Below are 72089 nucleotides of genomic sequence, written 5' to 3'. Positions count from 1 at the left end.
AGCTTCTACCTTAGCTGCAGACAAAGGCTGAGAAAACAAACCAAGCCCTATTATAATGTTTATTCTCTGACCCAAATAAAACAACCTATTGTGTTTACACACATATAGCCTGGCATATTTTGGCATTTGTCAGGGTTTTTTTCTTTTCTGTGTATCAATTTGGGTTTTTTCCACTGACTTTCACTGCCTATGGCAAAGGTTTGGAAAACATACAGGAGCGAGTATCCTTATATATTAATAGACAGTTTTCATTTCACAATAAACTGAGGAGTTCTTGTAAGTTAGCCAAACATTTTGGTGTTTGAAAACAGACACACTTTTGGAAAGTTTACATTTTAAGGAAAATAAATGTTTCTTGTTTCTACTGCTTGTCATGGTTTAGGAATAGTACTCCCCAATTCAGTTCCCCCTCTGAAAGTCTCCCAAACCAGGTGCTGCTCACCCTCTGCCCTGCTTCCCCTTTCCCTTGCTGCTCCTGGGATGGACTTGAGAACTGGAGGCATGAAGTGAAAACCACGGGCTGAGATCAGAAGTGGAAGCAGCAATTAGACAAGAAAACAAACAGTAACAGCAACAGTATCAATAACAAAAGGTATAAGACAAAGAAAGTATTTACATGGAAAGTAAAACAATACTGGAGCGTTTTGCACTCCACAATGAAAGAATCTCACTCCTGCCCCTCACAAGTGACATCAGATGGTATCAAATAATATTAGGGCCTGGCCATGCCCACTTCCCAGCTACCATAAAAAATTAATCCTGTCCTGGCTGAAAATAGGCCACTGCTGTGTCTCCATAGTGAGTAATATTGACTGGTGCAGTTACTATAGGGAAGCAGGACACCCATTATGCAGCATTTTAATGACACCTATTAGCTCCTACTGCTTTCAGCAAAAATGTTGTAGCAGATCTGGGACTGTGTCCAGGCTATGAAGGGTTAACGCATGTTCTGAAATCACTGGATTAGCTGATGATTTTGCTGTGTTGCAAGAGTTTTGTGTGCCTTGTCACACATACTTCTAGCCATAGGAAAGAAGCTAACCACAGGAATGAACAGGGAAGTTTGCCATCTTTCCCTAACCCCAACATTTAAGTTTGATGCAGCAAATGTAATAATTTTTTCCTTAAAATGTGAACTTCCCAAAAGTGTATCCTTCAGATGTGAGGACTAGCATCTCCAAACTATTCATTTAATTTGTCCTCCCACTCTCACTGCTCCTTGCTCTGCCTGTATGATGCAGAAACAAAAGAACAGAATATATGAGAGATGATATGCACAGTACCTTCTTGGAACAAAATCATTACTCATCCACTCTGGACTGCTTGGAGATAAAGAGGAGGAAAACAGTGGCTGTCATCCCTGTTCAGGACTCATATGAACTTTTATCCATGATCTGGGAGGGAAGTGAGGTAGGTTCTACAAAAACCGCAACCAAAATATATTAGAAATTAAACCAAATTTCACTCCTCCTCTTGAGCTGCCATTCTTACGTAGCATGCAGCTTATCACATGGCATTTCATAAAGGCAACATTATCTGTCAGCACAAGGAGCACAGGGAATTTTGTTGCATTGTTTGGTGTTCATTGCCCAAAAGCAACCCCACTGCTGAAGGCAGTAAAGAACAAAAGGCATGAGACAAAATCAGAGTTTTGCAAATGAAAAGTCTTTTATTTTAGCAGATAAGTTAAAGAGCAGTTCTGATATTGCTCCCACAGCAGAGCAGGTCAAATGCATCAGCAGCTTTGGCTTCTTCAGATGGATCCAAAGATTGACTCAATAGCCAAGCAGCCAGACCACTTCTGCAGTGTTTACAGACTGAATGGCTGCACTTGAGGACCTGGAAAACACACCTCACGTTCTGAAGAGAGATGGGTTTACACAAAGATAAATGGGTGCACTCAGTGTCTTCCAGAACAAGACCTATTCTGTACTAGAAAGTGTCCTCTTCAACACAGCAATGCTCCCTTCCTGGCCCAGTGGAGAGTGCAGATAGGACACAGCACCTTATTCTTTGATGCAGAGAGCTTTTGAATAGTTACAAAGAAAATAAATTAACTGAAAGACCCTAGCTTGATTTCAGACAAAGGGCTATGAAGGATCAAGTGCTCTTCAGAGAGTGAGAGCCATGCAGTCCCTGTGCCTCAGCTCTGGCCCCAGGCTGAACACCCTGGCTGCAGGATGCAAAGGGAGGCAGCAGCTGCTGATGCTTTTCTCCAGATAGCTGCAGACAGCATGTTGCTAAACAGAAAACATTTTTTCCCTTTACAGTCTCTTCCTCTGGACAGAAATCCTGAAGAAGCTCAAACACGGTTGGAGCCAAATCTCTCCCCTTTGTCCCCCCAGTTAGGCTGCCAAAGAGAGAAAAGTACAAATATTTACTCTGCTTTTGTTTTATGCCCTGCCATCCACTTCTGCCTGAGCAACATCCACAGAGCAGTATCCAATACCAACAGAACCAGGCTTTGTCATTTTGCCAGCAATGCTGAAAAACCTTCTGTCTGCCCAGATAAGAATAAGACCCAATGTGATCCTAAACTAGCAGCAGGAGCACTTATTTCTTTCTCACTGAAGGTATCTTTCAATGGCTTTGCAAACATCCTGCTTTGTACATAAAGTTGAGATATTTGTCTGTCCCTAAATTTATGATTTGCATCACCAGAAGAGAGCAGAGTCTGACAGTAGAAGAATGAAGAACAAAACAATTGTGTTCAATGTTTCTACAGCTTTGCTACTTGTCTCTTTTCTTACACTAAAGAGCTCAAACAGTTAAGGATGTAACTATGTAACAAATCAAGCCATGACACTTGCAAAAAAATTTCAGATTTTTCAGAAGTTTTAAGAGCAAAACCAAATAATATTGTGCAACATAATAGGAAAAAAATAGACAAAGTTCTCAGATTTTCACATGCTTAAGGACATAAACATTTGCAGAATACATCTAAGATCCAATAGCAAAATAGCAAAAAACCCAGTTTGCTTAACATTAGAATTTCAGTTTCTCTGAAAGCATAAAGGATTTTTCAATGCATTCAAATACATTTTAAAATGCCGAGTTTTATAAAATCAGATAAAATCACATACCTTTTTTCAGCATTTTAATTTTTGTAAAGATATTTCAAAAGGGGTTTCTTAAAACAGTCTAAGATTTGGCTCTTCTATCTTCTACAGAAATAAAGGGTGGCTCAGAGACAGCAATGAGGCTAACAAATCATGGTGGGTCAGCTGACTTGGAGAGAAAAAGGCTTATCTACACCATTTTTTCACTTTTCAAACTTTTTCCTATCCCAAACTGGAGTGCAAAGGTGGAATCCATCAAAATTGTATGGCCAAACCCTTCACCTTAAAAATGTGCTTTGGATTCATCAAATTGCTTTCACTGAAACATTAAATCTTTTAAGTTTTGGCCAGATTCAATTTTATAATAAAAGGTTCCTTCAGGAATTAAACCCTTGGAATTTGAAAAATCTCTAAGGAGAACTTTTTTCTGTTTTGCTTTTTTCTCAAATCTGTTTTTAAAAAATGGCATTTCATTATCATCATGTTTTTCTGCTACTAAATTTTGCCTGGTACAAGGCATTGGAATATACTATGGACCTAGCCTTCTGGAATCTATGTTATTACACCTGGGTGAATGTCATCCTTTTTGATCCTCCCCATCTTTTCTCTTAACAGAGAATTTCTCTTGTTATATCATTTCTCACCCTACACCAGAAATGCACTGATAAGTAATCTGAATAATTTCATCACACCAGAAGTGTGAACAAAGCACAACAAAAAAGTTCTCTGGGGATGCTTTATAAATTTGTTAAAAGCATAATGAGAAATGAGAAATGAATTTTTTTGAAAAAAAGATATTAAAATAAATACAATGATAATATTATCTTTATCCATTAAACTGTGAGAGTGCTGGGTCAATAATGCACTGGATAATAGCATAAGGCTCTCAATGGGAAAAATAATGCCACTGAAAAGGATTTTCTAGTCTGGAGGATTCATTACTATTTTATGGTAATTCCTATAAACAGAGGGAGCTGGTGAATATATTTTCCCGAGAGAAACATATTCATGGACCTTGCCATCAAGCCTTCTTCTGCACAGTACAAATCAGTAAATCTTGCAAAGGGTAAAGCATAAGGATGAAATGTGTAACTTGGAGATGCATGTATATATCCCTCCTATAAACTGCTCTGAGATTTCAGGACTTACACCCTGTTCAAAAATTTTATGTGATATGATCTTAACAATCAAAGCATGCACCCTTTGATGCATATAGCCAGCAGCTGACACATAGAATTATTGGTTCAAGGAAATTTTTATGTTATTTCATTCCAGTTGTTAATGAATACCAATTACAACACAGTAAACTGGATAAAATCAATTTACAAAAATGAGAAGCTGACTAGTCATGTGGGTTGGGTAATTCACCAATGCCCATGGCTGGAAACCATTTCCAGAGAAAAAGGATGGGGATGTTCCTACTCCCTTCACTCTGATGTCTGGAGTAGAAGCTTTCAATTTGGCTGTCAGAAGAGCTCAGAGGGCTCGAACTGATCACCTGAACACAGGCATAAGGAGTACTGGGTGGACACAACCACTTGCACCACGTCTCTGTCTAAATGCTTCAGTCAAAAGCCGAGAATTTGCTCCAGCCAAGGGTAAATATTTTCACCCAGACTTCTCACTGTGCTAATGAACTCCCTGAGCTCATCTTTAATATGACAAAACTCAAGATCAGAACTTTTTGCAGCATCTGACTTTCATACAATGTTCCTCTGTCCTTCATACAATGTTCAGGCCTCTCCCGTCCTCCAAAGCCCGTCAGGGTCACAGACAGGATACACCAAGCACTGAGCTGTAGAGGGAGCTGACTACCTAATCAACAGAGAAATTCCTCTGAAAAAAAAAGGGACAGGAGATCTTAGGCATCTCTGGAAATTCATAACCCAAATCCTGTTTTGAAGGCTGGCACTTCCTACCTGTATATGACAAAGTAACTGATATAAGTAGTTGGGCCTTCTAAAGCCTACACAAAAAGTGGTCTAAACTTGAAGAGGAATCTGTGTAGAAAACACCACGGTCAGGAAGGCAGATTGCCCAGACTGAGGCTCATCCCCTTACACTGCCAGTGGGCTGCCCCAGAGGCTTTAGACACTTTATAAGACCATGTGTCTCTATTACCTAATAACCACTAATACAAGCCCCAAAACTTATGATAGTTATAGGGGAAAACTTATTAGACATCTGTTTCACTGGCAACCCAACATTAGACCTTTCTTTGAAAAGTCTCTAGACTCTTTTGATCATGTAGTTCATTCAAGGAAACTAGATTTTACCTCTCAGCTCATCCACAGTCTGCTGATGCTGTCCCTTCCTGTGTAAATGGCTTTGGCCAGATCAGAGTATCAAAGCTGGCTCTGCTCCCTGCAGACATGCTTAGTGTACATATTTAGGAGGCAGATGTCCCTCGCACTGCTGACTGAATTACTGCTCTTGCACTGGGCTTGGAGCTTGATCCACTAGAAAATCCTGAGGAAGTTTTAAGCTACGAGCAGAGGGAAGGCAAAAAAGGCATAATGATAATTTCTTTGTGAATCCCAAACACGTTTGCTCAAAAGACAGAAACCATGCTTTGTTTACTATTAAGCATGCACTGAAGAAGGGTCTGGGGAACAGCAATGTTCAGAAACTAAGCAAACTCACAGTGCAAACTGTGTTGTGTGACACAGATGGAGGTCTGAAGGGTGGCAGCTAGCGCTCCCTTTCCAGGCCACATCTACGCTCCTGCTGTTTTTCATTTCAGTCTTTTCTTACAAATAATAATTTTTGATTCCTGTGACTGTTGTTTTTTTAATTGAATTTGGGGTTTTCTATGCAATTTCAAAATGGAGGAAGGGCTGAAACCTCCTTTTAATACTACGTGATTGTTCTCAAAAAACCATGCAGAGGGAGATAGTACACAATCTCTCCATCATCAGCATAGATACCTCTTGCACCCTCTACAAAGTTTAACTTTTCAAATCTGTTACATTTACTATGCTTCAAAGACATTCCTGGTACTGAAAAAAAATTAAATGTGCTGAGGAACAAGAGAGTGTTTTCTCCTCTAGAGAGCCAAGAATGACAAAGTCACAGAGAAAATATTTTTGACATATAAGGATATGTTTCAGACATCCTTCCATAGTTGTAAGCATTATCATAAGCAGCTGAAAGATTTTCTTAGATGACCATGGTTATGAGCCTTTAATAACAGCACTGTAGGAAGAGATTTCTCAATTTCTGACTTCTGAATTCATAATTTAGAACAGAAGATAGCAAAAGACCTTGTGAATCTCTGAATGTAATACCCTTTATGTATATGGTACAAGCACATAATCCCAATCTCAACAGTTAAATGAATCTGTAATATTTCATTTACTTAACTAAGTAGTAATTAAGATTCAGAATTATTTCTTTTATTGATCCCTAGATTTATGAAGTCATCATATAATTCACATCTACTCTTCTGAGAGCTTTATAAAGCAGGTTTCTAATTAATAATCTAAAAGGCCACTAATAACATATACTGTTTAATTGCAATGAGGAAATATTGATAATAATGATAAATTCAACAAGCCTCTAGCATGTTCCCTATTCAGTTTACAGCAGACAAGTATGAGATTCATCTCTAATCTAATTATTCAGTAGACCAAATATCTGAGACTTCTATCTTATTTAGAGAAAGTAAAGAAACAAATCCAAGTTCAGGACAGGGCAATTGTAACTGTGGTCATCCACTTGAAACAAAGATTGTTCATTTAGACCTCACCTAACTGTAAGTCTCAGATTTTAATTCTCCATCAATTAAATAGGAATAAAAAATTATAATGGTACATGTAATTAAGCATGTACAATAAAAATAAAACCATAAAAGCTACTTCTTGTTTTCTGAGACTTTTAATTTCCTCATGTATTCTCTTTACTTGGAAACATGGGGAAAATAAAAAGGGTACATGGCCTTCCTCAGCCCTGCATTGGAGCAGGTGACATGACCCAGAGGACACTGTTTTGGAAAGAGAAACAGAGGGAGACACAGCAGTGGCTGCCCAGGGATGAGGGTGTCAAGGTTTGCCAGTGACAGTCACTCCCCAGGTGTAGGGTAACTTTTCTTTCCCAAGGCAGCAATGTCATGTTGGTCATTTGCCTCAGTGCTGTAGTGATTTACAGATGTTCAGATGTTTTCCTGCAAGAAGCTGGCTTGCTATAGTTCCTCACAACAGATAATCAAGAAAACTTCTAGCCAGGGGAAATCCTCAATTTCTGAAGTGTAGATCTCTGTCTTTCTCTTTTTCTGCCAGTCTTGTAACAAACAAGTAGGAAGGGTGGAAGGAGGAGTATCTCACAGAGAAACGCACAGGCAGCACTGTCAGTGGGATGCTTTTGCACAGAGCCCCAATAGCTATTAAATATTTCCAGTAAATTTCCTCTCTAGATGATTAATCATTTTCTGACAGGTTCAGTGCTGAAGAGAATGACTTGAAGACAGACATAAAATAAAATATTATACATGGCAAAAGATGCGAGTCCTTAAAAAGTTAGGCCAGGAACAAACCCTTTATTACTTTGTGCATTTTTGTTTGTTTAATTGGCCAAGCAATATTCAAAATATAGAATACAGCAGGAGGAAGAAAAGAGTGTGGAATTGGAAATGGAACAAAATTATAAAAACATGGCTTTATGTAATATAAATATTTTATAGCAAAATTGGTGGTAGCCATCTGGGATTTATACACACAAACTCAGTGTTTATTCACATTTCATTCTCACTTAGATTTACATGACCAAAGATATTTTTACTGTAGTCAAGATTTGCTTATTAGTCCAATAACATGAGTATTTTGTGTTTGCACAAGGCACTACTAAGACTTGTTAATCACAGTCATTAGAATAAATTCTGCATTGGCCTTTCTATGGCTGTGTAAAGATATGAAAACAGGCATTGCATACACTTGTACTGAAGTCAGAAACCTCACTGGTTTGTGTAAAAATGGTTATTTGCATCAAGAAATTTCCTCATTAGTGATGAGTTCATCTTTTTTCTCCCCTCATTTTTCATCTAATTTTATTGATTGGCTGCCATAGAACCAAAACAAGGAGCTTAAACCTATCTCTGAACATTGTTAGCATTGAACTGACAGAGATTTTTCCTCGAGTCCTGAGGGCTACTGAGCTATTCTGATCCTGCCTGGATCACTTGCTAGCAATTGCTATTAGTTCTGTTTGTGTCTAAGAATAACTTCATGGCCACAAAAAAAAAAAAAAAAAAAAAAAAAAAAGCACATACTGTTTTATATATAAAAGTTTAGAGTGGCAAAATGATTGATGAAATAAGATGTGAGCCACCAGCTCTGCACCAAAGGAAGCAAATGCTTCTATTTAAAGAGAGACACCACAGCTCTGTCTCTGCTGACTGCACACACCATTGCACAAAGGAGAAACCTCAGAAGAAATGTTGAGCAGCAGAGGGCTCCAGACAGGATTAACATGCACTAAGGTCCAATAAAATCATTATGACAATCCAGTCTGATCCCTGAAACAACACATCATATAATGAAAAAAAAAAACCCTAAACTGCTTCTAGTTCAAGGTGCTTTGGACAAGTAATTGAATTAAGCCAGAGTTTTAAACAACTGTCCTCCTCTGAGGTGTTCCAGTACAAGGATTCTGTACTTCTTTGTCTCTACCAGCAAAGCAGGTGGGGACATAGCTTATTAGCTATCAGACCACTCTGAGCAAGCATTTAATAATGCACTTGTCTGCAAGGATAGTTTAAAATTAAAAATATTTTTGCTTCTGCCAGTTTCTGGTTTTCCCTTACCAATATTGGTATGGAAACTGCCATAAATGAGAAAAAAAATGTTCATGGAGCAATACAAAAATTGAGTTGTGGAACTTTGATGAAAAGGCTGGGGAACTCAACTGGGAAGGCTCAGGAAAAACTGAAAGGGCTTAGACAAAGATTATATTGCAAGACTGGGAAAAGGACCTGAATTAAATGGGAGGACCCTGGGCACATGGTTGAGGACAGGTATGTCCAGGCTGAAGAAGAGTCTGGAATTGAAGAGGCTGAGGAGGAAGGACAGAGGGACACAGAGGCACCTTTTCTCTGCACCATCCATCTGCAACAAGAGCTTGTGCTTGGAGGAGATGAAGCATGCAGAGGATTTCAGCCATGCTCCCTCCACTCTCCATCCCCACTTGGTGCCTGGACAATGGCAGCTGTGAGCTGTGAGCTGTGGATGTGTTTGGTGTATTAGTTTGGCAGAATGACAAAGAACTCAGCCAGGGAGCAGACAGTGCCTCCAGAAGGGGAAACTTTAATGAGAGGTGTTTGTGGAAAGACCATTCAGACTTCTTCAGAGCTCTGAGCAGGAAAACAACGGTATTCATCCTTCTCTTCCCAGCACAAGTGCATCCGTCTTTACAAATTCAGACTTGCTTTATTTTGATTTTCTTTGTTTCTGTTTAATTAAGCTTCCTCACACCTAAGAGAATAGTACAAAAAAATTCCAATCCACATAAAACAAAGCAAACCCAAGTAACATTTTAAGCAAAGCATTATGTGACAAGACATTAACCCAAAAGTGAAAGGCAGGCAAACACCTTTTCCTTAAAAATTGCAGAGTCAATGCTTTCAGCTGGACAACTTCTGCCACTGGAGAAGTAGATGCAGATTACCAAAGAAAAACATGCAAAATATTTTCTCTGTGCTCTTGTATGATGTTTATTTTCTGAAATAAGTTTATAAACTGCCTTGTCAAATTCACAACATATACAAAATAAAGAGTCACAAGGTAATTACTGTCCTTGAACATGAACCTGCCTGAATTAATGACTCAGTCCCACACAGATCTTTAGCTATCTTCATTTTTTGAAGGTGTTTGGATAAAGATGTTGCTGTCATTCTGCTGCTGATTACTGTTATCACAAAAAATATCAGGCATGAACAGTGGCTCTCAAGCTCCTTAAATGTGAAATCAGGTTTAGCAGTCTGACTGTTTCCTACTTGAGACACAGTACCAATGATCCCCATCTCCTGCAACTAAAGAAAGTTTCTTGCAGAGAAAAGAGGGTGTAGGCAGGCAGTGCCATTGCTGCTCCTCCATGAAAGCTGCTGTGCTCCTGCAAGGGCTGTAAGCCTTTGGCTGAAATAATTATTTTCCTTCCACTTCATTCTCAACAGCTGCTTTGCTTGAGTCTTTGCCTCTCTGCCTCTGATTGCTTTTTTCTGCTTTTCCTCCAGTAGTTCTCTGCATTAAAAAAAAAACAAAAAAACAAAAAAGCTTATTTCTTCTAATTAAGAGCCTAAGTAAAATTCCTAGCATGAAAAAATAAGCAATTTTTTTTTAAAGAAAGGAAAAGAAAATAACAAAATCAGAAGTGTTCCTCTGTTAGAAGAAGGAATACTAAACTCAGCCTAGCTCTTTCACATTCATGACATGAATCATTCTGCTCCCATGCCAGTACTTGACAATTTCACACTGAGATAAAACAGAAATAAATATGCAATACAGTATAAGGAATCAACAAATGGTAAACAAAAAGCATTTAATTTGCAACATGTATGCAATAGGGTCTCTAATAATTAAAATGCTCTAAAAATATTTTTAAAAAGCATTAAAAGTATTCCAAGATAATGCTAATATATATAGCACCAACCCACAGAATGAGCCATTTATAGCATTGATGAGTAACAAATGGAATGTATAATGAAATAATTATTTCATTAAAGTTATCTAGTTAAAAAATGTCTACACTTACAATTTACATACTTCGGGATTTGGAGGGAACTCACAGATTGCTCGCTCACCCTGAAAGAGCTACTTGGTTCAGAGTCAGCCAAGAAGAGAAAATGACCTACCTCATGGAGTCAGGCACTAAGAGATAACCAAAGTGGGGAACAAGGCAATGTACTAAACCAATCCCAAACAGCAAAATCAGGTGCATTTAGAGTACTATCTAGACTCCTCTAGATGCAGTAAGAAGGTACTGCAATAATACTCTTCATGAGACTCCACTCAAATGACATGCAGAGATGTCAGACTAGACAGGATCCTTCTCACCTGACTGTCTAGAAGTGCCTTATGACTATTTCCACGTGTTTTATGGGTTCTTCTGTGTCTGAGACACATCCTGAGGATATTGAATCCCATCCAAAAAGACCTCATGAGGGGGTTCTTGCTTTCTATTCACTACAGAGGTAAACTAGACTGCAAGATTTGCAGCAAGAGAAATCCAGTTAAATACTAAGCCCTTCACCATAAGGGTGGTCACATATTGGAACAAATTGCCAGAAGTGCTGTGCAACCTCCATCCTTGGAGACATCCAAAAACAACTGAACAAAAGTCTGGACAACTTAATAAAACTTTGCAGTTTTTCCTGCCTTGTGCAGAGAGGCTCCAGAGATCCCTTCCCGGTTAAATTGTTCTGTGACTGCATTAATTTTTTCTACAGAACTGTTATATTATTTATCCACCCACAGATCCACATGCTTTCATGATTTTCCTTTGTTTCCTTCTGATTTTGCTCAGGCCATGCTGTAGCATTCCTCCATATATCAAACTCTCAGAAAGGTGAGAGAGGTCTGGACATGGATTGTCCATGAAATGTGTCATGACAAGGTTCAACTGCCCTGTCCACAACACACATTTTTTCAGCCATAATTTTTCACCATGCTATATCTCTAGTTGGATCAAAATAAGGGAACTATAATGAATATTTTTAGCTACAAATAGCCTCTTCTCTATCTAAACAATATCTATTTTATATAAAGTTCTGAAGAGTTCTTGACAAGTGAAAACAGATGCATGTTTACTGTGAAAAACAGTTGTAGTGTTCAGAAACCAATAACTGATACATTTATAAGTGCATAATTTTTTTAAAAAGAGTTATTTTCATACATATTTATTTGCTTACTTTGATGGATGAATAGAAATAGGAATTTAATAGATGCATTTCTGCCCTAGATTTTTTGAATCATATGTGATAGTTAGAACATACTTAAAAACACACTTTTATCTGTATAGACAGTCCTACATTGTTTCTACAAGCAAATAAATAAATTTGAGGAATAAATAAATAAATGTTGAAGAATGAGGCTGACTGGAGAACAAACCTTTTGTATTCCTAGTATTTCATGTCAATCAGGTTTAATTAGCTCCAGTTAAGGTTCTGTCATGTAAGTTACAATGTTTGTTCAAGGATCCTCTTTACAAAGCTGATAAATGTTGTTCAGCAAAGACCAGACTAAGAAAAGCATGGTTTCAGAGTCAAACTAGCTTGAAACTGCTGCAAATTTTATGGAAGCAGACAACAGATTCACATGATTCGCCATGACCTTAAAGATGTTCTCTTCCATCCCATTTGTTGCCTGCCTGACGACCTAAAGCACTTGGATTGCATTAGTCCAAGCTGGTTCACTGGAGGTGTTTATTAAAAGCAGAGTCAGTTCCCCAACCAGCTGCTAAAAGCTATTGTATGAAGCTCAGCTCCTGCTCTGTCTCCCTACAGCCATGTCCCAGTCTTTAATGAGGAACAGTCCCTTCATCTTCTCCCCATGCTCCCATGAGCAGGGCTCAGCTGTGGCCTCGCTCCACACTCAGTCCCAACCATTTGCATCCATCGTAAGGGACTGAAGGAGGCCCCTAAGGTACAAATACTCTTAGAATTTAGAAGGGTTAAAATATTATTATGCCAACTTCTCCAGTCTCTATGTGCAATTGACACCTTCATGTACCATTTCCAAGCTCAGCAACTAAAACACGAAGTTTAAATTAGACAACAGACCTGAAATTAAAAATTGATTAAACATTAGACTATTGCAGTCCAAATATAAGAACAGAGAAATATTTCACTGTGTTTACGGGTAACTGTAAAACTTATAAAATTGATATTTAGCTTGAAAGATGATTCAATTAGGTTTTTGATCTTAGTAGAATTAAACTCCATGTGACATATTAAATAAGCTAGGTAGAATTCCTGTAAACATAAAATTAATGTTGTGAATATACTTGGATTTGATCAGCCAAAATGCAATATTATCTCAAATATACACTATGTTTACTAGGCAGCATATTTATGATGCTGAGCTACTGAATCTGGCACAGCAGTTCTAATCAAATCTGGTCCTGATAATATAATACATAAGAAACAGACGGATGAATCGGAATTACTTTGCATCAGAAGTGCACAAATTACTTCTAGATGAATGGACTGAGATTAGTTCTATGCCAACCCCACAACTATCATTTTTTTTCTGGCACTCCTTTTCCTGCCATGTGGGGAGAAGAGTATCCATCAAATGATATCACAGGCATCTGCTTACATGACAGGTCTGCACTATTTTTGGGCTCTCCATGTATTCTAACACAAAACTGCATAAATGTCCAGAAGGTCATGGACCACATTTTGCTATGGTGGGTAGGTGGAATTGCAAAAGAAGGCCAGACTGCCTTTGTGTGTCGCTGTCAATATCCATATGGTGTCACTCGAGAAAATATTTGAGGCTCATCACTCATTACATTGAAGCACTAACAATAATTTTTTTTTTTTTAATCCACACTGTCTTTGGACATAGTCCTAAAGGTCAATATTAAGTCTGAAGACAATATTCCACCTAGTTATTGGCCATTTCAACTCCAGGCACAGATTGTGATACACGAGGAACTAATTTAGACCTGTCCTATCATCTGTACTTCCTAAATACTCTTCTGAGCACAGCTGTGCTACCAGCTGCTTAAAAAGTGGGGCAATCCCAGAGTTCATGTGCAGACATTGTTTGTCAGAAAAGAAAGAGGGAAACACAAAAAAAATCTTCTGAAGTTGTGTTTCATCTTTTCCTGAAGACACATCTAAGTTCTGATAAGTCTGCATATGCAGAAAATCTCAAGAACATAAAACATAGAAAATAAGCAAAAAATTAGGGCCGGTGTTTAAAGTAGTAAACCTCCCAAGTTAAAAGGATTTTTCTCTTAGACAATGCTCCCAATTTATTTGCAAAAAGAAATTCTGCTGTTCTGCTGTGTGACATGTGGTCAGACCAGAAAGTCTTCCATCTAAAGAGACTATAGATCTGAAATCTCATTTTTGGAACACACAATATTTTATTTATCTTCAACCAAACAGAGGAAATCTTAGTCAAAGCCATCAGATACCATGAAATACCATCCAAATGAATACTATCAGGCTTTTGTAATGCGAAATTTTCATACAGAAGGATGTCAAATTTTTTAGACAGCTAATTTACTCATCAGCGATAAAGACTCTAGTCAAGTAAAGTATGTGGAGGTTCATGTTGAATGTACTGAACTGCTCTGATTTTAATAAATGAAAAAAACACTGTGATGAGAAATTACACTCCCTCTTTTTTAGAAAACTTTCAAAATTTACTTTCAGATTATTGGATTTTTAAAAAGGCTATACTTTAACCCATTTTTGTTCAAAGTAAATAAACACTTTTACTTACTAACACTTTATTTAAGCCAGTTTTATTTAACTGTTTTATTTAAGCCAAATTTTAAAAAAATCATTTCTTCCAGGAAAAAATAAAAGTAATTTAGCTATTCACTTTGCTGTAACATATAGAATAGCATTTTGAAGCAGGAACAATTTGGAAAACACTGGAATGAAGACAATGAGGTACGCTTTGCAAGAGAGAAATCAGCCCCAGGCAAATCGGCAAGGGGAATCTCAACAAGATGGGGAGGAAATGCATGGCACTGAAATTTCTCCTGGACAGCCCCTGCCTGTGAGGCTCCAACAAAGGCCAGCTGTTATTAAAAACTGTTTTGCTTGGCAGAACTATAAAACAACTGTGGTGTTCTCCAAGGATGGGGTTCATCCCAGCTGAATCCTAAAATTGCCTTTTGGAGAGGCCAGCACTATCAGTAGCAAATGAGAAACCATCTGCTTTGCAGTTTGTTTTTTTTTCAATTAAACAATGCAGGGTATTGGTTTGGTTTGGTTTTTTATTGGGTTTTGTTTGTTTGTCTGTTTGTTTAGAGGGGTTTTGAGGTTTTTTTTTTGTTTGTTTGTTTGCTTAATGAGTATGAAGCTCTTCATAAATTACCAACACCAGGTTTGGATTTAAATTCCCCTCATCTCCACCAGGTTACTCCTTGCTTTACATAGGTTTTTTCAGAGCTGGAGTGGCCACAGAGACAGAATCACAGTGACAGAATCACAGTCACAGAACCCTGTGATCAGCAGTGAGGCAGGGGTTGAAGCTGTTACTTTTCTCCCACTACACAACTATTCCCATCCCTGCAGACAAAATAGGGTAGTTGGTCTTGCTTTTGATCAATAAATTTCTCTTCTATTTTCTCATGCACTTGATCAGCACATTTTTCATTCAAAAGCAATGACAAAGTTTCAGTGGACTTTTCAATAAAGAAGCTCAGAATCTGGCTCTGCTAATCCATTGAAATGAACTTCAGACTGGCAATGATTTCAATTAGACTATTTTGCAGATAAAATCAGGAAGAGCTCTTGCTTGATTAAGACCAGCCCTCCCCAAGCCAGGCCACAGAAATTTATTTTTATTCCTGTACTAGCCCCACACTTTTGCATAAAAGACACATCTGAAGAGCAGCTCAGTTTGTAGCATTTTTCATTGGGTTTTATTTTAAAGGAAAAGCAGGGTAATACCTGTTTTTCTACACACCAAAAAATGCAAAGTTTCAGAGATGTTTTTGTGGGTTGAAGTCTAAAAATGCAAAGCTGTGCTCTATGAAACCAACACTTTCCCCAAGAGATCAGTCCTGGTGGAAAATCAGTAGGTGAAAAACTGAAGGAGAAAACATGTGAAAATATGTTAAGGACAATAAAAACTTTTTTTGATTTTGAAAAATTGTGCTCAATTCCATATTTGTACTTTACATTCTACTGTATGTTTTCCAAATAGTGGTGGGAGGTTATGCCCTATACATTACACACAGTATTTACAATGCACTGCCAGTTAATGCATAGTTTTCTAGGACTACTATGCCTTTGGCTGACATGTTCTGATGGTCGGTGTTGACCACGTGTTTTGGTAGTAAGTACATGTATCACATAATTATCTATTCCTTTATGCCAGATGCTGGCTCCCCTTCATGCCCCTCAGCAGAGGATCTTTGTTCTTTGGGTTACACCATTGGCATTGACACCACCTTGCCCTGGAACAAGAGGGTGCAGCCCAAGGACTTTACGACCATTAGGAGGAAACAACATTCCCAAGCTGGACAGCAGGCTGCACCACACGTAGTGCTGAGACCCACAGCAGAGCAATAGCTTCTTCCTGGCTCTGTGGAGAAGACATGGGACAAGGCTGGCACACCCTCAGTGCCAGTCTTGCAGTGGGTGAAGGACAGAAACATTGTCCTTTTTCTCCTCCTGCTCCTGACACCAAAAATTCCACATTCAAATTTAAGAGCTGAAGAGAAGAATGTAACTGCACCACTGAAGATCATATTGCAGTGTGTACAAAACATGTTTGGAGACGCTAGGGTAAAAAGTACTAATAATTCAAGACTGAGGCACGCACCTGTCTTAGAAAGTTCAGTACATGCTACAAAAGTTTGGAAAGCAATACCAAGTAAGGATCTCTTCACAGAGGGCAGCTGATATCTCCAGTTTCCAAGGTCAATCCCAGTACATGTATAACATTATTTTCTTCTGCCTTCTTAAGTATCTCGTTAATTATAGGAAATGAAAGCCTCCTGATTTTTGCATTATAGCAAAGTATAATTAAGCATACTTGAGGATTCTCTGTGCATCTTGCTATTCAGTAATTTTAATTGCAACATTTCATTGCAGGTGAAGACCTAAGATTGGGGCAGTTAGACCCATTCTCACACTCTGCATGTGTTTTCCAAACTGTTATCCACAGTCAAGCCTCAACAGTGCACTCCAACAGGCAGAGAGCTGGTAATTAGTCCTATGATTAGCACTTTCCTTAGCCTGCTATTCTGTAGTGTTCCAGTGGTATGCAGTAGTTTCAGTAGTGGAAGAATCCTGGAAATATCTGGTAGTTCACTTACATGTGCCTGAATTGTATTTTAAAATGTATATAAAAATGGTATATACAAGTAAATATGAAAATATTTTATATCCATAAAAATGCTGTTCTCCATACAATTATCTCATTATAGTTTAATTTCCCACCTAAGACCTCTCCAAGGTCTTCTAGGTATACAGAGAGATAAGTTGTAAAGTGTTGAAATACTGAATACTGATGACAGGGATCCCCATCTTCCCTGCTGAAGGCTGAAGATATCAGAGAAATTTATATTCCCCTCTCTCTTTCTTTCCTCTCTTTTCCTCCTCATTTCTCTACATGGGGGGGGGGGGGGGGGGGGGGGGCAAAAACAAACTAACAAGCACAAACAAACAAACTAACAAGAGACAGATTAAATATTATAAGCTTGTTTTTCAATTCACTCAAATGACCTATGGGACTAATTGAGCATGCACTGAATCCACTGCTTTAGAGAACCCTTCAGAACCTGCCCCTAATAACCCATGTGAGGTGTGACAGGCTCAGGTCCTTGCCCTTTTAGCAATACTCAATGCTCCCAAAGGAAACCATGAAGGCAGTCCATCACACAACCATCAGAGGAGCCAGTCTCAGCCTTGTCTAATTTTATGTCAGTGAAACTGCTTCACAGTACTCCAGAGAGGACAACTTGTTCCTTGCGTTTTGCTAGAACAGGGCGGATCATAAATTATTTTGGGGCATATTTTCCCTTGGGTAAATGCACTCTCCAGTAATGTTCAATATACTTGAGAGTATGCTGCTGCAGCTTGGCAAAATGAGTAAGAACATCAACTCACTCACCCATTATTTTATGTAAAACAGCTCTGTATTTGCAGTTACAAGGAAGTGACAGGACAGTACCCGACTGGGACAATTGAAAACTGCTGAGATTAATCAAATATTCCCTTGACTAGAACTGTTCTGGAGTACATGCCAGGTCAGAAAACAGAAATCCTTCGTGTCTTGTTTGTTACCATACAATATGTGGTTTCCCTCTACTCCTCTTTCTGATTTTGACAAGTGGACACTTTGAAGAATGAAAGCTCAAAAGGTCTACTTCTACCAGAAGTACATTGAGTGTTTATAATGTCAGTTTTGATTCTATACTGAACACTAGCAAAATTGTTGAAAAACACTTTTGATTTGTGTCTGAATAGAGGGAAAAAAGCCCAGCACAATAGTTTTTAAGCTATGCTTCACAAAAACTAAGAGAAGAAATCCTTTAGATACTGATAACTTGAGAAAAAAAAAATACTGAAAGGCTTACAAAAGACCAGTGTTGGTCAAATTATTGCTTCCATGATAGCACACAGGCATGGTTTATATTTTTTACTGCTAATCCTGGAAAATTATACATGGTAATAACTGCAAGTTGAAAATACTACACTGATTATGACCAGCTAAAACTCTGATTGGATTCATAAACTCTTTTTGAATTCAAAAAGTACAAACCTTGTTAATACAGAAAACAAGGCTTATTTCAAAACCATAAATTCATTTGAAAATAGCTGGAAAACTAGAGTATTTAAGCTCTAGCTAGATAAATAGTTGAACCTGTGCCCAAGTTTGACTTTCCTCACAAATTGTTTTGATTGAAATAATGCCTACTGGTTGAGACAGACCCAAGAGCAGAACTTGCCAGAGACCATGCACAAGTTTTTGAATTCCCAATATGTAGCTTATTTGTGCAGATTTTTCCCTGTAAAATACCAAACAGCATGAAGAGAAAAGGTTAGCAGGTTAAAATGCTGAGAGTATGACTGCCCACTGAATCAGCCTGGTTTTTCATAACCATGTACAAAAGGTCTGGGCTGAGTTTAGATCAGTACCAGAACTTCACCACCAGATGCCATATGCCCTTCACATACTTCTGCAAACACAAATAATGTAGGAAACTATGTAGGAAAAGGTTTAGAAGTGAGAGTAAGGACAGGGAGCCATAATGCAGAGGCTACAACCAGTAAATCCTAACAAGAATGCCAGTATGATCTGAAGTGCTGCTCCAAAGCTCTTCAAAACCAGATCAGCCCATTCAGGCACCACAATAACAAAACCACAGCGACATGTGAAATGGCATGTCAGTCCATACAGTCTCAATGTGTTATATCCCTTTTAGTCACTTCACTCCATGCTGTAGCCTAGGCCATCACAAAAGTATCTTTGAAATCTTGAGATTTTCCCTATCTTGTGAGAAAATAATAAAGCTCTTTCTTCTTAAAAATGTACATTTGATTCATTTGAAAAGATGACAATCTGAGATCTTGTCAGCAGTTTTCTTGCACCTAATTTCTGTAATAAAACAGAAACTTGTAGTAGATTTAATCTCAAAAAGTTTCTTAAGAAACAGAGGTTTTGTTTTTCAGGGGAACATATAAGGGATATAAGGCTCTCCAGCAAGAGATATCTCACATATTTTGAAGCTATAATCAATAAAGCCATATTTTGTTCCCAAAAGATTGTATGCAATTTATTTTTCTCTCTGTAGTTCAGCACAGAATGACACACATTCAAATTCTGATGAAAGCCTTTATTAAGTGACCATCTCAAATTTATTAAAAGTTTGGGTTCAAAAGTTCACATGCCTGAGGATTTGCTGCATTTTTTTCCTGCCATCTTTAGGGTGCACTAATTTTAAGAATAATTAGCAAATTACTGGAAGCTCAGCATGTGTACAGAAAACCATGGGAGTTTATTCTCCAGAACATTTAGAAGTAACTTATTAATTCTTGATTCTGATCCAAACAGATTCTGTAAGAAGTATTTTATTGTGGATATTTATAATTTGCAGTCTGACAGTGCTTAGAAATTCCAATCAAGGACCAAGTTTTATTTATGTCATTGGAATGCAGCCCCTGCCCTCAGGATCTAGACTTCTCATTTAAAAGGCCCAGTAATAATATTATGTCCATGCAGTTTCAACCAATTTTAAGAAATAAATCAGTTCATTAAGCGGTGAAAGATTGCCCACACTTCTTACTCTTTTACTGGAAAGCACAATGTCTTCTACATGTCAGAAATAATTCATGGCATTGTATAACCTAAATAATGTCCTGCCTTTTTCCCATTAAATTAAATTGTAGAGATTTTTTCCAGGCAACAGCAGAAACAGGACCTTTGTGAGTTTTAATTAGCTTAAATTGTCCAGTTGTCTTCTTAAACAGACAGCAGATCATCTAGATACCTATAGTGTCACTAAATAGCATTTGTATTTAACAGAGCATGAAAAGACGAGACACTTTCTACTGCTAGTCATTGCATTTCTTGCAGTTGTACCTTTAGTGAAATATTAGACAGCATTTTGTGAAGTACTGTGTTTTGCTGACAATTGTAAGTTTTTCTGCCCATCAGCAGAAAAATTCAGAGACTGCATTGTCAAGCTTATGTGACATATCTGTATGGAGCTGGAGGCCTTGTCCATATTCATCTATTTCCCATCATACACAAATTTAAATACATCAGAAATGCATGTCTTCAAGTGGATGCCTACTTAGATATCATAAAGATGTGTGGAAAGTAACAGAATAGCCTCAATTATCAATTATGATAAAACTCAGTGCAGCTCTTGGGACCAGCTCAACCACACGTCACAGTATAAAATGCAGTTTCCTCAGTCTACCGTCTCTAGTTCAGGTACATGACTGTCATCTAAAACTAAAAAGCGGGGGAAAAATCCCAATATTTGTCCTTTTTAGCTATTATAAAAGGAAAGAATTGGTTTAAAATAGGATTTCTACTATTTAAAAACCCTCTTTATCTTTCCAGATTTAGTACAAAGAAGCAGCCTACACAAGGAACAGCAATTATCACAAAACACACTAAATAAATATGCACAATAAGAGCAGTTTAGGATGGATACAGTAATTGTCTCACAATATAGTCTGGTAAAAAATCTGATGTAGAGTGGATTTGAATGTATAGGAAAGGGTGAACTTTAAAAATGAAAAAAAATAGATATGTTGAGAGGGGTAAGGTGGAGTTGACAATTGCTGTAGTAAGGAAAGAGGGACTATGCATCCTTTACAGGCAACAGTAGAAAAGATGAGTTAAAAGAGAAATGAGAAAATGAGTTTCATATTGTCTTCAATATAACATTTCAAATCAGTATAAAAGAGGCCTCCTTCCAGTAAAAAAGTTAATCACAGAATTAAGTACCACAATTTTTTTCTATTCCTATTGCTGTCAGTGGCAGACTAGCCATTGCCTTGTTGAACTGTGACTTTTTGAGATCTAACTGTGCCAGTTCAGAAAGCTTAAGCTACAGAGTACACCATCATAGGAGAACTCTGACATTTACTTCTTTTTAATACTGTTCTGCTACATACAGCTCGCAGCTCTGCCCTGATGCCACTGAGCAAATCCATTTATATGCAAGTCTTACCACATTTACACAACAGCAAGACAACTTTCAAAGTTAAATTATTTTTGTCAGTTTACAATATGAAGCTTTCCAGTTAGTTTTTATTTCTTAATTTCTGGTGAATCCTGAACAAGGGCCTTAATAGCATTTTTGTCCTTAGTTGCTTGTTTTGTCCAGCATCTTTTCACTTCTCTGCCACCATTCACAACATTACATGAGATATATTGATGTTGTCATAATTCCAGTTATACCCACTCCGCAGAGTTTATGATTATCTTTCAAAGAAGTATAGTGCGATTTGAGACATCATTTGATAAGCTGGTAGGTGATTGACTTTAAAATTCCAAAGGGACCCAGCTGACTCTCCTACTTTAGGCTAAGATTTAGGCAGCTCCAAAAAACTCACAGTTGAGCAAGCATCCTCACTTTCTTCCAGCATGTTCTTCTGAAGTAGAACACCCTTGTTGAAGCCACCTCTTCTATAGTTTATGCTACTGTAGCACACTCTCAGTGTTCCTGGAGTGCATCCAGTTAGTGGCCTAAGTTCAGCTGATGCACAGCCACTCTCTCAGCTCAGGTGACCCAGTTGCCTATAAATGTGTTGATGTTAGTAACAGGCTCTTGCTTGACGTACCCACAAAACAATAGTCTTCTCAGAGATATCATGCAGAAGCTACCACACAGTAAAAGTTGATGCACTCACACTCATTTCTGCTACAGAACAGGTTTTCACCCTAAAATAAATAATATTCCCCAGACACAGTGAAAGACTGAATTGTTTAAAATGTATTACTCCCTCCATAAATAAACCAAAAGAGTCCTTTACATGACAAGACTAATACAATACTATTTTGCTTCTAGGTATGCCTGGTATCTCAGCATATGAAGCATCTCCAACAGTCCTTGCCCTAAATATATGTTTGAAAGAGAGAAAGATCCATGAGCAAAGTTTGTTAATAAATTTTGGGTTTTGTTTCTCACTGTTGTAGCTCATGTACACGACGAGAGACCAACAAGTTGACAAGATAGTTCTGAAGGAACATCAGCTATTTTTCCCTTCTAAGTTTATTGTATGTCTAGGTCAATTTAAGAATTATTATCCTGTTTAATTTTCTTCCTATCTGCTATAAACACACATAAATATTTAGTTTAAACAAGCATCTTCAAAGTGTCTCCTGGCAATTAGCAACAGGCCCTTCCCATACAAATACAGCTGGATGTTTTGAAATCAAGCATGATGAACTGTGAAAGTACAAACCAAAAAATGTTAACTGCACGTTCTCACAAAGCTGCATTTTTGAGGCAGTATTTCTACCCTCTGAAATATGAACTGTTTATACTGCAATGACTCTGGCAAAATGTGCACTCCTTGGTGGATGGCTGAATGCTCTCCAATGATGATTACAGGAGGAGATCTTAATATTCAGCCTGCTAGAAAAGAAGAACTCTGAAGGGTGGGGGAGTGAAAGATGAAAGGTAAAAGCAATTGTGCTACTTTAGCTGTCTACAAGTGTTCATCAGGGCTCATTGTGATCTGTGGTGTTCATGACGAGTTCAGTCACTATTGCCAGGACGTTGCTTCATCCTGCCCATAAGCAGGTACTCACCTTTGGTCAGATGGATTTGTTCAACTGGTTGAACACCAGTTGACTGTATGTGATCAGTGTTATGTATATATCTGCATCATCAATCTCCTTGAAAGCACATTGGCATATTTGCAATTGATTTAAGGAGAACCAGAATCAGCAATTTTCAAGAACAAGTAATTACTACTATGAAAACTTCCTTAACTGCTTTTTAGAAAAGAACATTTTTAAAAGGACATTAAATAATTAAAATCAAAGCATGGGTATTAAAGAAGTGAGAGTATTTTACATTCACTGCATCAATAGTAGAAATAATTGCTTCTAAGCTTTGAGATACACCAAACACAAACTTTTTTTTTTTACACATTAAACCACCAGAAGTCATCATTCCTGATTCTTTGGCTTTTTTTTAACTGCACAGAAGAAATTTATGAGGAAACAATGACTGGACATAATTTTTTACCTCAACAAAGTTTATAAAATTTCTTTGACAATTGCAGAGTATAATGATGCATTAAAAAAGTCATGATTAAGCAGACTGACCTAGGACAAGTTACATAACAGATGTTTTAGCTAGAGAAGCATATTTATTATACATCTGACAAGCTTCTGTCTCTACAGATCAGTACTTGCTTTCAAAGCCACAGAAAAATGATGTCTTAGTATGCAAACTGAGTAAGAAAAGAAAATTCTATATTTTGAAAAAAAATGTTCACTACATCATTTCAGCTGTCAGAGAACAACTGCAATTTAAAAACATAACAAATTGAAAGTATTTTTACTCTTCGGATACTATTAGCATCATCGGTAGGTAAGTAACAGAAGCATAGTTTGTCATTGCACTGAAATTTATATTTGCAAACAAGTTCTCTGGCCATTCCAGAGCCTTCCTTCTGATCAGGAATGTGCTGAGAGTTGCATGTGATCCTGGGCAGCAGCTGAGGCAACTCTGAAACAGGTCTGTCGATTACCAGTGAATTTTAAAATGTTGCATGACCATAACCGCAGTGTTTGTTGGTTTAACTCAAGGCTGTTTTCCATGACACCAGGAGGCTGCTCCCACCAATGCTCCCCATACTGGATAGCAGGAGGAGGAAATCCACAGCGTTTGCTTTCTAGAAATGTCAGCCCCAAACACTGGAGCCACACAGGTCTTAACTTTGTGTCTCAGCTTTAAGCTGGTTCTCCAGTTCTTTTGCACCCAAAGAGGAAAGCCCAGTGACATCAAGGCTGCAACAAAGACTGAAGTAGAAAACTCTTTATTTTCTCTGTCTATCCTACTGCTATGCAGCTCCCTACAAAAGATTTCAATGGATCATGTGTGAAAGGTAGAGAAAATCATAAAAATCTGAACCTAGCAAATGGAAATTGTAAATATTTACATTTGTTATATTATAAAGGAGCAAAAGTTATTCTGTTCAACTGGAATCTGCCAAATTATTGAACCATGGCATGTCTACTTAAATAATTGTTACCTTGATAACAAACATTGATATTAAAAGACATCCAAAGAAATGAATTTATATAAAGTTGCTAATGCCAACCATTAGATAATGTTAAGAGGATTTTAGCAAATGGAAGAGATGATTGTCTGAATATGTCCAATATTAATACTCAGGTTTTAATACCTACAACTAGTTCAATAAAAAATACATCATTTTTCAAATAATTACAAGCTTTATTATTGACTAATTTTAGCTTTCCTTAACTGCAATCAGGAAAAGACCTGAGTGTGTATCTAGTTTTCTTTCAGGTTTGGTTTTTTTTAATGTTATTATTTAATAATTCAGCTGAGATGGCTTGAAATTAGATTTAACTAAAATTACATTGAAGTGGAACAATCATAAAATGGTATTAAAAAAAGAGTTATGCCTGTTGATTTTCCTTTTATAAATCAGTTAAAGAGCCTATTGAAATTAAGGAGCAACTGAAAGTACCTCTGGCATAAATCATCTCTGCTGACTTTAAATGGGGACCATAAACTTACCCCATTAGTATAGACTATCGTTGGTACAATGGGGATTAAAACAGGGAACTGAAAAAGGTGAAAGATGAAGAAAAACATTGTCTATGGGCCCCCTTCTCTACAGATCATGGCAAACACAGTCATCAGTTCTTCTAACAGAAAATTAATTCCACCTCATTAACAATTACATTATATGTTTAGAAGGAAATCAAATATTGACTAAATTCACTTAAAGCAAGTCACAACCACTCCCTTTCTTTAGTCATTTCAACAGCAGGCAGACATGGTCTCCTTGTTCATCAGCTACTGGAGTGTGTGCTTACAAAAGCCTGGTCTCGGTACCAGTCGCATTTTTCTTGTCTTTATTACAGCATGTTGGATTCAGCCTCTAAGTGCACATTTTAAATATTTTTTGGTGTTTTGGTTTTTTTTTGTTTTTTTTTTAATTTCCTGATTGCTTTTTTTTTTTTTTTAAGCATCTTGTAAATATTTAGCCATGAGAAGCAGCTGTCATAAAAGTGCAACATATTACTGGGTAGCTGACTTAGGATGTTTCCTCACTATTTCAGCACAGCAAATTGTCAAACCAGTCTTGTTGGGATGAACAATTCTCCCTGACTCCCTGGGGTTTGTTACAGAGAAGCAAGACTGTACTGTGAAAGTACTGACAGATTTTTAACTTCTTTCTATGCAATTAAAATAATGGAAACAAAGTGAAAGAACACCACAGGAAGCACTGTGTTCTCCAGAGAGCATCCCACAGCATGTCCTGTAGATGTCTGGTGGCCCACAGAGCACAGCTGAGGAGCTGCAGGAAGAGAGGTGGTTTTGTAATGAGCCTGCTTTACTTGCAAGTCACTTATATGTGCACTTCAAAGGACTTTTTGCTACCACATATTTTATGTCCTGTACAAAAGTGAGACAGACTTTTCTTCAGTTAAAATTTCAGCACTGAATAATACTTGTAGAATCACAAGTTTTTCGCATTCTACCAACCTACAAAATTACTTCACAACATTTTAGGAATAACCAGCCATGTAAAGAAGAATAATACTGATTTTTCTCAGATCAGGATAATAAACTGAGAAACTACAATAATAGCATTATAATTACAATAGTAGCATTAATATGGATTGAAATATTATCATACCTAGCAGTATTAAAATTGTTATTTTAATATGTCTTTATTAAATTTCCTTTCTTATTTAAAAGTTATCTTTTCGACTATACAGCTTCATTATCTGATTTACTTCTTTATCAAAATAAAAAATGAAGTTGGTTGCATTGCTCTTTAATTCACATTGAATAATTTTGCACACACAGTCAATTCACTGATGAATATGTTATGCACTTTTCTGATTATGGACATAAAAAAGATACAATTTATGTGCCATATGTAGGAGAGATAAAAGGAGTAGTTAGGCACAAAGTAAAGGCAGGAACTGTCAGTGTCTCAGATATAGGATCACTCACCACTCTTTAGATAGGCTTCATGGTGTACATTTGTTTGAACATTATTTTCCAAAGGGCACCCAAAACTGTTTTTTTTTTTTTGCTAAAGAAACCACCCTTAAATTTAGAACAATTTTGAAGAACACTGAGAAATCTGATGCTTTATGAGAGCTGTTTTTTCTCTTACAGATAAATGACATATACGTTTGAAATTCATGCTCTCTTTACTACACTCTGCCCTAAATGCAAGTCGGCAATTTATCTGCATTCTCATATAATGTCCAGAAATAGCTGGACTATCAGAAGAACTACTGATAAGGAAAGCTCTATACAAAATTTTTTTTGTAAGTCACACATACAAAGGTCATTGAAATATTTTTAAAAGCCAAAAAAAAGATAATCCAATAAATAAGCATAGGAAAGGGGGTTTTTGGCTATCAGAAGCTAGTGAAAATACTTTATTTCTTTTTACTTTTTCTTGACAAATTAAAACAACAGACTACCTCAAATTACTTTGTCTTAAATATTACAGGACAATTAGTGTGGGCATTTTTATTTTATTTTCGTTCTTTAAGTATCAGTCATTTTTCCATATTTATCATCACAGGCATTTATATGGTGTGGATAAAAAAAAATGCCTTAATGCAGTATCAAGTTGGAAACTTCAATGGATTTCCCATGAGTGCACAATCCAAATCTCACTAAAATAAATGTACAGATCACAGTGAACATTGAATCAGACTCATGGCGAATAACCTAAAGCACACTAACTTCATTCATTACTATGCAAACCCTTTTATCATGTACATCTATATGTACAACTTTATAACTTCCAAAATATAGAAAAAATGGTTAAATGTTTATAATTATTATTTTTAGCAACATATGTTGCTAAATATTGCATGAAATCAAATTATTCATGCTATTCAAGGGAGCATAATGAAACCATCCACTTTTAGGAAGAACTACTTTCCAATTACAAAAATAAATACAGAAATAATTAAAATAAGCTGCACAAAAATGTTTGCTTTTAAACACAGTAAAATTAGACTGTTCTACCTTTTTCATTCAAAGTTGTTTTCCCAGCTGTGCCCTTAACTGTGTTTATGTTGTATTTATTTTAGTAGAAGAACAATTAATTCTTTTAGGAAACAGTACAACAAACAGTTTAGGCTTAAAAGATCTCCCCAGGGCTTTTGTTTAAAAAAAAACCCAGAAAGTTGCAACTATAGGACCCATGAGCATACCAAAATAGTCTGAGTGTGGTGCCCCTGATACAGGGATCGTGAAGTTTAAATTGAGGAAGTTTATAAAACATCAGATATATACACATGTGACAGAGATATGTCTGTTGAATCACAGCCCTTTAACAGACAGATTCTAACAGGATCTGAAAACTGATCATAAGCTAAATTCAGTTTTAGAATACAGGCATTCTTAATAAGAAGAATAATTTTAAAGGAACAAAATTATTTTTTTAATATTTTGCATTATTTTATTTTAGAGCAATAAGATTAAATAAGGTACTATTTTAAAAGAAAAATATGGGGATAATGAACATCTTTTAGTCTCTATTTTTATTATTTTATTTTTAGCATGACAGAAAATATCATTTAATTTCAGCCGCCTAAAAAGTAGCAGTGTAGTTTAAGTCTAGCCTCATTTCTTAAGTTCTCTTTATTGTTATCATCACCTTCACAAGAAGGTTCATCTTCCCTCTTCTGAAGAAAAATCACTTTTACTTCCAAAGAAAGCTGCTGTGCAATCCTCCAATATCAATAGCCAACATTCTGCCACCTGCGACCCCCTGCATAAAAAGTCAAGTAGTTTACATCTGTCAAAGCCAATTTAAACCTTTCCTAGGTATTTGGTCATTCTGATTTTACCCATCGACTTAGACTGTGGTTCCCTCTCATATGTTGGGCACCAACTGCATCCAGAAGCTGTGACATCAAATGGCTGCAAGGAGGAGTGGCAGCATGGGAGCACTGGCCATTCCATGGGCTCGGTTCTGTCACTGGATATTGTGCCATGACTGGTGTTTGGGGATGTGGGCCATAGAGTATAAATTACTCCACAGTCTGAAAAAACAGACTTCCTGATCTTGCTCTTTCAGTTCAGAGCAGTACAACTGTACCAGGCAGCAAGATTTTCCACAGTGTTAGAAACAATAGTACACATTGAGGAATAATGTAATTGTCTTTTTTTTCAAATTTTAGTTTTCTTCTTTGAGATGAGACCCAGCTGTCATATCTTGAGTTCTAATAAGAGTGCCAAGAATCTTCATGTTATCCAGTCAAAGCCAGATAATGAACTCCTCAGGAAAAATAACCTATTAAAAATGCCAATAAATAAATAATAAAAAGCTAATAAAAATCTGGCACTCCCCAACATACAGTTTTCACAGATAACTTTATCCAATTCAACTTTTTATTCCTGAAGCCTTTAGGATGAAATACTGATCCAGGAAGGCTTGTGACTGTGAGAGGCTGAAAAATGAAGATGTTTGTAACATCACAGACAATGAAACCACTGATCAGCATGAGCAAGAACATATATAAAAGAGAAAAGCAATGAGCTGCAGAATACAGCATGAGGCAGCTTTTCAGACACTGTTATCATCTCCAAAAGGACAGTTTAGCATGGTAGAAGTTCACTGAATGGTAGAAATACAATATCTCCAAAGTAATGACATCAAAATAATTTCTCTGTTTTCATGTAAAACAGAAAAATTAAATTAAGTGGATAAAAATTGTCTCAAAGACTATATCAAAAGAATTCAGCTAGCAAATCTTTCCTCAGGGCTGCAGAAGAGATGAAATAATTGTCATTCAGTCTATGTTAACTGTGCACAGTGCTGCACAGAAGTTGAAAAAATGATGACACTTTCATCTAGTTTTACAATTAATGATTAACAGAGATTAGGAAATGTCACTGTATAAGACAAAGAAAACTTCTTCCATAGACAGTTTTATTCTTTAGAAATTCCTCTTCCTAAATGGGAATCATCTGGAGCTCTTTCACCTTGGACAGTCAAGGCAGAGCAGTACGTAGGTATAAATCCAAACCTTACCATTGATGTCCTGAGCCAAATGCTCCAAAGTGTTAAAAATCTAGAAATAGTCAAGTCCACCCTATTTCCAGCCTAAGGACAATGTAGGTTTGCTTTATTCATCTGTTGGGAAGACAAATATTTCGGTGAAAGGTCTGCCTTTTATAAAAGCACACCTGCATGGGAAGGGATAGAAAGTCATTCTTACACTGTCAGTCAACACCCTTACCAAATGGTCATGTGCCATTTTCCCTAAGCTGACAAGCTCTCACAACAAACACTGTCTTCCTCAATGGAAAACCAGACAGCAAAACCATACAATCATACTGTGGTCACTTACAATAAGTTTTAAAAAGGGAACATGTACAAATTCAGTAAGGATGGATAGGTTCTTGTTACTTTATGAGAAATCTTATTTGTTATAGATATATTTTTAAGAATATTAAGAGTTTGTTTAAAGAATATTATTCAAGCTTGCTTATTTCTCTGTTTGTTCAATTATAGAACAGGCCATAAGTATTTACAGACAGAAACACTGAAAACAACCAGTTCCTGGCAGACAAGATATGACTGAACATACTGCATGAAGAGTGGCAATATTAATCTTTACTGTTTAATACAGCAACCCAAAAAAGGCCATCTGTTTGTCATTTGCAAATGTTTCATAAAACCTACTGAAGCATGTGGATGGCTTGTTGGGACTCTGATAAGAGACCGGAAAAAAGTGCCACATGTATTAATTAAATTCATTTCTAATTGCTTATCCTTTAGGAAATAAACAATACTGTTTCTGCTGAACATGAAACAAAAATGTTTAAAGATGCAGATGGGTGTATGGGCACAATCAGCTGCTTACAGAACACTTTGTAGAAATTTGAGCTTCACAAGTGAATCCCTTATGCAATTATTTGTTCTCATTAAAAAAAAAAAAAAAAAAAAAAACCCAAAAGATAAAAAACCTCACCAAGAAGAAAACAAACAAACCATCAAACCAAAAATAGGGGAAAAATACCGAAGAGAAAAAAAATGTTACTTGGTATGAATACCATGAATACATCATTATTGGTGAAAGACAAAACAGACAGAAAGCTTTAAAAAAAAATAACATTTTACTAAGCAAGACCAGCCTGATTCTTCCAGTCTGACTCATCATTTGGGCTTGATGAGGAGCAGCAGATCAAAACACACAATAGGGCTTCACTGCGATAACTAATGAAAAGGGAAGTACTCAGAATGAAAAACTAAATCAAGCCAATGGGTGGGCCACTGTTCATGAGTCACATTAGCTCTTTGCTCCCCACAATTGTTTGCTGAACAAATTTCAGGTCTGCATAAATAGGAGAAACTATATAAAGACACTTGTGGTCCTAATCCAAAATGTATTATTTTTCTCTTGAACTCTGAGTCTTTGTCATTTCTATTATACTTATTCTATTATACTTATTCTATTTTACAGGCAACTAGCTCCATTTCAGTGAATAAGGTTGGGTAATTAGCAGTGCTGTCAAATTCATGTCTACCAGGGACTTTAATTACCATAGAGGAGGCCTAGCTTCTTTAGCGGGCAACCAGGTTTGTGACACACTGTTGTGATCCAGGTTTTCTAATACTTCATTTTCAGGTTCTTATTATAGAAAGAAAAGTGCTCCTAAACTTGATATCTTAACTGATTTCTGTTGCATTGATTTCTATTTCTTTTTAAGAGTATCACAGTACCTCTCTATTTGAATAAATGTGGTCAAAACATTGCCCAACCTGTCTTATTACCTCATTTCTGAAAGAATGAGTCTCCCTACATTAGATAGCTTCTTCCATGGCCAGACAGATCTTTAGCCAACTAATTGTGATAAAACATCTAGAAGACATACCAGAGACTTTCTCTCCCACATTATTCAGCACCACTTCTGTCTGACAACCCCATTCACAGCATGTCTGGCTCAAACCCCAAAGCAGACATATTTTTTCAATTAATTGATGACTGTCCACAATATGTTTTCCACAGTTTTGATCTCGTCTCTCATTAGCAGAATGGAGTTTGATTAGCTTTTGATCCAGAGAAGCATGGTTTAGTCTGTTACATTTTCAAACAGGATCCATTATTAAAAACAGTCTTGCAGAATACTATCTGTGTGGAAGATTATATTTCACAGTTCTGGCAAAAGGCTTAGACACTGCCTGGCAATTACATTTCTGCAGCACTCTCAGATAGACGTAAACTATTTTAGAGGTGATTAAGAGTATGTATATGTGATTACATTAAGGTGCTTCACCTGTTCCTGCTGATCAGATTATTAGTGATCCTTAAAAGAATATGTGCATGTTCTTAGTTGATCCAATGGCAAGGTAAAGTACATGATTTTATAAGTTCCACTATGTCAGATACTTTTAAAAATTCATGTGAAGTACCCAAAACTACATTCAGTCTTTCCCAAGTACAAATACCCAAAACCCCCACAGTAAACCACTTGCTTCTAAGTTACTACCCATAGCACATTGACTAATTCCTTTCCAGTTTAATTTAGAGATTTGCAACCCCTAAGCTCATCACAGACACTATGTACAACTATTTTGGATAATTCCCAGAAACAGATTAAAAGACATGGCCCAGTCTAGGATTAAGCCAGTGTGTTTAAATACAGTTTAAAGTGATTTCAGGCTGTAAACCTCCACGGCTGGGCTATGTCATAATTCTGGCCAACAGGAAGGCAAAAGATCCCGTAACCCCACAGAATTTGATGGCTACTGATGTCCTGTTAACAGAGGTCTACCTCTCTGACAATTTTAAAGCTTTCTAATGTAAAAAGGTTTCTTGAAAATCATTTGTGAGATGAAATTATAATCTATTTTTCCACCTGATTCATTCCTCCTGGCATTTTCCTAAACAAATAGAAATGTGCTTTAGAGACCCACAGGGCATAATATGATAAACTACAGTAAGTTTCAAGGAAAAAATAATGTCCTCTTGATCAAAACCAATAATTAAAGCATCTTTATCAGAAGTTGAGACAGTATGCATGCAATGTAAATAGTCTAAAGCATAGTAAGATGAGCAGTGTTGAAATGTATGATATTTTTACTTTCAGCTCATTGAAGTCTTCCATTGCTATTAATAGAATTGAGAAAAAGATCTATTTGATTGCCCCTACACTAGACAAGGAAGCCTGAATATTCATTACATACACAGCAATTTTTGTAATACATGATAGACATTGCCTAACAACTACCCAAATTCTAAAATAAATTAAAGTCTACACTAGTATGTTTTCAGAGTCTACGTCAATGTGGATGCTGTATTACTACGAAAATAAGATTTTCATTCTAAAGATTAAATTTCACCATTTCTGCTCCTAACCATGCCTCTGTTCACTAAGGAAAAAAAAAAAAAGAAAAAAAAAAGAAAAAAAAAAGTTATCAGGTGATAAGCCTTGACTAAATTTTTCCAAGAAAGATTAGAAAACTAGGAAAACTGTTTTTCTTGTGGGAGACAGTATTTTAGCTAAGCATCTCATTAAATCTGAATAACTTTTTCACCCTTGATAACATTTTCTGTTGCAAACGAGATAGAATTCTGTCAGTATTCTCCACCTGTTTTCCTAAAGCCTGGGGCACTGAAATCTTTTAGGAGACCCATTGTCTTTCACTGCCTTTCTTTTCCTCTATAAAGGAACAAACTGTTTCTGCTGATACAAAGACACTTCCAACAAAAGCATTATTTTACCTATGATCAATATCATATTAAAATGTTTTGCTGACAAGAAATTTAGCTGCTTTTCCCATCCCAGTTTAGTATCAGAAAGATGGGTGAAGAAAGCTTCAGCTTGCAGATGGGAAAATCTTCATTTTTAGCTCCTACTTTTCCCTAGGGGGCCCTACCTGGAATAACTTCATCTCCACATTCTCCCTCAAAATTGGCTTTACAGCCCTGGTTGCCAGCTTTTTCATATTGCATCTGATTTCCCATGTCTTCCCTTTGTCTCCATTCCCATGTTCATTCTTCATTCCCAAGTTCATAGCTCTGACTCCAGCCCAAACCATTTCACTCCAGCTCAGAGTGGATCTGCTGGTCATGCTTCTTTTGAGGCAGCCCAGAAAACATTTGGCCTTCTGGGCACGTTATCAGGTCATGTTGAGCTTTTTGTCCCCAGACACTCACAAGGCCTTCTCCCAGGGCTGATTTCAATCCTTTCTCCTCACAGCCTGTTTCTGAGATTGCCCCATCTGAGGTGGAGGGTTCTCCCTACAGGGTGTGCAAAGGACAGAAAGACCAGGGCAGAAGAAACCCTGCCATAATCCCTGTATAATGGAGAATTTCTAATAAATTTTTAAAGGAACCTTTACAGATTGCTTTGCAGAAGCTTCCTTCTCTGGAAGGATACAAATGTAAACATTTTTTCAGAAAGAGTTAATGGAAACTTTTTAATACTTTCATTGTCTTCACATAGAGCTACTGCAATTCATGCTACAATCAGTATATAGCTTTGGGCAACTACCAGCTGCTGATTTCTGTGTCAGGTAATCTATTAGTGCTCAGTAGCAAATAGCATTTCTATCACAAATTCAGTGGAATTGCAAAAGCAGTGCTGATAATTATCAATGATAAACATGTTGAGCCATAGAGTCCTACTTTATGTTCAGTCAAGCGTCTCTGATGCAGCAACAAATTCATTCTCCCCAGTGGTTCATGAACTGTATACAGAATAATAAATAACACAAAAGAATGCCAAGGTCTCTATTTAAATAACACAAAAGAATGCCAAGGTCTCTACTCAGGAAATTATTTACAAAGATGCTGCAGATGCTGTGGTGGCAAAAAGTCAGGCTGTGTACATATGCAGTTGGATTTTCTTGCACTACCTTTGAAGTACTCCCTTGTGTAATCCTATTTTCAAGAACTCTGATAATTATATCCTTGCCCAGTACCTTTTACATATAGTTGAACATGTACTCAGTGAAAAAGAAGTCTTTCACAATGTTTCTCCTGATTCAGCCAACAGCACAACCTGTCTGTCTCTCAGTTTTAGAGCTGTAGATATTTGGGTCCGAATTCACTTCACCAAATACTCACAGGTTCAAAGAGACATGTGGCCACATAATCCTGCAGACTGGTTCCTAACATGTTTTAGCTTTACTTCTGGGCGTGTCTGCATAAGCTAGAAGGGGTAGGACTGTGAACAAGTATCAAATATTCTCTATCATGTAAGGATGAGTTTCCCTCTAACTTCTTTCTCCATCAGCAGGTGCTGATGAGGCACAGGTCCACATTCTAGAGTATGTATCCATTGCTTCAGGTTCCACTTCAAGGCTCAGAGAATGAATTTTTTCTGAAATTCAAGCCAATCTCACAGCCTAATTTTACTCTGTACCTCTATATCTTATTTTCCAGGGGGGTGCTCTCATTCTTGTCTAAGTCCCCAGAAATTCAGTTTAGCTCACTTACACAGTGGCCTTTGGAAGCAGCAGACTTTTATTCCACTGGGTTAGTCTGCTAATGGTTTGGGAAGTAATCCAGCTTCCAAAGGACAAGCACTAGATCCAGCTGTGGGGAAACAGCAGAGATGTATAGGAGGAGAGGTAATGAAGGAGGGACATGACCATCTCTGTAAAAGCAACTAATAGGAAAGTTGGTGATAGATTCTTTACCTTAAGGTGTTTTTCATTTTCCTCTTGCAACTTTAACCTCTTTTGGAAATAAGAGAGAAGGTATAATAAAGCCTCCTTCCCCACAATCTTTTAGCTTAGTATAGAACCAACACAGAAGAAAGAAAGTTTTGGATTTTTTTTTAATCTTGGTTGGGTTTTTTTGGGGTTTTTGCTTTGGATGGGGGTTTTTTGCTTGTGTTGGAGTTTGGGTTTTTTGTATTTTTTCAGAACAGATGGTTCACTCTGCTATTTGTCTTTAATATGTTATTTTGTGCCTACCTAAAACACAGCTGATCCACAGACCACAAATAGTGTTTAATAATAATATGCTTTTGGAAGCAATGATGAGGAAACAGTGTTGACATACGTGAATTAATTGAATCCTGTTTATTTTTTTTCTGAAGCACATTCATGGCTTTCCTCTCAGTTCTTACTGCAAAATATAGCACTAATTGAAATTTAATAATAGTCACAAATCTCTGTGTTAATAATAGGTATATTGGGAAGATTATTAATTGTTACTTGGAAGATACTTGCTAGCAATTCTCTATCAATGTAATATATGTTGTTTACAGCCAAATTTCAGGTGGTAGATTAATTCAACCTGCTGAGAACACTGCTGAGATGTGGAAAACCTTAGAAAAAAAGACTCCTACACAAAAGAAACTGCAAAATTTTGAAGCTGTACAGCAGTTTTCAAAGAGGTAGGTCAAGGAAATGCATGCCATTATTCCAGATACAAAGTACTAAATTAAATGCCTAAAAACAGAAGATGAAAACAGTGCTATGCCCCTATTATCCATCAGTCATACCAACCATAACAAATGGTAGTCATTGAAGTAGTACAAGTTTGTAAAAATTTCAAAGAAAGATGGAATATATTGGCTAATATTGGCTAATTGTCTCGAACAGAAAGTGATTGAAATTAGAAACATTTTTTTTTCAGGACATTGTCTTTTTGCCCATGAATCAGATTATTTGGTTGACAAATGAAAAGTCAAGAAAGCAATAAATCTTGTCTTCTTCTTTCAGCTCAGAAAGAAAAATGAGATGGAGAGGATCTATTAAGTCTAAATCTTTGAAAGACTTGGCCTTCTGATTCAGTTCAGCTATTAAGTACCGCCAGAATTTCTTCCATGCAACAGAGTAATATAGGCACCTGATATTTTTATTGCTTTTATTAAGGAAGTGAAACAGGTTTCTAATTTAATAGAAAGGAATCTGGTTTTTTTGTCTAAGTGGGTCTTAATTTACAATCAAATGCTGCTTGCCATAACTTCTAACATGCAAATTAATTACTAAGTAATCAGTAAATATATTGTTTACATTTTTCCATATTGAAAACACTTAATAAGCAATTACAAATAATTGTAACACTGTAGGAGTTGTTCACCTGAAAGAGATTTTATCTTTTGTACCTCAAGATGAATCTCCAACTGTAAAGGTTAAATTTACTTGAAAGTCATTATTCAAATGAGTTTTATTGTGAATGCCATTATACAAAAACTAATTGAAATATAAATATGTGAAAAACATAAAAAATATGGTTTTGGGGTTTTATTTATTAGTTTAAATATTTATGGGTTTTTTATTATTAGTTTAAATAACGATTTGTGATCACTGAATTATGTCACTTAAATTAAATTTTATTAACAGGCAGAGGGCAGACAAAGGCTTAAGTGTGTATGGTGATACAGGGAACTTATCACTAGACCAGATCTGAAAATTAAACAAGCAGTTTTCTCTGATAATCCAAATATTGAACGGCTGTTATGTAAATATTAGATGAGATCTATACATTATCTTCGAATAATAAAATCAAATTTACAAACATATAAAATAATTAAGAAACTGTGGTTTCATTTCCAGTTGCAGTGTTATGACTAAAACATATAAAGAGACAAATCCACTATTCCTTTAGTTACAGATCAGTTGAAATGTGCCCTACAATCTTTGTGATTTCAATGTCAGTAGTCTACCAGAAGTTACAGTTTGTTGGAGATTAAATCAGTGACTTCAACCATAGCCTTATTCTAATTACACAAATAATGTAAGCAGTAAAGCCCTGGATTACACTTCTTCCTAAAAGTAAGCAATTTTCTGTTCTAATTCTGGTTTGAGCTAAGCTTGAATCAAACTATATACATGTTAGTCATATCCAGGATAAACACACAATTTCACAATCAAAAGAATTTTTTGCAATTGCATGTTCTGCTCTTTTTCAGACTTTGTTTCAGGAATGTTTATTACTCTTAAGAAAAGCTAGATCAATTTTGACCTAATCATAAAACAGAAATAGCTTTTTTGTTTATTACATGCAGAAGAACTTTTTGTTCCTACTCAAACATACTCAGCCTTGAAGCTAAATTTCCTAAGCAGAGATGGCTTACTGAGTGATGTGTTGGCATGATGTAGGAGAAAACCATTATGATGGACTTTGACAAGGACTTTTGTCAAGGTCATGCTAAATTCTTAGCAGCTTGGCAGGTCTTCATGTTCCATGCCTCTCTGTAAAATGCCTACGTCAAAGACATAACTGAAGCCAAAAACTCAAAAAGAAACCATACCAAATCAAGGTGAGAAAAAGTAGCGGTTGCTATAGATAGGATGAGTAAATATTGAAATAAACTGTCATGGGAAATGGTGGGGACCTAATTTTTTACTATTGATAAATTGTGTTTGAATACATTGCTGGAGAACACACATTAAAAATAATTGTAATTGGCAGGGTACCCATGTGGATCTCTCTGCCTACTGGCACAGACAGCAGAAAAAGTCATTGCAGCCCCTTCTTTCCTTGAAGTGTATGGAGTAAAGAAATAGTTAAGAATTGAGAGTCACAGAAATAATCCTGCTCCTGGTTCTCCCCCTCTTAAGTGAAATGATTTTCCTTTACGTCACCATATTTCATCAGGCATTATGCGCCTGTCTGTATTCTTGGAAATTTAGTACTGATTGATGATAATTTTGCTGGTAACAAATATTAGTCTTAAATTTGGGAAATTAACATTTGGTTAGTAGATATTTAAAAGGAAATCAAGTATTTCAGAAATAGTGTTTACCTTGAAATGAAGAGGAGGCCTGTTGTTTTCATTTCAGTGCAAAGCTCATTTAATTTAGTTAAATACTCATTTCACTCCAGAACAGAGACACCACAGCAAAACCTACTCAGGAAGGAGATGATATTAGGGTTTTTCCATAATTAGGCTTTGTTTTCTAAAGTCTTCACCTCTTAATAGACATAAATATAATTAGATCACTTTATTAACCTTCAAGGAAAGAGCTGGCTACTCTTTCCATGAAGAAACCATGTGTTCATGGATCTAAAACCCCTTTAGAAGTTATAGCTCCCACATCAAAATAGAAGCAACTGTTGGATAAATCTCTGTGAAAAATTGCATGGGAAAAGGCAATAAACACATATACATCCAGGTTTTCCATTTAATTGATGTTATTTAGAATGTCTGCCATTATCCATTTCTGTTCCTGAAACATTAAATCTGTGAAACTAAAATAGTCACAGGACACACCTTCACAAATATTTTGCAAATCCGTGCATAAACACTGATAAATGAGCTGAGCAACATCACTATGATACTGCTCTTCAACACTCTAAAGGAACAAATACAGAGCAGTGCAAATCCAACCACTGTCACCTTTAGGTTGGATGTGACATACACACACATGATCAGAGTCCAAGAAGAAAAGAGTTTTTATTCTGTGTGTTCTCCAGTTTATATACCCTTAACAAAGCATGATCTTAAGTCATTAACTACATCACAATAACTTATTATATTCATTGGTACAAAGCAATTAGCGTCAATAAAATTGGAAAAAGTTTTACAGAAATTTAATAAGGCACATATACACATCTACTTATGCACATAGTCTAGCTTGCAAAATTTTTCATGTACCTTTTCTAATCTGTTTCCATGCTGACGGCCTTGTCTTCTTCCTTGCTATGGATAGACTCAAAAATCATCAATTGCTATTTCTTCTATTAACTCAGCTTTGCTTGCAGGCCAACTGTCAAGCCCCTCCATAAACCATATTTAAGAAAAATTGAAAGATCAATTATTTCCTCATCCGTTCATCTCAAAATGCTGGAAGAGATCCAAAACTACACTGAATGGTCCCAGGATGTCTGGCACAAATCACCAAACAAAGCACTTTGTCCTCTAAATGCCCACAAGCAATTTTGTCACAAAAACAATTCCTTTGCAGTTCTTTCTTTATGACTGAACTGTGAAGAGTTGATGCCATTGCTCCAGTCCAGGGTGCTCAAGTTTTTCACTTCATCTTTCGAGACCCTTTCTCTCTTCCGCAGGAGTAGTTGTCTCTGAGAGTGTTTTTACCTTGAAAAATTTTACCTGTTGCCCACGGGGAGGGTACATCCTTCTGCCAGACTTGAACCTTACAGGACTCCAAAGGGACTTTCCTGGCTTTGCATAAGTCTTCTGAAGGTTAGCTGGAGAACTATCAGATCTTTAAGAAAAGGACTTAAAAAATGAAAACATACAATCTGATGCTATTTAATAACAATTATTTCATCACCAGAAATTATCAATCAGTCATTCAGTCATACATGTTTTTTCACTACTGACAAAAAGGGGGGTTTAGGTTTTAAGTACTGATGCAGCATATAAATATCATTGTGAATTAAGTGTATTAAGTGTTGGAGCACACCACATACTAATCAGCTTGAAATGAGTGCACTGGTCCCAGGTCAAACACAAACTCCCTAAAAGCATAACTGTGTATCCACAGAAGTCCAGCAAAGCTTCAGATCCGATTTCAGAGTTCAGAAGAACATGAGCCTGTATTTAACCATAATGGATAGCTTACTATAAAGCATCACTTTTATGTTAAAAAGTATCAAGTTCTTTCAACAAAGGAATTAGTGAGGCTTTTAATCTTATGGATCTTGCAGTGCTGCATTTCCCCTGGTCGTGGTGGCTCCAGTTTCTCTGCCTGTGATGAACTTCTTCTGCCTGTTACAGAGTCACCCACCTGCCTGAACAAGCCCTCACCATCCACACCCTCCAAGCCCAGCACTGGAGCTGGTTCCCAGCTGTGCTGTGCTGAGCTGCTGAGCAGCATTCACCAGGAGTCCGGCCAGCAACAGGCCAAACAGAGCAGGCAATTCACAGGTTTATTCCCAGGGAAGTTTTCCTTACTCAGCTGCAATAGGAACTATATCTAAGTAACCTAATAACAAAAGGTCTGTTCATCTGAGAAAATGTTATTAACACTGAACAGTAGAGTAAAACTTTGTTCTCATGGAACAGAGATACACAAACACAGAGGCAGAATTACTGAATAGCCTTCACTGCCTTGGAAAACCTGCAGAAAGATTCTGTGCTAATGAAACCCACATAAAGAACTATGTATTCACCACCTTACACTTTCAAGGAGAAGCCTAACAGCACAGTTTTTTTGCTAACTTCTTTTTCTCCATTTGTAGATGAATGGGAAAATAAGTAAAAATCACAAATAAAAACCAAGGCTGCTATTCCATACAACAGCTGACTATGCTGCCAATCCCACATGCCAGATGCTATACTGCCATGACCAATTCTGGTGCTGACATAAATATTGTCCATACTTGTAAATTTAAATTATTTTTGGATGCAAGACATATGCACTTTTTTTTAACTTAGAAAGCTTAGACATACAATTTAAAACAAGCCATTACTGTTAATCAGAATATTGTTCCAGATTTTCAAACATTGTAAATTACTTTGTATAACGGGGATAGGGACAAAACTTGCTTTTTCCTTTTTTTTTCTTTCCTTTTTGCAATGCTCTTAAAAATCTTACCTAACTAACTGTATTACCTGATGTGCTGGGGTGGATGTCAGGATCAATTGTAAAGTTTGTTTCCCTGAGAAACTTGAGTTCTGCCAAGTTAAATCTTCAGGCTGAGTGGGGTGTCCATTAGGAGCAGTTGGTGGCTCATGCAGAGACAGGCTTAGCTGAATAAAAGCTTGGTTTCCAGCTTCCTTGGTAAACCAGGAAAAAGGACAGAAGGCAGAAGAAAAAGTACATTTCTGCATGCAGCAAAAATGAGGGAAATACAGCAGAGATCTCTGTAACTCCAGACAGATGCTGCAGGCTACCCGTACACCTCATTTTATACAAGTCTCACAGAAAATCACTGTCAGAAAGCTCACAAAAAACTGCCATCCACTGCCAATATTTACACTGAAATCAACAATTTTACCCAATGTTACTAGGCAGTGTTGAGTGATTCAGAGGTTTTCCACTTATGACACAGCTTGTCAGTTATATCTGCCTGAGAAAGAGGCTCAAAGTTTTCTCTACTTGGACAAGCTGAAGTGGGACATGGGAAAGCATTGCTCAGAGAGGCTGGAACTAGGCAAGACTCTGAGAAACCTGATCTGACTTCACAGTTGGATTCACTTTTAGCAGGGAGGCTGGACCAGATGATTTCCAACAGTTTCTTCCCATCTAAACTCTACGATTACCTGATTTTTGGATAAAACTTGGGTTTTAGTAGTTTAGAGTTTAGTTCATAAGTTTTCTCTGTGCAGTTAATCTATTTCCTACTATTCTTTTCCAATACCACTTTTCTCCCATACCCACCTCTAAACACTCCTCTTCCCTACTGTCAGAGAAGGATCTCCCTTCTCCCAGCCATTCTGTCCCCAGAAGTGATCCTTAAAAAAAAAAAAACAAAAAGGAGATGGACTCCCAGTTTAGATGTCAGGTTCAAGACCAAAGAACAGTTTTTTCCACTTGTTCCATCCTAGCCTAGGGCATTTCCAGTGCCAGGCAGAATATTTAAAGGTATATTGTGTATTAATCTGCAAAACATAATTATTCAAGGATTTACAAATTGACTACTTCCTCACAAATTCTTGCAAAATGAGATGCTAGGAAAAATGCATCATGAATATTAACACAGGAAACACAGGTTGTTCATTTTTCCTTTTCTCCCTAGACATATTTCAGAGCATTCAGAAATGTCTAATCAAGCACAAACTGAGGCAAATAGACAGTATGGGATATTTTTGCTCCAACTGTGAAATATTTACAAGACTAGAAGCAACCAAAACCTGAAACCTACAATGAGAATTACTCAGTTACCTCAACTAAAAAAGGTGTTACCACCAAATGCAAAATTAATCCCCTGGTCATCACTTAAAAATTGATATTAAAAACCAACAAACTAGAACATAAACTTACATGACAACATACCTGCTCTCTAACTTCCAATTATCTATTAGCCATGTACTGTCAGTCCAAATTAAACCTAAATTCAAGTGTGGCTAAAATAAAATTTTGTCATGTCTTCATCTAAATAAAAGCTCTGAACGGAAATGGCATGTCTCAAAAACAGTGGCTTGGCTCAGGAGATGTTAGCTGTTACATGAATTTTGCCAAATATACCAAACCATATGAACTTCTATTTCCTTCAAAAACAACTGAACTTTTTCTCCATAGTTGTGGCAGGGGTCAGAAAAACGTGAGAAAAGCAGATGACTGCTGGATCTCACCACCACAGGTGAATAGGCAAGGTTGGAAAATAGGATGAGTATTGGCTACATATTTCCAGTTTCCCAGCCAAAATATATATGGTGATACAAAGATCAAATAATCCTGCAGCTACTGAGGGCACTAATTAAAAAAAGGAATAAAGAGCACAGATGACCTCACATAGATGACCAGTAAAACTATTCATGCATACTGTCTGAGAACATGCTTTGATGTTTGGCTGGGTGCAAGCCACGTGTCACATCAAAAAACCCATAAACAAGAAAAAAATAAAAGAAGCTGTGTCCGTACAGACTGTTCAAGTTGAAATAGGCAGCAGTGGCTGAAGATGAAGAAAACAAAGTTGTTCTAATATAAAAAAAAACAACCTGACTCTCAAAACTTACCAAAAAGGAGCAAGTACTTAAAACAGACTCAGATTCTTACTTGGGTCTTAATCTTACCATTGTCTCCACTCACACCGATGTTTGCAAGATCCGACTGGACACAAGCATGAATACAGAAATCAGTTCTAGGACATGAAGAGAGAAATGTATTAATGGATTTATGTGAGGCCAAGAATAATCACAGAAGGTTCACAAATTGTTACTTCCTTGCAGCTTCTTCCAATGTGTATAATCATTATTATTGTATCGATGCCAAAAAACAGGGAGCTATATTTAAACTCCAAAGAAGGTATCTGGAGTTCAAAATGCTAATCATATTTACACAGAAAGGGAAGGAAACCTCATAATAATGTACATATGAATTTTATTGACTTATTTGTGTTCATTAAAAGCAGATGTTCTCTGTAGCCAAAAAAAAAAAAACGCAGGAACTTACCAGAAGAGAAAAGCAGACACGGTTGGTTAAAGCATGGCAGATATTTTACCCCACCATGTGTTGTTTTTCAAGCTTCTAGCAGTCAGATGGCTGATGGAAAATAAGCACAGTCATTTGTGAGGGCACAGGGAGTTATCAAATAATAAAGGCTTTGTCTGATAAAAACTGATTGGTTCTTGTGGCAAAAGAGCAGAATTCCTTCCAAAGGTTAGAATGGAATTTTTTTTTCACTGCTTGGAGTGTAGGTTTCCCATTTAAAATATTTTATTTACTAATGCAAATAAAATTTTGGGCTTTTTTTTCTGTATCCTTGAACACTGTAGTTCATATGGTAATAAACTTACAGAAAATCAGCTGAAGGCAGATCTGACATTCTGACATCTGCTTTATAAATCTCTTCCTTCTGGTTACTTGCTGACAAGAATGATAGAGATAAGTAGGTCCTGGGGAAAAAAAATTAAAAAAAAAAAACAAAAAACCAAAAAACAAAGTCATTTGGATGCCATAATGACCTTAGCCTCAGATTTTGTATTTTAAATCTCTGGTAGATCTGAAAATTCTTATTAAAAAAAATATAGCCCAAGAGAGGAAAAAGTTAGAACAGTTCAAAGAACTGATACGGGGATGAATTTACCTCAATAAATAATAAATGGAGGTATGTCCTTTCTCTCCCACATATTTAAAGCTTTCTGAATTGAGCCGGTCAGAAGATGTCATTTACCAGATTTACCCAATTTTAACTTCAGCAATACCTACCAACATGATTCTGTTCAGTCTCTTACCAATTAAGTCAGCCATAAATGAGGCTATAGTGGCTATTAAGTGAAAGTACCGGCTGAAATCAATTATACCATATGTACCTAACCATTAACAAAGCTGACTGCAGTTCCCCACTCTTAAAGGCACTAATGGCAGAGCCAATGTACAGTATCTCCCACTTTTCCTTCTTCAGGGGCTGGGCACTGTAATTCCACCTCAGCTGTTTTCTTTCTAACATGGTGTCTCAAGGAAAGGAGGCTTGAGCAGACAGACTGTCTGTCGCTGTAGCTGCCTGTCTCCCCAGGGACTTCAAGTTTCAGCCAAACTTACAGAGGAACAGAAGTCTCATAATGTTAGACCAACAAGCTTCATAAAAATAATCACAGGATAAAGGAGAAGTAACAAGAAAATGTTCTGACTGTGGAAAGAAGAACCAAGGAAGTGAACGTGAGCTTTTTAGCTTTACTGGAGATTCCATCTGGACAGGATACCCAGCAGATGCTCTATTCATATGAAAATCTTCAATAGGAGTTTGTAATCAAGGGAAAATACAAAGATTGAAAAAAAAAAATTCTTGTTTCAGGATTTGCAATAAATTATTTCTTTTTCAGAACATTGAAATGAGAATAGAAATAAACAGGGAGACAGAGAGGGGAAGTCTTTACCACATGCTCTCTCATGTTCCCAAACATTTCTCCTTTACTTAATGTTACTGGAGGTGGTGATTAAAGTCATAGATTGTGGAAGCTTCTTATTTCAGCATAATGGGTTTTTTTTCCACAAATAAAAAGATGCTTCTCTCTTTCATTTATTGGGTAATCATTTTTCAAAATACTCTTTTCCCCACCTTAAAATCAGTTTCAAGTTCTAGACCTGTCAATTTGTTTTCAGATACATTTGAGGTTCAAAGTATAAGCTGTCTTGAAATACTTTCGGATTATTTTGAGTATATTACTTTTTCTCAGTTCTCCATTTTTCAAGACCCATGTGCTCAGATGCTATCAGCCATCCAGGTGTTTTGGAAATGTATCCCTGTTAGAAAAGACCACAACCTCAACTGAGTACATTGACAAGAATGCATATGTTCTTGAATTTACTTTCAATAAAAATGTATTCATTTATATACCAGCATTAACCACTATTTTGAAACTGGGATATGATCAAAGCCATAATCAAGTCTCATAACTTTTATCAGATCATATGCCTCAAAACTTAGCCAAATTAAAAGAAAAAAAAAGGCAAACAAAAAAAAACCAACAACAAAAACCACATTGTTTTTTAAATTAGTATTTCCCTTCTTACAAATATTAGGGTTTAAAGGGGACTCTCAGGCACCCCTTACTATGAACTTAGCTTAAAACAGATGCTGATTCTGACTTCTACCTCTGCACAAGACATAAGCAAGACTGAGACAGCAGGACAGGGAATTCTAATTTCTGCAAACACGAGTTTACTTCAGAGAAAACTGCATCAAACACCACAATAATTTCTGTCCTGAAACTGAAAGAAGAAAGGTTCTATGCAAAACCTGAAATGGGTCAGAAGCATGCTCCATGTGAGGGGTCACTCCAGCATTCCCAAAGGTGCCACACACAAGCAGGCAGTACATGGTTATTATGGGGATGCATATGGAAATACATTATGGAGTTGCTGCAGTGGACTGTGTTGGTTTATGGTGGTAACAAAAAGAATAAGCAGCATGATGAACATGAGTCTGCATACAAACAAAATTCTACCCTTACAGTCACCCTGCCTGCTTTCAAGATGCTTGGTAATGAATGATGGGGAATGTGTCCTTTTATTTTCAGATGATATATTGCCTAAAGAAATAAGCACAGAAGCTGCCTTCATGTCCAGGATTTTAGTGACAGTTCTGAACAGACTTTTCTTTATATCGTTTTTTTCCAAAAGCAACTAATATTAATGGATGGTCGTGCTCATCCCCATTATTACTGAAGGAAAGAGCAGTTTTAGCTTGGATCACTATGGATCATAAAATCCTTTACAAAGAAAGCATTGTTCACCAAAGTAATATACATTTTTATTTCTTTCCTGCTTAGTTGTCCTATGTTATTTGTCAGCCATTTGTTAAAAGCTAGCAGTAAAACATCTGATTTAAACAGGACACGGGACGGGCAAAGGTGTTTAGGAGATTTGGTTTCTTCTTTTATAAAATTTAAAAATTAAACATTGGTTCTACATCTCCTAAAAAGCATTTCTGTTGACTTGCAGCCATAACTCACAGTCATAAGGAGTTACAGATCTTTAACTCCCTTTTGAAGGAATTTGTGTCTGAAAGTGCCTGTCTTTTTCAGACATGTAGCTACACCCCCACACGCCCCCTGAGCAAACTCAAGCACTGATGTACTAGATCTGTGTCTTTGTGTCAGCCTGGAGAGCCCTGTGGCACTGTGATCTGAAGTTCCACACACTGATCTCAGAATGGAGGCCCACAGCTCACACCTCAGGGAGAAGGAGATGCAGAAGGCTGTACAGATCTCCTAGATGGACTTTTAAATTGCTTTTATGTTTTTCTTCTTTTTTTTTTCTTTGCAATGCACTACCTCCTGTGCTTTCTACCACTCTGTAATTCCAGTGATGTTTAAGACTGACCACTCATGATCTGCCATTTTCAGCATGTGGGGTCTTGGAATGAGACAGAAAATGTGCAGAAAAGCACCATGAAAAGTATGAGGGGGAGCAGGACGTAGGAGCCAATTAAATGAGTCACACACTCAATATAAGATACTTCAAGAACCTTCTCAATCTCCTACTAGTGCTGCATAGGCACAAAATGGGCTTGAACTATAACTCCAGATAAATACAGCCACTCAAGTGCTGTATCCATGAGCAATTAAAGGCAAGAGTGAGGTTGGGCATCTTCCTTTACCTCGTGACTGATACTGCAAATCTAGAGTATTCACAAATACTTTATATATTGCTGTGGGGTAGTATCCATGTTTCATTAGAAAATCCACTTGCATGTTCTCTCTTTAGACAATATTTTACAGTTACTGTAGGACGTCACTACATTCCATTATAATGCAAAATGAATCTGGTGTTCTAAAAAGATTTCCTGCTTTATTTTGGATGTATGAGAGAGATATAGTGTTCCAAGAAACAAGTAATGCCTGAGGGCATGCAAAATCACCTTTTAAAGTCCATTACCCAGGTTTATTTGCATGAAGAACTGCATTTTAAAGGTTAAGTTACCTGTAATCATAGAAAAGCTACTATACTGCTTTAAAATAGACTGCTCAAGGCCATGACAAATTACTTTCCCAAATGTCCTTACTTTTAAAGGCTCAATTCAGTGAACCAATAATTTACTGTTAATTTGTAACATTTTCTCAAGTTCTGCCTACGGAATAGAAAATGAAAATAAATTATCCCGTAGTGCTTAACAATGCCTTCCTTGCATATAAATATGCTCCAAAGATTTGAATACTGCCTAACAAGGTCTTGGGGTGTTTTTGAGATCTGCAAATTCAAAGACTTACAGACCCTAAAAGTCCACAAGACACACAAAGCCACTGACACCTCAATTTTTTCAAACTTTGATTTCAAGAGCAAATCTATCTCAAAATAAGAAATCACCTCAGAATATTCTCTTTTTTTTATTATTATTCAATGTATGAAGCACACTTTTGGATGGAGAATGTCTCTGTTTAAGCTCTTTCAATGTTTTAGAAATTATCCAGGACATAAACTGCATGTTCAGTAAGTTATACACAAACTTCATGGTGCCAGCACACAGCAAGTAAAGTAAAGCAATTTGATAAACAGAGATATTTAAGATGTATCTGATGATATTTTTACCATCTTTGGTCATATGAAATCCTTGAAAAAACAAAGACATCAGGGAGGACTGCAAGTAACAGCAAATCTGCCAAACTGAGGAACCAATATTTTGAGTACTAAAGAGGCATTTGAGTGTAGAAAGGGCCAGAAGTTAGGGCTATATCAACCAATAAAAGTAGTATAAAGATTTTATTCTGAAATATACACACTGCTAATGAGAAGCTCTACTTAACATTAGCCATTCTTACTCCCTTTTCAACAGTACTTACCAGCTGATTTCAATTCTAGAACAGAATAGAGGATAGAACGAGAAAAGATGGCACTGGTAGACAGGTAATGTCTTCAAAGATCCCCCCCGAGATCTGCAGAGCTGTGAAAGTGAAAACAGGGAGTAACAAAATACGTCTGGGTGACAGGAAGTCCGTTCTGAATGCCTAAATATGGAGAGTGAGGAACCATTGGACAGGTTTGGAGTGAGTACAATCTTCTCACATCCCCACACTGGTCTAAAGAATCATTTTATTTGTCCTTAGCATAATAAATATCATTCATGCCATGTGGGAGTTAAAAAAAAAAAAAAAAAAAAAGAAGAAGAATAAAAGAGTCTGATTCCTTGGAGACTGAGCAGCCTGGTGAGTAGTGTCCTGGTAGAACAGAAGAGTTGTTCTCAGGGTCTCAGTTATTCTCAGCTTCAAACTGGTTGGAAAGCAGAGCCAAAAGGAATCATGGAATGATTAAGGTTGGAAAAGACCTCAAAAATCATGGAGTCTAACCTTTGACCAACACCACCAAGAAAACTAAACTATAGCACTGAGTGCCATCTCCAGTCTCTTTGAATGCTTCTAAGGTTCGCAATTCCACTCCCTTCCTGGGTGATGTTTAACTACTCTTTCAGGGAAGAAATTACTCCTTATGTCCAACCTGAACCTCCCCTGGTGCAGCTTGAGGCCATGTCCTCTCATCCGGTCACTGGTAGAAGAGATGAGCTGCCTGGAAGAAGAGATGAACCCCCACCTGGCTGCAAACTCCTTTCAGGTGGTTATAGAGAGTGACAAGGTCTTCCCCGAGCCTCCTTTTTTTCATGCTAAACAAACCTAGTTCCCTCACCCACTCCTCATATAATGTACTCTCTAGACCCTTCACCAGCCTCATTGCCCTTCTCTGGACTCACCCCAGCACCTCAAAGTTATTCTTGAAGGGAGGGGCTCAAAACTGGACACAGGACTTGAGGCGTGGCCTCACCAAAGCCAAGTTTAGAGGGGCAATCACTGCCCTGGTCCTTCTGGACACGCTATTTCTGTTGCAAGCCAGGATACCATTGGCCTTCTTGGCCACCTGGGCACACACTGGCTCATGTTCAGCCACTGTTATCAGCACCTCCAGGTCCTTTTTCACTGGGCCACTTTCTAGTCACTTTGCCCCAGGATGTAGCATTACAGGGAGTTGATGTGACCCAAGTCAGGAACTTTCCTTCGAAACACTCCAGGAATTTCCTAGACTGCCTCCTCTCCACTGTTGAGTTTCCAGCAGATATCAGGCAGGTTAAAGTCTCCAGAAGAACAAGGACTGATAACTGTAAAGTGTCAGCCAGCTGAAGAGAAGATTTCATTCACCTCTTCATCCTGGTTGCATGGTCTATGACAGACTCCCACCAGGATGTCTGCCTTGGTAGCCTTTCCCCCTGATCCTTACCCATAGAAACTCAACCTTATCATCATCATTTTCGGTGGTTTCACCTTGGCTGGATGCCAGGTACCCACCACGCCACTCGATCATTCCCCCTTCCCAACTGAACAGGGTGACAAAATGAGATTGAAAACAATTCATAGAATAATACAAGGCAATTTACTAGAACAAAAGCAAAAGTTTACATGCATATGAACAAAGAAAAAAAAACCAACATTTTTTGTCTTACTTCTCACCAGCAAGCAATGTCAGGCCAATACCCAGGAAGCAGGGCTGCAGGACATGTAGCAATTGCTCAGGAAAGCAAACACTGCAAATAATGACAGTCCCCCCCTTCCTCCTCCTTTTATTAGCTTTTACACCTGAGCTGACACCATATGGTATGGAATATCCCTTCAGTTGAGTCAGCTAGCCTAGTTGTGTCCCCTCCCAGGATCTTGCCCACTTCCAGCCTACTCATGGAGCAGGGAGATCCTGAGAGACTTGACTGGTGCTGTGCCAGAGCTCCTCAGCTGTAGCCAAAGCACTGGTGTGTTATCAACCCCTTTCTAGCTACCAAAGCAAAGAGCAGCACTGTGAGGACTGCTGGGGTTAAAATTAACTCCATCTCAGCCAGACCCAATAACTATCCTAAGAGGGACTGCAACTCTCAGGTGACAGTTTTCTCTTATCATCTGATAAGAGCCTTAAAACACCTATCTGCCACAGCCATCCCTGCCAGCCTGCTTTTTGTTCTCTCCATCCCCTGAGGCACTGCAGATTCCCAGAGTCACACAGACAGAGCAGAGGACATGCTCTGCTTCAGGGCATGCCAAAAGTGTTAGAGCCTTGACAAGACCAAGCATGTGTGCTTGTGTTCCACAGTGAAGTCTAGACAGGATCCATGGCCCACGTGTTTGCTGCTAAGGGTGTGGCCCACTAGCTGTTGTCCAACTGTTTGGTGTGGAATTTACTGAAAATATTTGTGCCAGCTGAGGGAAAAGGACTCCCTTCAGGTACTCACAAATCTGTGTTTAAGCCCTTGCGCAACTTGCATGCCTGTCTTCTTCTGGGGGCTCAGAGTTCATGCAGAGGGACTGCAGGCCACCTCTTTCAGCTCACTGAAGTACCCTAACCCTCAGACTGGACTTATACTGCAAGAGAATTAATTCAGGATGGAGAGAGGGGGATCAAAAAAAGGGAATATGACTCTCTGACCCTTATTACTGTGTGATATCCAATGGCTATAATGTATGCAACCAGGACTTAAACTAGAAATCTTTATTCCTGCATGAGCACTACCACAGAGAAATCATGCCCTTGCCAGAAGCAGAGTGTAAGAGTAGAGGAGGATATTCCTTTCTTTCAGTACCCCCTCCTAGTTAATCTCTAGCCCAGTAATTACCTTGCTTGTTGATGAAGGTATTGTAAACTCCCTGTAGCCAAATGGCTTTTGAAAAAGTCTTTTAATGATAAATTTTATTATATAACTGTAATAAATTTGCTGGTTTAATAAAGAAACAATATTGAAGATACTAGAGGCATTTCTGTATTCGTGGGGGCTTTCAAGATCACATGGTAAATAGTGTTATTAAAAGACCTTATCAAGCCCCATCAGTCTGTCTGGCACTGCACAGGATGTGAAAGCAAGCACTGAAAAGCTTCCACTCCAACAGACAGTTCAGTGCAGGGGCAGGGAAACACAGGCAGGATCCTGATGGAATGGAAGGAGCAGACAGCTATCAGCAATTCTCTGCAATAAGAATCTCTATTGGTGATGCCAGAAACCTTACATTTGTACGGATTATCAAAAGAGGTTTCACACCCTAATTAATGTACTGTCAGCTTCACACAGCTTGTGCCCATGTTTGATCAACAAAGATTTTGGAGAGGTACTGTTTTCACATCAGTGCTATTTGGTAGAGGAAATATAAATACCAATTGTTCTCATCCAAATTAGAATTTGAAAAGCAATCTTCCTTATAATTTAGTATGTACAAGTGACAGAAGTACCTTTATGTTGTGAAATACCACAATGAATTAGATTGCATCATGCCGTGTTCAAATTTGTCAGTGTTCAGTGGGAATGAAGAATTGCTGGGCTCACAATCAGTTCTTTCCAGACTTACAAGAATCCTGTGGTTCTGAACTCTTTTCAGACTGTTCAATACATTCATTGATCATGATTTCTCTGCAATGTCTGCTTATTGGCAGATGACCTCTCTGTAAGCTGAGCAACTCATGAAAGGATGATCACAACTCTCATCAATTTTTTGAGCATCTGGGCCCTGAGATCTCCAATATAAAAAGCAGATCCCAGTCAGCATTAATGAGAAAAAAATAAAATTGGAAATCAAAATTCTAATTGCTTTAAGTATTGGACTTCACTTTGATGTGGATCCTGCCTTCCCCAGAGCAATTATTACTAAGTCCAGATCTCATGGCTGAATCTAAATAACTTAGCTACAAGCAGAAGCACCTACCAGTCCTCCACACTTACTGAGGTATGAACAAGGTGCAATAAAAATCCTTAGTATTTTAAAACGAGTTTACCTCAATCAAAGTGTGCACAAACCTCACAAATGGATAGCTTCTCCATATGGTAACACAGAAGGAATTTTCTTCCATAAGTCTTTAGGAAGAATTCAGGCTCAATATTTTCAGTTTTGAAAGCAGAGGAAGGAAGACTACAAAAGTGATTACCCTCTTCCTCAGACTGCATTGGTAATGTGATCAACTTAAATTTCACCCCGTATTTTGTAATATGAAGGTCATCAGGAAAGTTTAATGATTTAGTATAAATGAAGACAACATGCTTCTTTAAACAAATGAATATACCAGCAGAGAAACAAATCAGTATTCAATCGATAACCTCAAAATAAAAATTACTTCAGTGTTGTACAGCCTAACTGCACAGAAATTCAGCACAAAATAAGAACAATTAATAAAAAGCTGTTTTTTTTTATGATAAGGTAGTGCTCCAAAAGTCTTTTAAATCAATAGCAGTACCACCTATATCTCACCAGGCTTTGATCTATATTGAATCAGATGTTTAACATATACCTTGTATTGTACTAAAGAACTTTAGTTTGCCTGTGGGGTGAATTCTAGGACAAAGAGCCTTTTAGCTTTATATGTAGCCACAAACCCTCATATTAAAAACCACTTTGCTATGTGCCCTTAAAAGAAAAGCGTGATTGGCAGCAGCTTTAATATGCAAGCCCATTTGCTGGGAACTGTATGTCTGGATGATAATAAATCCACAATGTCTGTTATTTGCTAAAGTTGCCTGTGTTCAGTTTCAGTCTCTAAATGTAGGGTACTCTAAATTATGATGGAGATGTCGTGAGAAACTTGGCCGGGGGAGGTTAAAATTGGTGTGAAATAGAAGTAAATGTGTTCTTTTACTTTCAGCTGCAGCTTTGCCTCTTCATGATCTGGTCACACTTCTCAATTTGATTTGCAGCAGTTCTCCCCCAGATTCCATGGTCAGGAAAATCCCTCTACATGGCAATTAATCTTAGATAACGCCTTTTATCATTTGATAGACTCCTCTGCTCTGATCAAAGCTTAGTTTACTGCGGAGCTTCCGTGGGGTTTGACCATTTAATTAACGGGAGGACGATTTCTAAGAGCTAGCACGACGCCTTTTACATTTATCCGCGCCTTAGGAACACCCCGCGGCTCCATCTCCGCACTCGGGGAGTTTCGATGCGTTTCTAACGAGGAGCCGTGTCTTCGGCTGCGCCCCCCCGCAAAAGGGGCTTCCCCGGGCCTCTGCCCCCCGCAAGGCAGCCGAGGAGCGGGCCGGGCCGGGCTGGGCTGGGTGCAGCGCAGGGGCACAGCCCACCCGGCGGCGGAGCCCGGCCGCTGCCGGCGGGGCTGCGGCGGGCGAGGAGCGGCCGGAGCGGGGCGGAGCGCGGCAGCCCCGGGCGGCGAGGGGCGGGGCGGGGGCAGCCGCTGCGCTCCGCCCCCGGGGCACCGACGGCTCCGTCCCGCTGGCGCGGCCGGGCGTCGGGGCGAGCGGCGTGCGGTCGGGTCGGGTGCTGCGCGGCTGGGGAGACCGGGAGGGCGTAGGCAGGAGGGGATAAAAACGCGCTGTGTCGCCGCTGTGACTGGGAGTCTCCCGCCTTCCCTGCTCGCCCGCCGAGCTCCGGGCCTCAGCTCCGTTCCCGGGGGCAGCGGGCCAGCACTGCCTGCGTCCGCGGGGGAGCGCAGCGGAGCCGCTGCCGCGCTCCCGGCGTCCCGCAACTTCCCCGGAGCGCAGCGGCGCGCAGCATGCGGGGCAGGGGCTGGAGGCGGCGGCGGGGCCGGCATCGCGCTCCCCGGACATGAAGCGGCCATCGGAAGCTCCAGGTAACGCTGCCCGGCGGGGTGGCGGAGCAGACATCCCCCCGGAGCCGGGCTATGACGGGGGGCAGCGTCCGGAGGGGCAGGAGTCGGGGCTGAGAGGGAGGCGAGCGCAGCCCGGCAGCGGGCGGGGGAGAGCCGGTCCCTGCCTCCGCACGGAACGGCGGCAGTGGCCGCGCCCGCCCGGGGAACTCGGTCAGAGACCCCTCGGAGCGGTTGTGGGTGCCCCCGGTCCGATGCCGGTTTAGCCTGTTCGGTCGCTGGGCTCTCCGAAACTTTGCCCTCCGCCGACTCCCGGTAGGAATCGGGCTGTAGCGGACAGTCCCCGCCGTGAGACTGGCAGGAGACACCCTACGCAAAAATCTATGCAAGGGCGTTTCTGTGAAGTTTAGCCCTCAGATAAATTTTTGGAGGCGGTGAGGATCCTTCGCTGGGCAACTAAACTTTCCTAAGATCTGACATTGCTTGGAGACTGGTTAGTGATACTGTAATAGGCACTGCCACTTACCATCACATTTTTTCTTAATTATTTGCTGATCTCCTTAGCAACTGAAGTAATTTGCAAAGGTTGAAGCTTGGTTGCAGCTTGATTTACAAAGTAACATGGCAAAAGGGATGAATTTGTTGTTTCACTGAAGCATATTTCCCTTGTACTCTCTCAGAGGGATAAGAGGTGCAGAGATGTTGACTTCTCATAGCTGGTACTGCTGTAAAGAGACTGTTGATTAGTCCATCTGAGGCTCTGTTGTATGACACCCAGTTGTGTCAGTGTTTTCTTTAAGACCATCGAGTTATCATGTTTTAAGAAAAAAATATGTCTTCAAGGAAATTCAGTCTTTAGTGAGGGATTAGTGGGAGATTATAATTTTATTTGGCTAAGGTTACTAGGACAAATTAATCTCTAATTCAGCACGATTGAGGTCTGGCCAGATGCTGGCTGGAGAGAGCACTCCATTTGCCTTGCTGATCTCAGGATCAGCTTGCTGCAAATATGATGTAAAGCCATTTTTTTCATCACTATTAGGTCCTGCACCAAGCACAGTGTAGCCCAGTACAGGGATTTAGTCCAGTGTATCAAGACACCTCCCAGATGTAGCTCACCAACAGTCTTTGCTGTTCAATCCATCATGTCACAAATCTCATGGATTACAATGTTTGGGTAATCTGTGTCTGTTGAGTCAGAGATGCTGAGCACAGCTGTCAGGAAGATTTGATGCAGGGTGCCTTTTCCTCTTTATCAGAGTAGGATAAAGGCAGAGTAGAGCCTGGAGACTGAGGTGAGGTGGCTGAATATTTCCTATGACAGTATCTCACACATGCAAGGAATGCAAGTTTATGCAGACCTTCCTTAAAAATGTAACTTTTTAAAATACCAATTGCATAGGATGCCATTAGTCTATATGTAATTAATGGCTGCATCATGTACTTGAACAGGATTCATAAAGTTGGAGTCTAAAAGCATGAATAATTATACTTGTATAATGTTGTTGATATAATTTATTAAAACCCCATTCTAAAAATCGCTTTTGCTTCTGAGTTCATGAGGAACCTTTGTCAAATGTCATGCCAGAAAAAAAAATAGGGCTGTGAGAAAATGAACACCTGAGCCATCTTTTTTTTTTTTTTTTCATGTATTACTATGTTTGACTAGTACAGCCCTAATTCATCTGATATGTAGACTGGTATAGGGGGAGAGCACCTTTGTGGACATCAGGAGTCAGTGAGAGGTACAGAGATGTATTAATGTCTTGTGGGGTGCTGAGACTGGGGCAAGACTCAAGAGTAGACAGTCACAGGAGATGTGGTGCAAAAGAAGGAGGTGGGGGATGTAGAAATGGTGTGAACCTTCTGGAAGATGAACAAAGGTCTTTAATGTTTTCGAGTGCTTGATCTCTCTAGAAGCTCAACACTATTCCTGCAGTAGTACAGCAGGCAGCAGGGTTATGTGCAAATACTTGCATTTTCACTGTGCAGGAAGTACCAGCCAGATGTGGGACTATTTGCATCACCAATGTACAGGAAAATGCTTTACAGTAAGAATAACATCTAGCAATCCAATTTTTTTAACAGTGAAAAGACTAATAGTAGTGTTTGCAAAATACCATTCAGGTGAATTGTGATCTCCAGTCCAATTCACTGCTTAAATTAAGAGATGTGCTACATAAGGATTTTTAGCAAGGTCTCAAATGAACTGGGAGAGGTAGTTTGGTGTACAGATTCCATTGGAGAAACAGCAATAAGCCTGAAGGTACTTAGAGAGGATAAGAAAACTGCTGTAGATATTAGTAAGAGAGAGAGCCCAGAAAAAGGAGAAAGGAGTGTTTAGGGCATCAGTTGGTCTTCAAGTGATAACTGATGGTGAGACTGTATGTTGCCCAGCAGTCCCCTTTTCCACAAGCGGGTCTAAGTGCTCATTACTTTTAAAAACAAAATAACAAACAACCCCCTCAGAAATAAACAAAAAACAGGAACAAACACATTAAAAAGTTCAAACCAAGAACTGAATATTTAGCTTCTCTCGAATGTGATTGGTTGTAGTCAGTTTTGCTGTTTCTGACCACAGAGGATTTTCTTTATGATAGCAGGATATATGTCCCGCCTTTCTTCTTGAACAGTTAAGAAGCATGTGCACCATTACTGTTCAGATGAATGATCTCAGGGAGTAATGTGGTTTTGGCACTGAACTTAAAATATTGCATTTTAACGTCACAAAGAAATTATTTCTTTGAACAGAATTCAAGAGCAAAACTCCCAACCATGCCCTTCACTTTACTATAAATCAGAAAAGGTATTTACCCAGCCCATTCAGAAATATTGGTGAAGTGCTTGGCCAAAGTCTGTTGGCACACATTAGCTGATAGTATTCAAGAGCAATATCTCTCTTGAGAAAATATTCAATATTGAAATTTGTAAAATAAGACTTCTCTAAGACCTGAAGTAGTATTACTGGGATGAAACGCAATGCCAGGTTTTTTAATAAAGGGCTTATTGTGGGCTTTGTTCTTCTTGCTGCTTAACACATTACAACCCAGAAATGTTTATGCAGACATTTTGAGTAAGTTCAAATGATCACATACCCTGTCAATATTTATGTTGAACTTGCTTGGCTTTGCAGAACATCCTGGGTAGTTTGTGCAGTCGATATATGGAACACAGGTTGAAGAGCAGGTTGAAGCTCTACAGTCCTAATCTCCAAAAGAGCAAAGAACCTGTTGGGAATGTAGGCACTACACTATGTATTGGGCATGGGAAGGAAGGCTTCTGCTCATCAGAGTACTCTCTAAATATTCTTGTGTGTTCTGTGGTATGTTTAGGATGTCTATAATTTGGATTTACCCACACAGACAAGTTATCTGAAACAGTTTTCATTTTGCAGCTCCAGTGAACTTTGAAAATGGACAATCCAATTTTTAACCCTTGCAAACTGTTTTTGCTCCTTAGAACTAAAAGGTATTATGTGATATGCACCAGTGACTGGTCTGTGTCTTCCTATGGGATTTGGTTGCAGACTAGCTTGGAGTTTCTGGTGAGATAATTATAGGCATGAACAGAAGCAAACATGCAAGCTTATCTAGTGTATTAAATTTGGTAAACCTTACAAAACTGAACATTGATCTCGTACATCCTATTCAGAATATCTTCAGGACCAAAGTTATTTTCAACATGGGAGATGATTTTTTTTAAGTGCCATTCACTTGTTGCAAGAGCAGTTAGATTAAAAATTAGGCTGCATAGCTTGCAGAATCAGGCTTTCACATGTTAGTGGGAAAGGCAACCTTTGCAGCAACTGTTCATCTCCTGTTTTGTGGATGCTTTATAGTCCAGTCTTCAGGTTTGTGCTTTCCTGGTAATATAGTTTTCAGATGCCTTGCTTCATACAGTAGACTAACTAAATGAGCAACTACAAAATATGTTTTTCATCTGCCAGGATTTTTTCATTGTGCCTTATGTCTGTATACCATACAAATTCACACCATGGTACGTAATTATTTTTGATGGCAGTTTCTCTAATGCTTCATAGGTCTCACCCTCTAGAAGAACTTGATCTGTTAATAGACTGCTTAACTAGCAAAAACAACTAAGCAAGGAGCTTAGGACTGGTTAAAAAATACTCTTCTGGATTCCTAACTTTCCATTGAAAACCCAGTGCAGTTAGAGGCTTCAGGAAACTTTAAAAGCCTAGAAGAATTTATGAATATTAAACTTTAATTCAAACCAATCAATTTATTTTTACAATATTTCTATAGCTAAAATCATGTTATCCTTTGTATAAACAAGGAATCCCTGTGCCAGATAGAGTCACAGCATTTTGACTCTCAGCTCAGCAGTTCCTCAGATCAGTCCTTCCCAAATTTAACATGCAGAGGTTCGTTATTTTATAAGTGCCAAGCTTGTGGCTGTAATATGTTCATTATTTTGTAATAGCCACCAGTTCACATAGTTTGCCTGATCACTCAGGAATTTTGTGGCAATGGCTAGGAAACTGCAGTTCTCAGGGATAAGGATTTATCAAGCTCTTGATGTAATCACCCATTCTTTTCCCTGTTCTGCCTCAGAACCTGTGCACAGTGTCAAGAAAGGTTTGGGGAAAATTGAACAATCCTGTAACGAAGGACTGTATATAAAATCTAAAATGGAAAGAAAAATGTAATTCTGACACTTTAGTTTTGAACATTTGACTTGGCAGTCTTCAATTCTCTTCATGTTTTTCCTTTTTTTTTATGCAAACAAAGCCAATGTATATATAATTTCTTGTGAAAAATATGTCCCATTCTTCCATGCTGCCTTCATATTTCTTCTTTTAATGGGTCGTTAGAAAGTTGAGCTCTTTAGTTTCATAGCACATCTTCTACCACTTGACTTAAGAGTAGATTTGTCAACAGAAGACAGCAGCCTGACAGATTGGCAGAGGGTTACAGAAGACGGGAGTAAAGAACTGAGGAGGAGTGAAATTTTTTGCTTTTAGCATATATTAATTAACTGCATCAGTAGTCTTAGGTTCTTAAGTAGCAGATGTAAATTTTCTGGAGAGGTGTGCTGTAAGGCTTACCTCCTGAAACTCTTGTTTGTCTTCTGCTTAGACCTCTTCTTTCCCTTTACACCCTTCTCATCTGCTTTTCCAGTCTCGTATGCCTTAACTGACTTCTGCATCCTCAGACTGCCTCCTCCTCAGTTTCTTTAGTAACAGTGATGATGCTCCATTAGCATCCACCTCCCCTGGTTTTGCTTTTCCTTCCCTATGTGTCTCTTACCCTTCTCTCTCTCCCCTTCTTCACCATCCCTTTGCCCTGATGCCCTCCACCATGTAGGTCTTGATTTTAATTTTTTTGCCCTCAAGGCTCATCTTTTCTTCATCCATCTTGCATCAACAGAGAATGCAATTTCTTCTTTTATTCTCCTCCTTTCCATCTGAGGCTGCTTCTTTCTCCTCATCCCACTGTCCACAGGCTCCTGGCCATAGCCACTATCAGCAGCGCAGAGCAGGCATTGCAGGGTTTGCCCTGCTCAGATACTGCTCCACCCTGTGGGTGAGATTGGAGAAATGAGTTTGAGGACAATAATGTGGGGGCTGAATAGCACATCTGAACTCTGAAGGGTTGATGATAATCAATGCAGATGAACTCACCTGTGAATTTACTGAAAAACTCTAAACAGGTACTAGGGAGAGCAAGAATCAACAAAAATGTTTATTGCTCTGCTATATGTGTACAGAAGATGCTAAAAAGCTTATCCCTTCCTTAGCACAGAATCTCTACTGTCCAAATCTTACATCCCTGTTTCAAACAATACTGACTCTAAATATTCTCAGAGAAGAGTATGGTTGGGGTTTTTCTATCTACATACAAGCAAAATATTGCTTTCTTTACTATGTTTTGAGAAGGAGCTGACTCATCCTTATTGAATGGTCCCAAAACTTGTGCCTGAGGTAAGCACTTAGTAGATTTCTTCTTCGTTACTTATATGGCCAAGGTAGAAAAAGCAGAATACAAAATATTGTTATTGAACAACTTTAATAACTTTCAAAATAGACTGTTGCTACCTGAAGCATAGGTTACTAAATTTAAAAAAAAAAGTAGGAAAGAAATTCATATGACATTTAAAGCTAGAAAGGCTGAGAAAATTCTTTGCTTGAAAATGTGTGACATTTTCTGATTATAAAGAAAAGCATGTTGTAACTGCTTCCCACTTGACAAGAAAAAAACATTTTAGGATGCGGCTTTTTCTTTCTTCTGCTGGGAATTCTATCTGTGTTGGTTTGGAAACAGGTAGGGGATGCCATTGCCAAGTCATGCTCCACAGAGGAACATTTCCAATTTTTTTTTTTAAATGAAGTGTCAGAAATTGCATTACATTGTCAAAGACTTAGTTGCATTCTTTTTGAAGACAAAAAATACTGTATCTAAAGTATATTTACACATGAATGCAGAATTTCATGTTTACATAAAACAATGATAAGTTTACATCACCGTGGAACTAGATTATACCATTAATTGTATGAAACCCTAAGGATTAACTCCCTGTATTTTTCAAAAGGCATAAGAAATCATGCAGAGTATGAATGGTAAATGTTAACATGCTGTACCTCTGTATCCCTTTTTTGACAGCAAGGAGTGCAAAGCTAACTGCACAAGTGATCTGTGGCAAGGAGCACTGGGAGACAGCTAAAAGACAGTGACAATGTCTTTAAACTGGCAGACACTTCCTACTCGACTTGGAGTTTTCAAAGCGAACTGCAAAGGACTCGCATGCCTCTTGGTCTTCACCGTGAGTGTTTGTGGCAGTGCCCCGGGGATGTGTCCAGCAGCCTGCATCTGTGCCAGTGATATCGTAAGCTGCACTAATAAGAACCTCACTCGAGTGCCAGGAAATCTTTATAAATGTATGAAAAGGCTGGATCTGAGTTATAACAGAATTGGGATTTTGGAGCCTGAATGGGTCCCAGTGCTGTCTGAGAAACTGAACACTTTAATAGTCAATCATAATAGCATTAGCAGCATTAGCACTGGAAGCTTTTCCACAACCCCGAATCTGAAGTATCTAGACTTGTCATCCAACAGCCTGAAAACACTGGGCAGCCCTGTGTTTCAGGAGCTAAAGGAGCTGGAGGTTCTCCTGCTGTACAACAATCAAATAGCACAGATCGAGTCCTTAGCCTTTGGAGGATTGTACAAATTACAGAAACTGTACCTAAGCTACAACTTGGTCTCACATTTCCCACTGGACTTATATGTTGGAAAACATAAACTGACAGACCTTGTGTTGCTGGACATTTCCTTTAATCACATCCAGACGATGCCTGTTCAGCGCCTGAGTTCAGTGCCAGCCAAACAACTTAGTGGAATTTATCTTCATGGCAACCCATTCTATTGTGACTGTGTCCTGTACTCTATGCTAGTCTTCTGGTATCAAAGGCATTTCAGCTCAGTGGTGGACTTCAAAAATGAGTACAGCTGTTTGTTGCAGTCAGACCCAAGAGGTCATAATGAACTGCCTTTCCTGCACGATAATGTTATGAATTGCTCTGAGAGTACCGTCAACAGCTCTTTCCAAGCCTTTGGGTTTATTCATGATGCCCAGGTTGGTGACAGGCTGATTGTACACTGTGACAGCAGAATCAGCGATACAGGCACACAGTTTGTTTGGGTTAGTCCAGACAATCGACTGCTGGAGCCAGACAGGGACACTGATAACTTCAAGGTGTTTCCTAATGGCAGCCTGGAGATAACAGATGCCCAGCTAGAGAACTCAGGGCTGTATTCCTGCATTGCAATAAATAAGAAAAGACTATTAAATGAAACCATAGAGGTCAGAATAAATGTTAGCAATTTCACAGTGAACAGGTCCCACGCTCATGAAGCATTTAATACAGCTTTTACCACCCTTGCTGCCTGTGTGGCCAGTATTATTTTAGTGCTGCTGTATCTCTATCTGACCCCCTGCCCGTGTCAATGTAAGGCAAAAAAGAAGAAGAGGAAGCTGAACCAAAGCAGTGCCCACCCATCCATACTGAATTCGGCACTGCCGCAAGAGCTGCCAGCTGACGAGAAGAAGGCTAGCACTGGGAAACGGGTGGTTTTCCTGGAACCTGTGCACGAACCAAAACAGAGTCAGAATGGGAAAGTAAAACTGTTCCCCAATGACAGTGTCATTACAGAGAGTATCTTAAAAACTACTCGAACAAAATCCGACTCTGACTCTGTCAACTCTGTGTTCTCAGATACGCCTTTCATGCCGCCAGCTTAGTTTGCTGCCTGTGTTTGTATTGTGCAGTTCCATTTCTGAATACCTCCTTTGCCTGTAGCAAACCATCAGGACAAACAAATAAAAAGAGATAAAATGTTTTAAAAAAAGGTATGTTTTGTCAGTCCTTGAACTGCGCCTCCTCTCTGTATGGGCCATGCAATGGTGATAGCTCATTCAGGAAGAGCAAACAGCTTGTCATTATTGTGAATGTTTTTAATGCAAGCTGAGCCTCTGTTTTACTCTCTGGTCCACACACAGCAATTTCTTGTGCATGTTTAGAGACACTCTGAGTGCACACAGCTGACTCTGCAGAGGCAGGGGCTGACCCCTATGCAACACCCAGTCATGCTGATAACTCAGCTCTTCTGAAGTGTGCACAGAAACAGCTTATGGCTAGGGAGAAAAATGTCCAGACTTCCTGCAATTCCTTTCAAAAACTTATGAAATCTTAACGTAAAATCACTACAGGAAAAAATTCATTATTTTTCTTGGACTGCTTGGTACAAAAGGATTCAATTTGCCGCCAGAACACCTAGCAGCACTGGGTAAATGTTTCTGGCTTTCAACTGATAACATATTTGCAAATAATTGCTTGAAAACATTAAATGAGGGGCATTGTAATAATTTTATTCAAAACATAATCGTGAAATTACTTGTGAAATATATTTGTATTTGTTTATAAATGTTTGATGTAATGAAAACAGGTAGCTGCCTTTGCAGTTGCCTCAGTCAAAAAATGAAAGTTGCCAGGTATGAGGACATACAAATCAGCAGTAACTTTTTAAGCTGTGATATCTGGACTAATTATAACCAATTGTCTTAACCTCTGCTGCTCACTGTATGCTTGGCATCACATGTGGTAAACAAATCTGCCAGTCACCAGGGCTTCTGCTTCATCTTAGGGGTAAGTGACTTCTCTTCAAAGATAATTGTGAAACCAGGGAAATTTTTCAATTTTTTTTTGCATTGGCACACAGTTTCCAGAGCCTTATTAAATTTGATCCTAAAGTTTTTTCTTAAAAGAGGAAATGCAGAATTTGGACAAACTCATGAAAATATAAAAGACTTTACTCACTCTAAATTCAGACAACACATTTTACCCAGACTTGGCCCTTGTCTGTATTGTACTGCTTTCTTTCTTGCATGTATTACAGTCAAAGTTTATGAGTCTGGTAAAACTGACCTGGACTTGTTATGCAATATAGGTTGCATGAAGCATGTATTGTAATGAGCATTTTTTTCTATTAGCTTTTTCTTTTTCTATTATATGTGCCCCTTTAATTTTTTAAGCTTGTTTACCTTGGGGCCAGGCTGGACTTCTCCAATCTTCCTCACATTGATAAGTAGCAACTTCAAAGGAGCTTCTCAAGTAATTACAGCTTACCAAAGACAAGTAAATGGAGCATGTCTGTCTCATTCTATTTTGGGGGAATATACTGAAAGGGTAAAGGATAAACTAAATCAGAATCAAAGGGCTATATGGTATGGCAACTGTAATTTATTTTCAAGTAGCTTACTGTAACAGCCACTTGCCATTTTTTGTGATTTATTTTGAGAGGTGTGTCAACATGCTAAAGCTTATATCTGGCTGAGCCAAAGCTATTGATTTGCTACGAAGAAATCCTGATGTAGCTAATTGTTTGAAGACAAGCTATCTGACAAGCAGATTAGTTCAGGAAACAGTGTCTGTGTATTGTGTACAAAGTATGTGGAATTATAAAAAAGCTGGAGTCATTAACTCAGATATTCAGGGAAATGGAAAATGGAAATTATTTTTTTAGGTAGAGGATAATAAATATTGAGGAGAGGAAGATGAGCAGAAGTCTGGGTCTTTTATTTGTACGTTTATCTGCGTAAATTTAAAAATAGCTTCTGCTATCAGGCAGGTTAGTGTCCCTTCATAAAGCTCTTTCCTTCTTTCATCTGTGTATATGCAGTAACTCAAAATCTATATTTTTATATACAAAGTATGATGGAAAAACAATGTCTTTGCTAAAATCAGGTTGAGTCGTCTGTCACTGTGGCAAAGGTTTGACATTGTCTCCTTCTCAAAGACTTTTTTTCCCCTACAGTTTTACTAAGCTGCATGATTTCCTACTATTTCACATGTATGGTTGGTGAGTGGGTGAACATCCTCTGTGTTGTGGAAGGAGATGATGGGTTACCCAGGGCCAAAGGGCTGAAATGGTGCTGAGGCAGAGTGGGAAGCAGAGAGACAAGTACTCTGCAGGCAGTTGTGCAGATCAGTTACAGCTCTGGGCAGATGTTACACTCTGTTGTCTTTACACAAGAGCGTGGATGGTCAGTTCCAAATTGGGCAGAAAAAGAAAACGGTTGTCAGTATGGCTGGGAGGCTGACACACTTCTCCTTAGCAGCTACAGCTGAGCAGGTGAGCTCCACTGCCGTTTCCAGCACAGGGCAGTGGGAGTATCGCATATCGAACTCACCAAGCATGTTAAATCTCTGTGGTAGCCCTAAACAAAAAAAGGTAGAGATCATTCAGCCTTTTGCCCTGCAGCAAAAGCATGGGGATTTGTGGGATCAGAGTAATCCTGACAAATGACTGAAGAAGCTGAGCATTGATCTAAACAGCAAATATTCACTGTGACTTAACTGTCTGTATTTTACTGACTCCTTCGAAGTGCTCACAGTTGAAACCATGACTTTGAGCAGGGTGGTAAAAACAAAGTTTTTGAAAGAGTGGCTTTTTTGCTGCTTCTTTACATTATCATAGCCTCATGAGTTCAGTAGATTTAATGAAGTTTAATGAAGATTTTTAATCATTAATGAATGTTTGTCTATAGCACCAACACCATAATCCGCAGCCCCAGTCGCCTCTTGCCTTGGAAGGCTGTGGAGAGCCAATGCAGCTCATCCCTTCCTCTCCTCCCACAGCATCGGGAGCTCAGGGCTGTGAGCAGGAAGCCAGTGCTGCCATCCAGCTCTATGGCCTTGCAGCACCCTGCTTGTTGCATGGGCAGAAGGGGCTGCCCAGATGCCACACCTGCAGCTCCGCTGGGTCTACTCTCCTAGAAAGGCTTTCTTGACAGACCTGTCTTACAACCATGTCTTCCCCATTGACCTGTGTCCTGGATTTCCCATTGATGTTTCCAGCAACCACAAAAAAGCTGAATTATTTTTTTAATGCAGAGAGAGCGCAGTTCTGTGAGGTGTTGAATGCTCTGGCACCAGTCCAGACACATTCTTAAAATGAGTTTGCAGTGAGGCAGAGGTACCAAGCTACTGGCAAGAATTCTGTGACTGGGCATGGGGTCACTCACTGCCTCTGCAAGATGCCTGGAGTGAGATATTCCCCACTCTGATGACCCCAGGTGCTTTTACTCTCCCTTGTCGTCTTTCCAGAGCCTGAGACGATGCCATACAAGGGCATAGGCAGAGCTCTAAGCTTTAGTTTAACACCGTCTTTTTTGCGGGGGCTCCTTTGAATAGATGTCCTCCACTGCTTTAATGATGGTAAGCAGCTTTTCTCCTACTCAAGAGCCTATTACATTGGTTCCAGCTGTCTCATGGATCAGAAATAAGGGTAATGCCTGCAGACAACTCTGGGAAATTATGTCCTTACCTCTGTCTGTTTCCAGTACCACATATGCCTGCAGGCATCAGCTTTTGTGGAGTGTGTTGGAAACAAGTCATGTAAAGCCAGCATGAAACCTCTCAGGTCAGTCTGGAGTGCAACAGCAGCTGCACAGCCACATGGTCCCTGTGCTCTCTACCTGTAGTGGCCAGAGACAGGTAAAGCTGCTTGCTGGTCATCTCTTCTGACCTTGATAAGATTCAGTGTCTGACTCAGACCACCTCACTAACAACACATACAATATCTGACTACCCCTCAAAGACACTGAGCAGCTGCCATCCATTCTGGAAGCTGAGGGTGAACCTAAGTGCTTTCCTGACAGCGACCTTTAATCTGCAGTTAGTTATGTTAGCCAGTGCTATGTGCTTTTAGCCCCATAACATACCTCCTGCTTGCTAGGCAAGTGGTGCTCCAGGTTAGTAATGTGTCTGTCTCCTTAGCATCACTGCTGCAAAAAGTCAGATTTCTAAGGACTGCAAGTTCTTGAGTGTCAGAGAACTAACAAATTATATAGCTGATTCTTCTCAACAGCCAAAACCCTAGGGCAAAATTGCAATTAAACCAAGAACTTTAATTAGGATTTCACAAGATGATTTCTTCCCTCTAGAGTAAAACAACTTCCTTTGGAGTGCTTTTATACCTCGTCTGCAGCTTATTCCTATGCACCTCTCATGTCTCTGAACTGGATGAAAATAAACCAACCTTTGTGGGCCAAATCATACTGTTGTGGTCATCTCTAAAGTAGTGCAGCAGTGACACTCCCCTGTGGACTGCAGCCACTGGCCATCCCGCCCAGCACACACTCCTGTTCTCATCTTCACGGCTGAGTCGTCACCAGTTGGCTGTGGCAGGTGCAGGGACCTTTTCCAGCCTCTTCCTTGCTAGTTTTCAGCTTAAGGACTGGCTTCCTGAAGATTTCTGGATGAACTTCAGAATTGTTGGAAGGGATTATTTGAATTGATAAATTAAAACAACTACTTCCAAGTGGATTCTAAATCATGAGAGCTGACATTGGTAAGCAGTGGCTTAGGATACACATTCAATATACAGATTTAGAAATTTAGATTTTAATTTATTTTTGCTCTTTCTGGTAAACAGTACTTGAATCATTAAACACACAGAAAAAGAAAATGTATATTTAAGGATTTTTTCCCTCTCTTACTCTTTTTTTACATTTGTCCAGTAGGGCTGAGATATGAACAAAAGAAGAAATTTGAGGTTGAAGAGGATAAGGGCAAGAAATAATTTGAGCCAAAGTTCACTTGATATTTTAAAAGAGGGCTAATGTCTTAGCTCTTGTCTTCAGTGGGTACATATTAAAAATTTTAAAACAATAATAAACCATTTATTATCTAAGTACAGATTTAATGGGTGTTTTGGAGGTTCTGTATGTTAACACAGAGAGTTCTGGCAGTAGTAAAGCTATGAAAGTGATCCATACAAAAATCAAAGCATAAGAGTATTATTAATAGTTGTTTCTTCACAAGGAGTGTCCCAAATTTGCTGAAGAGGTCATTTCATAGATAAAAGGACCATACCTCTAAAAGAAATTCCTAACATTAACAATAAAGAACTGAACAGGTGCAATGGAGAAAGTATTTTTCTGTGAATTACTGTTTTATGTTCTGATTTTGTTCGGAGGATTCTTTTCCATGTATGAATGTATTTTTCTTTCCAGAATAATGTAATTAACAGGAATAATATTTTCTCATTTAGTTCTCCTAATGAAGTCTATATTTAGTAGGGAAGGCAAGGAGGGTCAAGAATTATGCAATCAGCTTGACATCACTGAGATGTCAGGAAAAGTTAGTTGTAGATTTAAGTATTCTTTGATCAAACATGAGATTATTCAGGCATAAACCTGTGGGTTGTTTTAATTTAACTGATATTATCTGTCTCATTTGAATAATTCAAAATGGCATATTTTAAGGTTTTTTAAAGGAGAAAGACTATTCCTGAAACTTCTTGCATCAACTTAACTAAATTGATATAGAAACCATCAGTGATGTGAAACAGCTCTTTTAGCATGAAGTGGCTCTGGTATATAGGCAGACTGTCCAGTCTGTATGAATATTTCTCATGACACCAGGAGTCAACTGTATTTCCTAGGCAAGATTGAGCCAAATTGCATCATACAGACCTTTCCTAGACAATTGGGAAGATGTTTTCCTCAATGAGATTAGCTTAACAAATTCAATTGCAATCCCCATTCAGGCCTTACTGCATATCCCGTTTTGAACTCAGTGCTTTTATTTGCACTTTTGAACTATGCATGGAACATAATAGGCTGCTACAGCACATATTCCTGATAGGGACATTGGGAGAGGGAAAGAGCAGTTGAGGGGGACTGACTGTGCTTGCTTGAGAACTGCATAATACAGTATGGTACACTGCCAGTTTCTCTCCTCAAGGGTTAATAGTCCTAAATTCAAAATGCTCATCAAATCCAAACAAATTTTAGACACCCTCTCCAGAGGGGGTGGAGGCTCTGATCTCTTGAGAGCCTCAGCAAGTGCTGCCTTTGCATATGACAAAATGTCCTTTCACAGCAACAAAAGGATTTCTAGCACTTTCCCTGGTAGCTGAGGTGATGTCAGCAATAATAGACCACTAAATAAATCAGCTCTGATAAGCACTGCTGTTGCCCGGAGCAGCTCAATTAGCCTTTTGCCTTTGGAGCAGAAGGGTTTATAGTACCAGGTAGAGCCTCAGACCAGGCTACATCTGACTTTTGTCTTCCTTGCTGTTTTACCTGACACCAAAATCAGAGAGCCGCTAGGTTCGTTATACATATATATATGTATTTTTTTTTTTTAATTTTTTTTACAAGTACTCAGAACAAACAAAATCTTGAGCTTTTTTCCAGGCAGTCCACTATTGCCTGTAAAAACACTGGGGGAAGGGAAACAAAGCTTTTCACCACTCAGATATGTAAGTCAAGGCTGGATCCCACTGAAGGAGGTGTTTTGCAAAACACCCTTGCAAAAGCAGAGGATGTACTTGAGTCTCTGACCTTGTTTTGCTAAGCAAAAGTTAATATATTTGAGCTATTGCCTGAAATAATTTAAAATCTTGTTTTTAAAACTACTTTCATGAATGCAAGTGAGTGACATTTGTTGTTGCAACTCTATTAGCTGATTTGTAATTTGGGGATGAAAGGATTATGTTTTCTCTCTTCTCTTTCCCTTCATGTCCATAAAAAGATAATGCAATTATTTTTCAATGCATGTGTGTCCCCTCCCATTTTTATTTTCAAGCATGGATAATCAGCCCATATAATTTAAACAAAATGATCATGTTGCAGTGAATGGTCTCTCTCTGTTGCAGTGAATGTGATCCATATTTTCTGTAGAGATAAGCCAATTTGTTGATTTTGCTGTCCTGTATATAATTTTATATTTTAAAAATATATTTAGACATGCTGTTATTATTGTTGCTACATTTGTGGCATATAATTTTTCTAAAATTTCCTTTCAATTACAGATTTTAAAAATCCAGTAGAATGTCAGAAATCATGTCATTTACTGAAAACAGTATTTTTTTTCCTTCAACACTGTAAGGTTTTGTCTTTTAGCAGTCTCACGTAGTCATTCACACCAAATGCAGAGTCAGAAGGCTCTCAATAGGACCTGCTTCATATCAGGTGTGAAAACAGGCTTCTTCCCTTCACATGGCAAGGAAAACATTTACATTATCAGAGTGTAGGAGATACATTTTTATCACTTATTCACCAAGAATTTTATTATAGGTTGTTAGGGTGGCATTATAATTTCATATTAAAGAAAACTAATTCTTATTGGTGCTTTGTGTGGAAAATTGCTGTTCCAAAGTGCTGTTGGCTGGACTGCTTGTGATGAATTTCCAGCTCAGTCATGTGTCTGTCACCTCATCTAAGTGCCTGAGAGTGATAAGAATGCACATGGCCAGCTCTCCAGCAGGGCCAGACCCTGCTCCTTTTGCATTCATCAGGGAGAAATTGTTGGAAAGCGTGCCAGAAGAATCAATGTGCTGTGTACTTGGCACATTCATGGTGATTTATAATTGCTTCATAATAAAGAAAAGTGGTAGAAGGAAGTTTTAAAATTCTCATAATTGTGGTGCATAAAAATGTTATAAAGCTATTCTATCATTATTGTGTCATTTTCATAGTCTTCAAAAGAACCTGTAAATCTCTCCCTATCCAGCACATACTGTAGTATCCAATTAGGCCTATACAAGACACCATGGGCACTGGTCATAACTCAAAGTTCTGGGGACATTTCCTGAAGCTTTCCTACAGATTCTGCTCAGTAAGGCATAACTTGCAAAATTTATGCTGATCTACAACATGGATTGAGGACTGCACTTGCTGTCATTATCTGTGTGGATATGTCACCTGCTCTGTTATGCAGGGTGCATTTCACAGTGATGATGTGTGAGGGGGCCCCTTTTTCTTATCAAAACTGTTCAAAGGCAGAGTGAAGACCAGGCCTCAGAGGAGTGCTGTTTTCTTGCTGCCCAGAAGCAATGAGCTTCTTTTGTGGAGAGCACAGGCTGCAATTTGTTAAAAATAGAAACATTGCAATGGGAAAATTTTGCCAGAAGAAGGATGCTACCCTTTGAGTAAAGGTGGGAAAATAATATACAGAAGTCAAAAGTCAAAACTGAAAAACAAAAGCGGTACCTGAACTTTCACAGGAGCTCAGGCTTTTGAAAATATATTAAAATTTCATACTGCCTTAGTAATTTCCTCCTGCATAGAGAACTGTTGTCTCAATAATGCAGGTGCAGATTATTCATCCCAGAAATAACAAGGACTTACATATGGACAGAAAAGTACCTTCTGGTTATCTTTAATTGTCATCATGAGCTCAGGCCACATTGCTCCCAGTAGGTAGACCATGTTAATATTAATCCATGATTTCTCAAAGAAGCCCCGGATAACGACTGATTTCTAAGAGTGGCAGGGGTGTAGTAACCTCTACTCGAAATTTTTGTAAGTTTTTGTGGTTTTGAGTAGATTCCCTGTCTCTAAGCCATCACTTGTAAGATACTGAAATACTGGAATTGAAGTAGGAGTGTTTAGATTTTTATTTTTTGCTCTGCAGAAAATGAAGTAACAAACTTAATTGTGCCCTAAAGACAAAATGTAACATTTTCTTCTTTAGAGATGTATTTGCAGCAGGGTATGTGTACTGCTGTCAGCTTTGCCAATTAATATTTTACCCTTGTAGTGGGAGGAGCAGAACTGACACAGTAAGAGGGGAAAATGCATGTGTATCTCTGGAGACTAAACATAAAAGATGACAGTTGCTCTATATGGTTTCCTGAACAGCCAGTATGGGAGATTGTGTTCTCATGGAAGGCAGAAGAAACACAGCTCTTCTAGACCAACTGCACACTGTCAACAGAATGTTCAGATACCACGTTTCAGGTATTCCAATACACTCATACACAGCAAAGTAGGATTAGCCTTATCTTTCTGATAAGGAATGCGTCTTTTTCCCAGAGCATATGAGAGGAGTTTGACCAGGCTTATAGGACTTAAAAAAGGAGCTTAATGTATATCTAGAAAGCTGTAAGCTACTATTTCTGATTACTGATAACCACTGTGGAATGCTGTGCTAATGGTATTTTGGCAATACCTACTTCAAAATCTGACTCTAAGCATCTCTCTGGAGTAGCTCATTAGTAGCTGCAAAACATTTTGATTCCTGGGACAGGAATTATAGTTGCCTTTAGCATATTAGGATCTTTCCACACCTTGGATTCTTTTTGCATATTTCTATGAAGAACAATAAGCATGCATTGTACTTTAAGGAGCAAACACATTTACAGGTAGGTATTTATTAATATACAATATCTGTGTTTTCAAAGAGATCATGACATTGTTGCTATGACTATTGCATTTTAATACAAGAACTCCTATACTGTAGCCTCCTGTCATCTGCTTAGATTGAAGAGAGATCTTTTCCTCCAGAAGACAGTTTAGAGCTTCAGAAAGCCTTTCTCTCTGCACTTGACCACACAGGAAAATAAATGGGAGATTAATGTCCTTTAGCATACATTAGCATGCAGGAATGTTGCCATAATGGACTATTTGAGTCTAGCTCTGAATCCTTTCAAAAGGCCATGCTTGTAGTTGTGACAAGCGCTTGTCTGTGGTATTCACACTGAAAGGCTCTCCAGAAACTCACATACGAAGCCAGTCCTTGAAGCTGAGCTGTGTGCTGTAGTAGCCAGAAAGGA

The 72089-nt window shown here is 38.4% G+C and overlaps 1 protein-coding gene and 1 long non-coding RNA gene across 3 annotated transcripts; one reads left to right on the top strand and one right to left on the bottom strand.

The window, feature by feature from the left end:
• Positions 1 to 36235: 36235 nt before the first annotated feature.
• Positions 36236 to 50162, bottom strand: LOC135301307 (uncharacterized). Of its 2 annotated transcripts, XR_010363057.1 has the most exons (9): positions 49922 to 50162; positions 48276 to 48376; positions 45161 to 45237; positions 43791 to 43889; positions 43447 to 43536; positions 43068 to 43135; positions 41713 to 41786; positions 40944 to 41108; positions 36236 to 39605 (listed from the first exon to the last, which is right to left on the bottom strand). It is a non-coding gene; the product is annotated as an uncharacterized LOC135301307 (long non-coding RNA). The 2 variants fall into 2 exon arrangements; XR_010363056.1 differs by lacking the exon at positions 36236 to 39605 and having other exon boundaries at positions 40631 to 41108.
• A 3512-nt stretch (positions 50163 to 53674) lies between these two features.
• On the top strand, positions 53675 to 62376 carry AMIGO2 (adhesion molecule with Ig like domain 2). The gene is made up of 2 exons (XM_064422516.1): positions 53675 to 54027; positions 60627 to 62376. Exon 2 carries the CDS (start codon positions 60700 to 60702, stop codon positions 62263 to 62265), a length of 1566 nt encoding a protein of 521 aa, XP_064278586.1. The 5' UTR covers positions 53675 to 54027; positions 60627 to 60699; the 3' UTR covers positions 62266 to 62376.
• Positions 62377 to 72089: the final 9713 nt, after the last annotated feature.

This window comes from Passer domesticus, chromosome 5 (genome assembly GCF_036417665.1).
Source record: "Passer domesticus isolate bPasDom1 chromosome 5, bPasDom1.hap1, whole genome shotgun sequence".
In the NCBI taxonomy this organism is placed as follows: domain Eukaryota; kingdom Metazoa; phylum Chordata; class Aves; order Passeriformes; family Passeridae; genus Passer; species Passer domesticus.
Note: the sequence above shows the minus strand (reverse complement) of the source record. Positions and strands in the feature narration are given on the sequence as shown.

Coding starts and splice junctions, on each gene's coding strand:
- AMIGO2 (XM_064422516.1), top strand. CDS start 60,700: ATGTCTTTAAACTGGCAGACACTTCCTACTCGACTTGGAGTTTTCAAA.